General features: G+C 43.5%; 2 protein-coding genes and 1 non-coding gene across 3 annotated transcripts; 1 reads left to right on the top strand and 2 right to left on the bottom strand.

Annotated features, from left to right (window-relative positions):
• Window positions 1-216: 216 nt before the first annotated feature.
• DAD1 (defender against cell death 1) lies at window positions 217-19,468 on the bottom strand. Its single transcript, XM_007449519.1, has 3 exons — window positions 19,182-19,468; window positions 10,431-10,605; window positions 217-457 (listed from the first exon to the last, which is right to left on the bottom strand). The coding sequence occupies exons 1-2, from the start codon at window positions 19,390-19,392 to the stop codon at window positions 10,475-10,477; spliced, it is 342 nt and encodes a 113-aa protein (XP_007449581.1). The 5' UTR covers window positions 19,393-19,468; the 3' UTR covers window positions 217-457; window positions 10,431-10,474.
• Window positions 19,469-30,681: 11,213 nt separating this feature from the next.
• Window positions 30,682-47,109, top strand: ABHD4 (abhydrolase domain containing 4, N-acyl phospholipase B). The gene is made up of 7 exons (XM_007449520.1): window positions 30,682-30,743; window positions 34,490-34,578; window positions 35,776-36,148; window positions 36,301-36,455; window positions 38,204-38,315; window positions 46,132-46,318; window positions 47,020-47,109. The coding sequence occupies exons 1-7, from the start codon at window positions 30,682-30,684 to the stop codon at window positions 47,107-47,109; spliced, it is 1,068 nt and encodes a 355-aa protein (XP_007449582.1).
• Window positions 47,110-49,372: 2,263 nt separating this feature from the next.
• Window positions 49,373-49,445, bottom strand: TRNAE-CUC (transfer RNA glutamic acid (anticodon CUC)). Its single transcript has one exon. It is a non-coding gene; the product is annotated as a tRNA-Glu (tRNA).
• Window positions 49,446-71,907: the final 22,462 nt, after the last annotated feature.

Here is a 71,907-nt window from a genome sequence, read left to right on the forward strand (position 1 = left end):
ACCAGCTCCAGGGAAAAGACAAAGGACTGTGGTTTCCCAGGGTTGTCAGCCCTGCCTTTTGTCATTAACTTCAAATACACTTAATGAAAACACGGAGGTAGATTCACAGTTGCAAGTTATCAACTCCTAAAGAGCTCTGCACACAGGACTGAAGGAAAAAAAGGACTTTCATACCAATAAAGAAGAAAAACAAAAAACAGAGCCAGAGGCAGAGGAAGGAGTGGCATGGAGCTTTTTAATTTGGAAGGCAAAAAGGTTACACTTCATGGAAGGCAGAGGCTATGCTAATAAATGCTCATTACAAAGTTGTTCTGACACGGAAGCCTGGGAACTCTCTGGGCTCTCCAACCGCATCCCAAATCAGTCGGTAGTAAGCATAAATCTGAAGTAAATCCGTGTGTCCAACAAACTGCCATCTCAAGAGCTCTTCTTATCCAGGGGAAATCAAAAAGTGAACCTTTAAGAAAGAAGCAGAAAGGTAAGAAGAGATACTCAAGGTTTCTAAAAATGTTTTGTGATATGCTACAGACAGGGTCTCGAATTCTTCTATCTAAATTCTAAACCCGTAAAGACAAAGGCAGTTATGGGGTTCCCAAATTCTGGACAGTATTTAAGCCAGGTTAGAACAACCAGAATAAAGCAAATTTTTTCACTGAACATTTTATAGAGGTATCCATAAAAATTAATGCTCAAATCTGAATTCCAAGCACACGAAGGCATAACTGACTCGGAACTGTAGCTGTGGGTTCTAACGCCACCTCTGCAATTAATTAGCTGCACGACTTTCCATAAGTCACTCTGACCTCTCTGATCCACAAACCCTCTTTGTGGTGAGAGGATTGCAACTTAGCCTAAAGAGCTTTTCTGGATTTAGAAAGTTTACAAAGCACTAACTTCCAGTTTGGCGGGTGGGGGAGGGGGAGGGGAAGAAGGAAGAATTCGAAAGAAAGTAGAGAAAGATTCCCAATCTCAGATTTAACGAAGGACCAAAACAGAAGAAATAATTTTGTTTTCATTTAACAGTAAGATTATTTTTGGCAAGAAAGAGGTGGAGAGTAACCCCATGAGAAGAGGTCACACAGCTGCCAGAGTCAGATGGGACTGACTGTAAGCTGTGAGGTGGAGCCCAGCCCTGCCCTGTAAACACAGACTTCCCTTCTCACACCTCTAGGAGGGCTGCCCACCTACAGCAGCTCCAACACGGTGTGGCCAGAAGGTGACCACTTGGCCCTAGGGGCCCCAATGTCCCCAGCCACAAGCAGCCCATTTTCCTGCAGTGTGCCATAAAAATATTGTCATCTTCTATGTGTGAAGATGAGAAAGGTTGGGAAACACTATGTTTCAGAAGAGCTGGGCTACACGAGTAGGTGAAAGGGCACCACCTTATTTTGTGCACTGGTTCAGGTGACCTGGAGATTCTAGCATCAGAGTTTAGAGGAAAGATCTTAGACTTCTAGCCAGATTGCTTTTATTCCACTAACAATGAAAGAGAAATGCTACATAATTGCAGAACATTCCTGCATCAGTGGAATTATGAGAAATATGTAAAACAAAGAGCAAAAACAGGGAGCAAAAGTGGTCACAGTGCCAAATAAGAACTAACAGACCTATTAAAACTAACCTATTCACTCCATCAAATGTCTTAAGCAAACTCTCTGACAACAGACTATGAACTAATACAACACATCAGTTCTAACCACCAAGGTGAGAGAGGAATAGAGCACAGGGCCACTTCAGTGAAGAGCCTGACAACAAAGAGAATTATAAAAGAAATCCTCGTTCAGCACAAAGTCAAGTTTTAAGATCTTATGACAGTAAAACATCTTAATCTAAGACACTGGGATTGGTCCAACTAAAAGGCAAAAAATGACTCATGAGAGTAAATCTCTTTGACAATGGTTTTCAGAAAATTCCTATTTACATAGATCTGCTCCTTTCTTTTAAGGCAAAAATATATCTACCAGACAGTACTCTAAAAGCAGAGGTTCTAGGAGTCTCTGAAATATTAGCTCAACAAAACTGGACTATTCACCAGCTCAGAAGAATGATTTCAACTGTTAACCAGGGGATAAAGGTTTCAGGAAACTGACAAATAAAATTTCCTCCCCTGATATCAAGACATGCAAAGTGGAGGACACCTACTGAGAAGAGTTAGCATGACTTCTTCAGTCTATTCACACAAGCAGGAAAGACAGCACCATTCTATCAGCCTGTGCTCATCATCTTAAGAGAAAGCAAGGCACAATACAAAGAACTGTTAAAAAGAATTACTCTCTGTAGAGACACAAAAGATGATGCCAGACAGGGTCATTTCTGTTTGGAATCTGATTCCCCAGCACCATCTCTATTCAGACACCAGCACTGAGCAGATATGCTCAAATACTGATTTTCCTTCAAATCCATCTCATCCTAGATCCTGGTCACCCAATTAAAACTGAAATTAGAGAAAATGTGAATCAAAGACCATTCTGCAGAAACTCTACGTTCAGAGCTCAATGGGAATCACTACAATTTCAGAAGGCTCGGATCTGAAAATGAAAGGAGCTGTAGAGATCAGCTCATCCAATCCTCTCAGTCTTACAGATGAGGAAACCATCACCTGAGAGTTTGACAGATTTGTCCAGAGCTGTGCTGTCCAATACCACGCCACAGGTGACTATTTAAGCTGAGTTAAAATTAAATAAAATGAAAAATTCAGTGCCTCACTTAGCCACATTTCAAATGTTCAATAACTACATGTGGCTAGTAGCTACCGTATTTGGCAGTGCAGACTTAGATTTGCACAATGTAAAAAGTTCTACTGGACAGCGCCAGCCCAGGGTCACCCTCTCTGGATAAAGTCGGGTCTCCTGATCTGCATTCTCCTCCACTCCTTCCAGATCATACTAAAGATGACCAACTTTGCAGAAACATTTTAGATAGCCTGTCTTCATCCTTTCTTATCAACCTCTCCTAAGTTTTTCCCATTTAAAAAAGAGAAGCAAGCTTAATACTGTTAATGGAAACCTTCTAACAAAATGTATATATTCATCATCCAAAAGTCTTTGAACATAATAGAGAAGAAAGAATATAAAAGTGTGAAGTCAAAGTATCTGTTATCGAGTTCCCACTCAGTCACTTATTAGTTCCAGGCCCTGGACAAGTCAACTTAAATTTCACCAAGCTTTAATTACCTCATGTACAGAACGGGAACACTACTATTTGTCTACCTCCATCACAGGGTGGGCCGTGAGGATGACGTGTGTTGATGTGTGTAAAGGTGTATGTGGGGACTTCCCTGGTGGCACAGTGGTTAAGAATCCGCCTGCCAATGCAGGGGATACGGGTTCAAGCCCTGGTCCGGGAAGATCCCACATGCCGCCGAGCAACTAAGCACGTGCACCACAACTACCAAGCCTGCATTCTAGAGCCCGCAAGCCACAACTACTGAAGCCCACGCACTGCAACAAAGAGTAGCCCCCACTCGCCACAACTAGAGAAAGCGTGTGCACAGCAACGAAAACCCAACGCAATCATAAATTAATTAATTAATTTTTTTTTTTTTTTTAAGTGCATGTGGAGTGTGAGTCCTACAAGCCTGGTTATGTGATAACTGTAAAACATTTGATAAATGTTGTCTAATTTTGTAAAAGGCCTTATACAAACACCATGCATTTTGTTATAGACAATCGCACTTTTGATGGATGATGAAAACCTGGTAATATGAATAAAAAGCAACAACTGAAGGTAAAAAGAAGAAAAAAAAAGCAAAGCTCAACTGAGGATCCACACAAACAGCAATATCCTCCTCAAACACAATGGGACTATCATGAATGCTATTAATCAGAGGCTTTAACAGCTGCAAGAGACTCTAATGACCATCCAGGCCAATCCCCTCCCTATGCACACAGGGAAATTAGGGCTCAACGACAAGCTTATTTCTCCATTCAACTAGTTAACAACACAGCAAAGTCTACAACACAGGTCTTCCGACTTCTGGCCTCACGCTCGTGCCCCACTCCACCGTCCCACCATCCCTCATGTGAATTGTTCCTTCGGCATCTTTCTTCCCCAGCACTTTCCTAGTGTCTTAGCATCCACACCACTAATGATACAGCTATTTTATACAGCATTTTGTTGTAGCTGAAAATGATTTACTCATTCATACACTCATTCAACAAACATGCATTGTGGCCGTTAGCCCTGTGCTAAGCTCTGAGGTCCCCACCCTCTGGGAATTTAACAGTCCAGTGGGAGAGACAGGAAAATGAATGGTTTCATAACCCATGTGGTAAGTGCAGCGTTAGGGACATGCACAGTGGACCATGAGGGCCCCAAGAAGAGGGTCTTATGCAACCTGGGGGCAGGATGACTTGCAGTCAGAATCATCTGAGCTGCAAGGCTAGAGAAACTAAGGCAGGGAATGAAATTCATAAATACAAATCTATGGGAATTCCCTGGTGGTCCAGTGGTTAGGACTCAGTACTTTCACTGCCGGGGCCTGGGGTTCCATCCCTGGTCAGGGAACTAGGAACCCACAAAACGCAAAGCTTGGCCAAATTTTTAAAAAAACACACAAATCTACTTGATATTCTCTTTTATTCTTTTTCTCTCTCTTTTTTTTTTTTTGGTAGTTTTAAATGAACTAAATACCAAATAGAGCACAATCACCAATTCAAGAATCATCAATTATTTGGGTTTTTTGTAAATAAAATAAGCAGATTCAAGGTTTTAAGAATAAGTAAAGAATCTCACCCTCCAACCAGGAAAAACAAGGGGGTTGAGAAAAGATTATGCCAACTCAAAATACTTTCTACAAATTTAGAGTAGTTCCCTTTTTGAGAACTTATCTGGCGGTTAAACCTAATTCAATATAAGGTGAAATGTCACAGAGAAAATGAAATGGAAACTAACCCCCCCCACCCAAAAAAATTAAAGATGACTGCCAGCAGGAGGTCATGCTGAGAGCAAAAACAGGTCTACAAGAAACCGGAAAGGGAGCTCTCAAACTGACAGATCAGAAAAGGAAATAAAAGGTCAATCTCTGGGTCACTGTGCACTTGGTCTTCTCTAGGTGACAAAGGTTGCATGTCCTTTTGTGCCTGACACCGCCCACCTCTGGCCAGAATGTAAAGCAAGCCCCACCCAACACCTAGGCCCGCTTGGACCTCTGCTGCCCTCCTGCGACTGGAAAGAAACTAGGTTTTATCACAAAGGTATCTGTGGCTTCTTCCCCCAAACTCAGCTTCTCTTGGGCTTTGTAGTACCTTCTCTCAGCAATGAAATGTAAGAGCCACGGGGTGGCAGTAGTGCCTAAGAAATAACATTTAGATCACCTTCCAGAGGTAACTTTCTATATTACTACAGTACTTTACTGATGAATTCAAAAAGCCAAGGGCGACTGCTTGTTTGTAAATAGTACTGTTTGTCAGTTATGTTCTGCCCAGGCCTGCAGCACCCTCGCTCCAGCGGGGATTAAACACTACGAATTCTTCAAGACCTGTGGGAGAACAGCCTCCACCATAAAAACAAAGCAACACCAACAAGGTTTCAGCACAACCTGGTGGCAAACAATCGCCCTCAGGCTAAGCATACTTCCAAGCTCAGGTCTGTCCCCTTGTCGAAGCCCTGTTCACTTCTCCCTCTGATCCACAGCCCAGTCATCAGGAACTTTCCTTCCCAAGCTGTGACCCAATGTAGCTAAGTCCCTCTTTTCTTCATTTCCCTTCAGAACACCTGAGATAGGCTGACATTTTCTGAAAAGAATTTCACAAGGAGACATGGAAAAACAAAACAGGAAATATTTACAGATAGTATGTAAATCTTTAAATATTCAAACCTACTGAACTTCTATATAATGCATTCATTCAAAATAGATTACTGCCACCTAAGTGCCAAACACTGATCATCACTTTAGGTGTGCATGGATTCTCCCAACTCAGAAGCTCACTAGGAGCATTTTTCACTTTTGCATTTTCATTTTTTTTTTTTTTAATAAATTGATTCATTTATTTTAGTTTTGACTGCGTTGGGTCTTTGCTGCGCACAGGCTTTCTTTAATTGCGGCAAGCGGGGGCTACTCTTCGTTGCAGTGCGTGGGCTTCTCGTTGCAGTGGCTTCTCTTGTTGCAGAGCACCGGCTCTAGGCACAAGGGCTTCAGTCGTTGTGGCACGCAGGCTCAGTAGCTGTGGCTCATGGGCTCTAGAGCACAGGCTCAGTACTTGTGGCGCACGGGCTTAGTTGCTCCGCGGCATGTGGGATCTTCCCAGACCAGGGCTCGAACCCATGTCCCCTGCCTTGGCAGGCAGATTCTTAACCACTGCGCCACCAGGGAAGTCCTGCATTTTCTTTTTTTTTTTGAATTTTCTTTTATTGTTTTTATACAGCAGGTTCTTATTAGTTATCTATTTGCATTTTCATTTTTATGATAATCTAAAAAACATTATAAGTCTATTCTTTTCTCTTTTTTATTATTTTATTTATTTATTATTTTTGGCTATGTTGGGTCTTCGTTGCTACACATGAGCTTTCTCTAGTTGCGGGGAGCAGGGGCTACTCTTCATTGCAGTGCACGGGCTTCTCATTGCGGTGGCTTCTCTTGCTGCGGAGCACGGGCTCTAGGCGTGTGGGCTTCAGTAGTTGTGGTGCACGGGCTTCAGTAGTTGTGGCTCGCAGGCTCTACAGTGCATGCTCAGTAGTTGTGGTGCATGGGCTTAGCTGCTCCGCGGCATGTGGGATCTTCCCAGACCAGGGCTCAAACCAGTGTCCCCTGCATTGGCAGGCAGACTCTTAACCACTGTACCACCAGGAAAGCCCCTATGAGTCTATTCTTGACCACTGGCATAGCCACTTATACCAGTGCTGCCAACTGAACAGCTAACTTTTACCACAGGTTTCTCACACTGCCATCTCTGGACATGTTTTCAGGAGGCCGCAAAAGTCTGAAGTTTGGAAAAGGCTGTGTTAACAGATGTAGGTTTTACAATAGTCCTAGCTGAACAAAACTGTCATGAAGACGGTCAAGTCTTACAGCAGAGGGAAGGAATGGGGACTGGAGGGATTCAAAGGAACTTCAGCTCAATCTACAATGCTTAATTTGTTCAAAACCTGTTCATTCCAGGTGGTGGATACACGGCGGTGTTTGTTATATTCTTCTCTGTACTTTTCTGTATTTTTTAAATTGTCATACAAGCAAAGAAAGTTAAGTAATAAAGGAAAGGACGGTAATAAAAATAACTGTGGTAACTTTTTTTTTTTGATGTGGACCATTTTTAAAGTCTTTACTGAATTTGTTACAATATTGTTTCTGTTTTAGGTTTTGGTTCTTTGGCTGCAAGGCATGTGGGATCCTAGCTCCCTGACCAGGGATCAAACCAGCACCCCCTGCAGTGGAAGGCAAAGCCCTAACCACTGGACTGCCAGGGAAGTCCCTGTGGTAATGTTTTAAACACATTTCTTTAACTCTGCAATTGTCAAATACTTTATAATAAGCAACTTTAAGCAAAAATAGATATTTAAAAAATGTTTTGACATCAGACTGGATTATTAGACTTAAAAGATTTCCAACAAGGTTCTTTGAACCTCAGTTTCTCATCTGTAAGTGGAATTACCAAGCCTATCCTCATAAGGTTGTTTTGAAAATAAAATAAGACTTAAAGCCTGGCCCACACGAGCACTCACTATCTGTTAACTTCCTTACTTCTCCTGGAATAAATTTCTTTAACTCACTGCCATTTTCTTTTGATATGCTTTTTCATAGTAGCTGCTGGTTTTAAATGTCACCCCCAAATTCACACAAGAGCAGTAAGTTATAGATGTTTACTCTTTTTATACCCAACTCTCAACATACTTGTCAAACGTGGAGAATATTCAATCTGTTTTGTTCTACCTTCTGAGTTGATATAAATATTGAAAACTTACCCGAAAACCATTTTAAAAGTGTTTTAGCACACTGCACATAGAACTAAGTTAGAAGCACAGAAAAAGGGCAAATAAATGTATATTTGAACATTGAGGGCAAGACAGTACAGTATATGTCAAACTGTGATCATTTCACAAATGATCTCTGTGAAAAAACCCCTGGGGAGACCCCACAGAAGGATTTCACTACGAATATACTCTCTATAGAATGATTTAACACTACAATCTGGGATTGGAAGATTGTGCTATACCTTGGGCCCATAATTCCCAGCTGAACAGGTGGCCCTGATCGTTAATAGGGTCTGCAGTACGCAGTTTCTGCTGAGCTTGCTTTTTTGTCTCTGTTTTTGTCATGATTTTGAAATACTAGCCTCTCTGCTGCAGAGTCCTCCTCCAAGCACAACAGCCCTAGGAAATTATTTTTCATGATTTGGTATCTCCCTGATCCTAGAGAACAAACATCCTTGAACTGCTTGCTCTGTCCCCTTGTTAAAGCATACAACGTGACTCATCTAGAAAAAGTAACTAGAAATTTAGAGTAGGGAAATCAGAAGACTTATGACCTTTCCAGCAAGGTTACTATCAGAGCCCAAGGGTTACTCAGGATGTTTGCAGGTCAATGCTAGTGGGTGAATTTTCTAGCTGGACTCAAGAAGCTGTCATTGGTCAGGCACCCTGTCTGCGGCCTCTGCTCCCAGATGGCACGGCGGCCCAGTTCTCTGGCTGCCACAGCACTTTGTTCAGGTCTTTAGTGTGGCTCTAACTGCTGTGTTTACATGCCCTTTTCCCCTTCTAGACTGTTCACTGCTTGAAGGCAGCCACATTTTACTTTTCTTTGTGTTCCCAGGATCAAGGCATTGACTAGCACATGGGGGAACAACTCAAGTCCTGACTGGGTCTCCAAAAAGTTCAACTGTATTAAGATAGTAGAAAGAAGTGGTTCACAATCTCTTTCACTGATATAAACCACCTCTGTCAACTTACCACTGCCAAAAATGAAACCTTACCTGAACTAACAGTACTGCTTTTGAGACAATATCTATGGAAAGGATTTATGTAATATATTAAGTAACTGCTAGAAACTGAAGTAAAGTCCTTGTCACATTATTGCATTCACTTTGTCCATGGTTGCTCTAACTCTTATGTTAGATTTCTGATTAGTACAAAAATGATAGCTTTCCAAGTTGTGATAGCAAGAGGCTGGTCCTGGGATATCCTTCCCCCAAAGAGGGTCAGTTTCCTAAGGTTCTTGTTTCTCTACCCCAGTAATAGCAACATTTAATTTTGTAGGAGAAAGGCAAAGAATAGAGTGCATTCATTCATCAGTGAGCAACACGGGATACTGAAAGAGCACTAGGCCAAGAGCACCACTGGACTAAAGCACTACGCAGCTTCCACTTAGCTATGTGGCCAGGGAAAGCCACTGGATTGTTCTGGACCTCTGTTTTCTCATATATAAAATAAGTTTTAAGATAGAGTCAAGGGACTTCCCTGGCGGTCCAGTGGGTAAGACTCTGCACTTCCAAGGCAGGGGACATGGGTTCCATCCTTGGTCAGGGAACTAGGATCCCACATGCCGTGCAGCACGGCCAAAAAACAACCCCGAAAAATGTATACCCCTCCCTCTAGAATATTACAACTTCTGAGGATTGTAAAGTGCTAGCCATTATTAAAGTATTATAGTAGTTACTTGATAAATGTTCGGTAAATGGCAGTTTCGTGATGATAATACAGTTTTTCGATTAGATACTACTGACTGAAAAAAGAAAAATCCTGTCTCAGAGCTTTTAGGATTCTGCTTAGGAGGGAAGGATGGAGGGGAGAGCATACCACACATGGAGAGCACAAGCAAAGAGGGCTTTTCAACTTCTGTGAATCAGAACAACTCGGCTCCACTGCTGAGATTCTATGAGTTTACTTAAAAAAAAAAAAAAAAACCTCTATTGCTAACAAAAGAAAACTGGCAAATGACCAAATGGCATCTCATCCTATATGTTAAAGTGTTCTCCCAAGCTAATCCAATTTTCCCATTAATTTTTAACTTAGCACATATATAAGCAAGCAGCCATCGTCATTCATTCGGCATATGCTGGATGTCTATCAGGTGTAAGCACTATACTAGGTACTATGGGGACAACGACCCAGCATTTGAACTCATCTGAGATTAAAATCAGAAAAAAAATTATAGAGCAAATCTAAAAGCAAAACCTACAATTTATGTCTCTTCCAAGATCTCAGAGTTATTTTCATGGAGTTATTGGTGCAGAAATTAATGTATTAGCTACAAGCAAACTCTCATTTTCTGTTATCTTAATGATTTGCAGAACAGTGAGAAGAGAAGGCAACGACCAAGAGCAGCAGCACTGATGAATCACGATGATATTAACACATACTTTGCAGACCAATATGGAAAACTCTGCAAACATCTTATCAACAGTATGGGAACTCTGACAACCATGATCAAAACCAGCCCCTCCGATTTCTGTTTCTAAAACCAACACTATGTGACAAGCATTAAGATCATCACTTACATTCTTCCAGTCTCCTACGCCTCAATTAAGTAAATGGGAATGATTCAGCCAACGAAGTTCATGACAACAAGGTGCAGGATGGTGCTGGCAAAGAGAAAATCAGCAAAGGCTCGCTCCGGAGAGATGCCTTGGAAATCCGCTTTGTTTTGTGGGTTGATCTGTATTCTCAGACAAACTGTACAAGAAGAAAAACACAAAAGTGATTATCAAGAAGTATGAAGCAAGTATGATTAATGCACACACACATACCCTCTGACCCAACAATTCTGTTCCAGCAGAAATGACACGTAAGTCCATCAAAAGGCACGTACAGGAATGATAACCATGGTGGCGCCCAACTGGAGGCAATCTAATATCTTTCAACAGTAAAATGGAGAGAATTCCCTGGTGGCCCAGTCGTTAGGACTCGGCGCTTTCACTGACAGGGGCCCGGGTTCAATCCCTGGTTGGGGAACTGAGATCCCACAAGCCAAAAAAAAAACACAGTAAAATGGGTAAATTATGGCATATGCATACAATAGAACACCATACAGCAATGAAAAAGAACTTCACAACATGGATGAATTCGGCAAATATCATGATGAGCAACATAATCCAGACGCCAAAAAATACATGCTTTATGATTCTACTTATATAAAGCTTAAAATTGGCCAAAACCAATCTACAGTAATACAAATCAGGACAGTGGTTTTTTATCGTTCACAGGAGATGACTTGGAAGGCAGGAGGAGAGGCCTCTAGGGTACTGATAATGTTCTATATCCTAATCTGGTGGTGGCTAAAAGGGTGAATTTAAAAGTTCATCAAGTTGTACACAAATTTTATGCTGTTAATTGTTTAAGGGAACAATACAACTTCTCAGAGTTAGGCTAAAAACCAAAGGCTTACTTAGAAAAAAAAAATATTGATATAAAACCAAAAAATCTTTAGAACTCTCTTATCTGCTGAATTAAGTTTATAATTATACCTAGATCAGGATGTAGTTGAAGCAGTAACAAAGGGGCTAGGCTGAATGACCAAAAGTTATAAAATTGTGAATTATTTCCAACAGAATGTGTATATTAGACAGCAGAGATGCTTATCCATGAGGACCTCACAGCTGCTTGTCTCAAAAAAGGCAAGAGATCTAAGTTACATGACTTTGACAGAGAACTCTTCACTACCACACTCTGTATCCTTGAAGATTCCAACCTGATACCATAGCCACAGTCACCATTTGACATGAAAAGAAAGCTCTAGGAATACATTTTTCCAAAATATCTTTATACCTGTGACAAATGATTACACTACTAAACCCAAATTTGCTTCAGGCTAGCATCCATTCCATCACTAACCAAGAAAAGGCAACAGACTGAGATCTAACCCAAAGGTCAGAGAACTACCAGACTGGGCTTCCCAGGTGGCACAGTGGTTAAGAATCCACCTGCCAATGCAGGGGACATGGGTTCAAGCCCCGGTCCGGGAAGATCCCACATGCCTCAGAGCAACTAAGCTCGTGCACTGAGCCTGTGCTCTAGAGCCCGCAAGCCACAACTACTGAGCCGCATGCTACAACTACTGAAGCCCGTGCACCTAGAGCCCGTGCTCTGCAACAAGAGAAGCCACCGCAATGAGAAGCACGCGCACCACAATGAAGAGTAGCCCCTGCTCACCACAACTAGAGAAAGCCCACACACAACAACGAAAAACCAATGCTACCAAAAATAAATAAATAAAAAATAAACAAACTAAAAAAAAAAAAACTACCAGACTACTTCTCCAGAGTCCATCGCCAGGGCAACAGAGTCTTCATTATGCTTAAACATGCAAACACTGTGGAAAAACCCTGGATCTTTTCAGGCATCTGAACCCTTCAAAATACGAAGGACACTGACTGAGGCAAGGGCGACCAGTTAAAATCCCACTGTGGTGAGTATAGCTTGGTTCACCCATTTGGGAGAGCAACTGGCAACATCTATTATATTTTAAATGTCTTTCTCAAATTATCTTAGAGAACAAAGGCATTCTAACAGCATGTTCGTAAAGTTGAAAAAAAAAGTGAAAACAGTCCAAATGACATCAAGGGGATTACTTAAATAAATTACACTACAGACATGCAATAAAATCCCATGCAATTATTCAAAAGAATGAGATTAATTTGCTATACATTGACAGTAAAGATGTCTAAGATATATTAAGTGAAAAAAAGCCAAAAATATTATTCCCTTTCAGATTTCTCTTAAACTGCATACACACACACACACACACACACACACACACACACACAAATAAATAACTATTTTCTCATTTATTTTAGTTGGACTCTAGGAAAAAATCTGGAGAAAGAGATACCAAACACGATTAACAGCGGCTATTGGGGTGGAAGATGGGAGTAGAGTAGTGCTTCGAGAAATATGAGGGGACAAAAGGAAAGAGAAGCTCCCCGTGAAGGTAGACAAAGAAATGAATTGATGTGTTATCATTATCATAATCATAGTAACCCAAGTTGCTTCAATGACAACATAAGAATCAGAATCGCACGGAGATGCAAAGGACCCTGAAGGTCCTAAAGACCAACACCCCATCTAATGCACAAAATACCCAAGAGGTGGAGGATATGGGCATGCCAGGGGAGGCTGCACAAATCAGCTGGGAATAGTTCCAATGTATACTCACCATATCCAGAATCTGGTAAGTCATCCCCAGGTGCAGAATTACAAACCATCCAGAGACCGTGTTACTGACAGAGGCAGCAAATCCCTCAGATGCAGGGATATGCCACCTCTATCAGTAACACAGGCTCTGGACGGTTTGTAATTCTCAAAAAAGGCAGAGAACACCTGTTCAAAAAGCTCCTCCACAAAAGATCCTTCAGTCCTTCCTGAGCACTTCCAAAGATGGAAATGTAGTACCTCCTAAGGCAGCTCGCTCCATTTTAGCAGTTCTAATTTATCTCCTTAAATATTCACTTAGTCAGCAAAATATTTACTGAGCATCTACTATGAGCCATGCACTGTCCCAGGTGCTAGGACTATGGCACAGAACAAGACAGACAAGAGTCTGGCTCCCAGGGAACTTACACTCTAATGGAGAGAAACATAATAAATGAGAAAACAACTAAACAAGGAAATAAGAGGTAGTGATATGCGCTATGAAGCAAACCAAAGTAATAAAAGAGTGACTGGGAAGCTATTTCTTATTTGGTGGTCACAGAAGGCTTCTCTAAGAAGGTGCTATTTAAGACCAAAATCTGAAAGACAGGAGCCAACCATGCAAAGATCTAGGGGCAGAGCATTCCAGATAGCAAGAACAATCTTGGTCAGACTGACCAGAATGTAGGGATCAAGGGCAAGAGGGAGACAAGGGCCAAATCAGTAGGGCTTTGTAAGCTTCAGTAAAGAGTCTGGATGTAGTTCTAAGTACAATGGAGCAATATTTCAAAGTTTTGAGCAGATGAGTAAAATAATCTGATCTAAGATTTTTAAGGATGGTAGAACAGCAATGCGGAGAATGGTCTGCAAAGTTCAAGAAGCCGAAGAGTCATGCAGGAGCCAAAGAGCTCAGGTAATGGTAGTCAAAAGGGACAGAAGTCAAGAGATACAGGCTGTATTTTGGGGAAGACAGGGCTTGCTGATGTAATGGACGTGGGAGATAAGAGAAATCAAGGAATCAAGAAAACCTTCTAGGGAATTCCCTGGCATCCCAGTGGTTAGGACTCTGAGCTTTCACTGCCGAGGGCCCGGGTTCAATTCAATCCCTGGTCGGGGAACTAGGATCCCATGGGCGAGCAGCTAAAAAAAAAAAAAACTTCTAAATTTGTGGCTTCAACAACTTAACCAAAGTTGACACCATGTACTGACCAGTGAAGAGGCAGATGGCTAGGCCAGAAGGTTCAATCTGGGGTTGTGCGTTAGACATCAAGTGAAGATGTCAAGTAGGCAACTGGACTTACTAATTTGGAATTCAGGGAACAGGTCAAAACTGAAAATATAAATGTGGAAGTTGTAGTTATATAGACATTATTTAAATGCACCTATAGGAAAGAAATACAGAGGTCTAGAACCATGCTCTCAGACCAAAAAGCACCTAGCACAAACCGTAGGAAGGAAAAACCAATGAGGTGAGAAGGAACAAGCAGGAGAGTGTAGCGTGGCAAAAGCTTTAAGAAGAAAGTACTTCACTCACTCAGAAGGAAGCAGCCAACTATGTTAAGTGCTAAATGTTGCTGAGCATTCAGGCAAGGTGAGGTACATGGCCATTAGATCTGGCAAGATGGCAAGAGCAGTTTCACTGTAGTGGTGGGGACAGACCACCACCAAGAGTAGGTTAAGGAATGAATGGACAGTGAGAAAGCAGAGACAGCAACTAGACAACTATTCTTTCAAGGAATTCTGTGATGATGGAGCAGAAAGGCATGGAATAGTAGCTGAAGGGGTATCTAAAGTCAAATTAATTTTTTTAATTGGACGATATTAGAGCATGTATGTATGATGGGAATGATCCACTAGAGAAATTAATGATGCAGAATGGAGGGATGATTACAGATGCTGAGTCCCTGAGTGAGCAAGAGAAGGCTGGATCCTCTGCCCAAGTGAAGAAGCTGACCTCTGATAGGAAAGGGATATACCATCCACCATTACAGGAAATAAGTCAAAGAGCAGGGGGTCCATGTGTAGGTGGGTTGCTATGATTCCTTGGTAGGAAGATGAAAGGATTTCTTTTTTAGCAAAAAATAAATAAATAAAGCAAGATCATCAACTGAGAATAAAGGAAAAGAGAAAATATAGATGAAAGTGAAGAGAGAAAATATGAAGCATGTTTTGGAAAAGCAAACATATCAGGGAAGTATTACAGGACCACTGGGCAGGGTTGAGTGCCTACTTGTGTTCCTATTCTCACCAATAATTCTCCATCACAGCACTATATCCAGGTTTACTTGTCAGCATCTCCCACTAGATTATAAACTCTGTGGGAGTAGAGGTCATGTCTGCGTGTTCAACAGTTAAATCCTCAGTACCCTGGCAGGGAACCTGGCACATAATAGCTCAATATTCCTTAACTTATTACAGGCATGCTCACAATTTAACATACAGTGTTAAGCACTGAGGATGCAGAGATGAAAAGAGCACTACACCACTACAGTGTAGTGAAATAGGAATACAGGAGAAAGACTTAAATCTGCAGAGCCAGGGAAGGGTTCAAACGGAAGCAGCACTTGAGCTGAGATGGCTGAGAAGTGAAGGAATTTTCTGGGCAGTCAAACAAAGGTAAAATAGCTTAAGACATCTCAGCATGATCAGGGAATAACAAGTAACTCAATAATGCTGGAATATAAAGTACAGAGGAGGTGGAGACGAGATGAAGCTGGAGATGTGGCCGGGACCGGATTATCAAAGACCCTCTATGCCATTAAAATGTTCTTAAATTTCTCTTTGGGTACAGACAAATTTTATGTGGGGAGTAGCACAATCAGATTTGCAAGTCAAATCAAGCCTGCAAACACAGTGGAAGATGGACTGGAGGGAGAGAGATGAGAGTGTGGGAGATCAATAAGGAAGTTTACAGTAGTCCAGATAAGAGATATTGAGAGCCTGAGTGACAAAGGATGAAGAGGTAGCAATGGATATGAAAGAGGTTTAGAAACAGGACTGTCAGGCATAAGGCTGGCAAACTTCCAATCTCCTGGATAAGTTATGGGCCCAGAAATCTAATAGATAATTTCCAAAGAAATGCTGGACCCCAGTCCACACAGCCCAAGATCTCCCGTGAGATAGAAAACACTCTGAATTAGGCCTCCTTGCCTTTCAAACTGTTTTTGGATCTGTAAACTAGGGGGAACAAAACTACTTTTTTTAATCTGTAAATATTTCATATAGATTAGAAAACAGAATAGACCAAAGTTGTGAAATGACTTAAAAACTGATTTCACGATCAAAGATTTATTTTAAGGACAGTCTTATTGTTTTCCACTCATCCCTCCAAAATAGCACTTTAAATGAGCAAAAAGAGGGATTTCAGTTAGGTAAAAAAGGAAACTAGAAGGGCTGCCAACACTGACACGCTACTCTGAAAAAGGGACAGATGTCCTCCTCTAGAGAGATCTAACCACAAGATAAACAGTCAGCTGCTGAGGATGTTTGAAATCTGTCTGAAAGAAGAAAAATATTTTATCTCTGAAGTCCTTTCAAAGCCTACTATACTTTAAACTGTTGATCCAAAAAAAAAAAAAAAAAAAAAAATTTCTCAATGGCAATTTTCTACCTCTGTCTCCTTGAAACTATGGTTAAGGTTCCTGGTCATGAGGAACAGAAAAAAACAGACCATTTTCATCAGGCCCAAATAACACCAGGCTTTTTAAAAAATGTGATAGTATCCTATATCGGTTTAAAATGTACTAATCAATTTCCAAAGAACATATGCTACATAACACATGCAGAAGGAATGGAAGAGAACAGACTGCCAAAAAAGAAATTAAGGGAACCAGGCTAAAGAACTTTCCCCTCCAATTCATCCTACACATTAACACCAATTTTAAGTCGCTCCTTTACTTAAATCTAAAACTTTTTTTAAAACTTTTTTAATCCGGGGCTTCCCTGGTGGCGCAGTGGTTGAGAATCTGCCTGCCAATGCATGGGACACGGGTTTGAGCCCTGGTCTGGGAAGATCCCACATGCCGCGGAGCAACTAGGCCCACGTGCCACAACTACCGAGAGCCTGTGTGCCACAACTACTAACACCCACATACCTAGAGCCCATGCCCCGCAACAAGAGAAGCCACCCCAATGAGAAGCCCACACACCGCAACGAAGACCCAACGCAGCCAAAAATTTTTTTAAAAAACAGTATCCAGTTGAGGATCTGAGCTAACAAATGGCAGCAGTGGCTTTAGTAAGGTCAAGTCTGTCAAAAGAAACGCAAACGATACCCTTCCACAGCAACTCTGAACTGTCTTGAATCCCTTCTTTTCCTGAAGCAACTTTCGTTTCCCTGGCCCAATTATCAATTATCCAACACCTATGGACATCAGAATCCCCCAAAAGGACCTCACTATTAAAGTACCCTTTCACTAGGCATTCTCTTCAATGACAGGCCATCAACTTCTCATTGAGGAGAGTAGGGGGTCTGCCAATTCAACTTTAGCCTCAAAAAGACACAACAGCCTCAAAAAAAAAAAAAAAGACTTGGCACTGGAAAAATTATCTACTCAAAAAATCTTCTGACTTTTATCACACCAATAATCTGCAACTCCAGTCCACATCCACTCTTCCGCAAACCACTCTTCCACGTAGCCCTGAGAAGTCATTCTTAACCCTAGAAGCTTATGAAGCCAGGGTGACTTCAGCACAAAGAAGGCTTTTTTTTAATCACCTTTTAGGCCCTGCCCTATTCCTACTCTTTCCAGACCTGGAAAACAAAATCAGACTTTCTCAAGATTCCTTCTCCTGGGACTTCCCTGGCGGTCCCGTGGTTAAGATGCTGTGCTTCTAATGCAGGAGGCGTGGGTTCAATCCCTGGTCGGGGAACTAAGATCCCACATGCCACGTGGTGGCCAAAGAAATAATAAATTAATTAATTAAATTAAAAGATTCCTTCTCCTGTCTGGCTAATAAAATTCTTAGTCATGAACAGTATTTTAGGGGAGGAAGGAGGAGTCTAGAGCAAAGAGGGTAGTATATCTGATGATGGTAACATATAAACTCCTGTACACCAGGATGCTGTACAGAGAACCAGGTCTTGGTCATCTAAGCCAAAATTCAAAGATGTACAGGCTAACTCTGCAACTCCAGACCAGGCTTACTGAACTAGTTCTTAAGTCCTTAGACTTATCTTAACTTGAGAAACAGAGTAGAAGGTAGAGTATCTCTGGCATGAATCTGAACTAGCAATTTGAATGTGTAATAAGCATTCTATAGGTTTCTAACTTTAAGCTGTAATTAAGACTCCACTGTAAATGAAGTCTCCAGATGCTGTATTTTGTCTATGCCCCAATTACACTGTAAACTCGTTGAGGACAAGAAACATATACCAGGTGTATCCCCAAAGCTTTTACCATACCTTGTATGGGATTCAAAATACAATTTACAATGTGACTGTTGATGATCACACGTGAAAAAAAAAAAAACAAAAAACGAATTTTGGCATGTTTTCCAAGTCATGCAGCAGGTGATACCATGACTGGAAAAGTTCATGTGGTAGCCACCTATAAACTGTACTGGTCAACACTCCCTGGGCCAAGCCTGGACTCAGTATTCAGTGAATCCCTGTTGAGCAAGAAAGGTCAGATTTTGGCAAAAATATATGGGGACAGTCAGCTCTCATTAAATATGGCAGTCTACAAGGTATCAAATTTGCTGGGAATCAGAATAACAGAGCTAAAATAGACCTATGTGAGTGAAAACTGAGTTCAGGATAGTGAAATGACAGCTTCAGAGTTGGCTTTTCCATTTTACAAGTTTACCAACTTCAAAGTTGTGTTAAAGCTAAGGGAAAGTTGGGAGTTTTCCATGGACCAATATGAAGAGAAGTGGATCACCAGGTTGAACAGCAACATACAGGTGTTTCCAGATTTAATCCCAGCTCCTCGGCGGCTCTTTGGTATTAGGCACGACAACCTGAATGTGCCTCAATTTCCCCACTCACAAAAAGGGCAATGCAGGTTCCTCTCTCAACTTCACGAGGCAGTGGTCTCATATAGAGACAAGTACTGTGGGAATAAAAGCACGCATCAAAGTAACACATTATAACTAATATCACTTATAGAATCATTCATTACCCGCTAGGATAAAACTCCCCACACAGGAGATGAAGCCCGAGAGGAAAGAGTTGAAGGGGAAGGTCCCCACGAGGAGACAATAACCGAATTGCAGCGCCCCGGTCAGCAGTATATACAGGAGGTACGCGTCCAACAACTTCAGACGCTGAGGAGTGGAGCTCAAGTACTCTTCTAAGAACCGCGAGATGACCGACAACACCGACGCCGACATGACTACACGCTCGATATTCCGGCCGGCGTACCCCAAACTCCTAGCGGACCCGACGACCACACCGGATGTAGTGTCGGCGCATGCGCACCTCTAGTAGCCCAGTTCCGCCCACCCCAATTTGCTACTTTGCGCAGGCGTATAGGCCAGCCAAGGCACGAAACAAGTAATGCGCAGACGCAGAATATATCTACAGAATGAGAACTACAGCCAGGGAAAGCTAATGCGCCTGCGCAACGGATCTCTCCGTGAGCTGGAGACGTGTATCTTTTTGTGCTATTTCCGCCGTCATGTTGGTGACGCCCACAGTTGCTCCAGAAACAAGATAGTGTGGGAGGGAGAGGGGAAGAGGTTTTTCAGCGGACAGCGGTTCTCTTTGGTCCACCAGCGTCCTCAAAGATGAACTATTTGGATCTGCTTTAAGGCAATGTCTGGCTTTCCCCGTTTCAGTACCCGCTCGGTCCTAATTCTGTTGAGGGCGCTAACTGCAGATGCCTGTCCCAGATCATTAGAGCAAGTCAACTTGCCCCGCAGTGAGAACCACGGCGGCCGGTCACTGAGCAGGCATCAGTTTAGACTTGGTTATTGGAGGAGGGAAGTACGGAGCGGGGTTGGGGAGCTCGACCTCTACCCGGGCCTGAACTCGATTTGCGATCTGGTCCTTGGGGACGCTTACGAGTAAGCGCGGTGGAACCTAAGCCCGCAGGGGTTCATTCATTCAGCAGACAATTATTGGGTGCCTCCTCGGGCCCACGTTTTGCCAAATTGTAGTTCGTTATGCTAGAGTGTAGGTATCCTCAGGGGGATCTGATATAGTCGTAAAAGAGCTGGTGATGGGCAGGGGCGGGGAGAAACTCCGTTAAAGTGCATAGAGTATATGATCAAGTTTAGCAGCCTCCTACTCCCAAGCTGTCATCTTGAACCCGTCGTACTATCCCAGGATGTCAGCGCTAAAAGACCTGCAAGAGCATTGCCTGGTGCCTGGTTCAAGCCCTACCCTCTCCAATTTATTTTGCAGAGGAAACTAAAGGTTTGAGGTTTTGTATTTTAACAAGTGGGATTAACTATTTATACTTAGCATTTTAACTTTTTTGAAAAATAAGATCCACCTTAGTTTCTGGCTTTTGCTGCCCTTTTAATTTAACATGAATCTGACCTTCCAGACCTAGTTCATCTCACTCTCAGCTGCAGGTGGTACATAAACCAGGTACTTTTTCAGCTTATTAATAATTTTGAACTATCCTAGGTACTGAAGCAAAATTCCTAAAATAGCAAGTAAACGACAACCTTCCTTCATTTTCACTTCTTATTTGTGTTTAAGCTGGAACCAAATCAGCATCAACAAATGTACTGATTATCAGTCATGAGCAAAACCTTGCTTAGTTCTAGAAAGAAGAGAAATAATCCATGTCCTCAGAAAGATTTACAATCTCTTTAAAAAGATATATTCATATTCACACCCACTGAGATTTGCACTGTTATGAGAACTTAAGTTCAGTCTAAGCTCTTTTATGTTGCTGAAGGGAAAAAAAAATGTGGATAACCAGAGCAGTTCCTATTTCAATATAATAAGGCAAGAAGCATCAGTTTCTCTGACAAGTTGAACCTTTCTCCCTGTCTCATCAGTAAGTAGGAGGGTAGCTTCCTCACCAGTATTCAACTTCAAACTTTTAAGGCTAGGCTGATGCTTTTTAATCATTTAGGAGTGGATTCCTCAGGGAAATCAGCCAGGCTGCTTCCAGTAGTCTCTTCCTTATGTTTTGTTTGCCTTTCATCCATGTCAACTATTATCATAACATCTCCACAGGAACTCCCAAAGGGGGAAAGCAGAAGAGATGAAAAATTCACTTACTAAATGCATCCCTTTCTGAGATCTGCAAAGTCAAACACGAATATAATGACCTAAAGCTTTCTGGACTACTTAAAACAGCAAGAAGAGGTCTTCTGTGTTCAGTTTATGATTTTATATCATTGAAACATTTTTTTGACTGATCTCTCAATGGGAAATTGCTAACATAATGTTGGTTTCAATATTTTAAATCAGCACTTTAACATATGTAAAAAGTCATGTCCTGAGTAGTGGACATGCTCAAGAGTCAGATAATCCTGGGTTTCTGCTGTTTGCTAGTTATCTAATCCAGGACAAGTTAGTAGTTAGTCTGACAGCCTCATTTTCCTTTTCTTTAAAATGGAAATAAGAATACCTGGCTTGTTGGGACTTAAGTAGAAATGCGCAACGTGAGAGCTGTGAGTTTCAGTTTTACTTGGGGACTTACTGAGAACTATAGCTCAGTAGACAGTGTCCACGTAGCTCTGAGGAACTGCTCTGAAGAGGTCGGGGGGAGGTGATTTGGGATAAGTGCATGTATGTGATTTTGGAATAAGTGCAATCAAGCACACATCTTGGTAGAGGGCTACTGCTAGTCAGGACGCACAAATATCTTAGTTAATGATTTTAGTGCTTTTCTAAGTATGGGAAAATGCAAGAAATTGTGTTGCAGGAAAATGGGGCACGAGAAGATGGTCACATCCCAGGTCTTGGGAGAGTCCCTGGGATGGGCCACCAAGTGAGGGTCCTTGGCTTCCTGCAGGAAAGAATTCAAGAGCTAGCTGAAATAGAGTGAAAGCAGATTTATTCAGGGAGTTACACACTCCACAGACAGAATGTGGGTCATCTCAGGAGAGAGGCCCCAGAGTATGAGGTCATTAGTTTTTATGGGCTGGGTAATTTCATAATCTAACAAGTGGGAGGATTATTCCAACTATTTGGGGGAAGGGGCGGAAATTTCCAGGAGCTGGGCCACTGCCTACTTTTCGGCCTTTTTTGGCCAGCCTCAGAACTGTCATGGTGCTGTTGGGTGTGTCATTTACAACATACATGTATTACAGTGAGCTTATAATGAGGCTCAAGGTCTACTGGAATTCGAATCTCCTCCCATCTTGGGCCTAGTTGACTCTAACCAGTATTTGTCCTGTCCTCTACGGCTGTGTTGTTTATTTTGGGGGGGCCAGGCCACATGGGATCTTAGTTCCCTGACCAGGGATTGAACCCAGACCCCTTCAGTGAAAGCGTCAAGTCTAAACCACTGGACCACCAGGAAATTCCCCTGTGTGTCATTCTTTTAAAGGTTGTGTCCTGCCCCCATCCCTCCTGTCTCAATTGGGTTCATAAAATTTTCTCCTGAAAATATCTATCTGAAGGCCTGTTCTGCCAGTTTTCCCAAAGTACAGAGTGCCTCATTCCTGACCTCTGCCCTGAACTCCTTTAAGGGTATATTGAAGGTCAGCAACCACAGTGGCTGATGACTCAATCCTTTTAGAGCTGGATGGCGAGAGTGACCTTCTTTAGTTGGCAGGTTGTGGGGATTAAATGAGATAATGTTAACATTAAGCATTTAACATAGCACTTGACACAGAGTAAATGTTCAGGATATATTTGCTCTTATCAACTATCAATAACCCTGGTAATTAACTATGTCTGCTTCCCTATTTTTCTGAATAATTAGAAGTTGGCAAAGCACAGAGCCCCAATATTTTGGGCATACAAAATATTGGGTACTGGAGGAACTTCAACCCAGATGGCTCTCAGAGGGCAAATCAAATTTATAAGTTGAAGCTGCAGTCAGAGTAGACCTTAGATGTTTTGTTACTAAAACACTGAGAAGAAAAACTGTTTCCCTCTAATCAGGTTCATTGGCCCTATAATTTAGACTGACAAAAAACAGATTAACAAGAGAAAAACAAATAATTTTCCTAACATATGCATCGCACATACACGGGGGAGCACTCAGTTACAAGTAACTCAAAAGGGTGGTTAGAACCTGGGCTTATATAATGTTAACAAGCAAGATTCAACTCAGTAAAATTTAAAGATTTTATTGGCGTTATTCAACAGTTCATGAGTTGGGCAGCATCCAACCAGCACATAGAAAGGCACTCTGAGGAGCTATCTAAAACAAGAGACTTTTATAGGTAGAAGGGAGAGGGAACAATTAGATTATACTAGACAAAAAAGCAGATTGGTTACAGCAAGGTTACTTTCCTTTAGCGGATGGCAGGGGTCTATTAGGCAGATTACCTAACTAGTACTGATCAGGCAATCCCTGATTGACTGGTTTAAGATTCTATTTCTGGGAGAGCTGAAATTGTAATTAAGTTAGCATAAGTGACTCCATTTTGAGCCTGTTGTCTTGTTTTTAACAATAGCATCTTAACAAAAAGAGCAATAAATTTTTAGAGAAGTAACAACACAGAGAAAAAGAACTTTGAGTTTCTAGGGCAGCAAATTGTGAGAAAGTAAATATATGAAGCATTAATGAAAAATAAGGGTTAATTAGTGACGTTTGTTATGTAGATTCCTCTGGTGCCCTCTCTGGGCTGGTAAGGATCTAGAGTTCTGTCCTTCCTGGTAGAGAGAGGAGGGGAGACATCTTTCTGTCCTGCTTTTAGGCAAATAGGAGGAGGGCAGAGAGCTGTCCTTGTATCTGCTTCTTCCCAGTTGCCTTCAGCTCAAAATAATCCTTATGCTAAGGTGGCATATTTTGGGGTGGCATATTCTGCTACCCTTCAACACTCAACATCATAAAACAATGGAAAAGTAGAAGGGCAAGAAAGGTCCCCTCCCCTTATAAACAAAGGCCATGATTTTACAATGTATCTCTCTACAGTAAGAAATGACATTCTGTATCAAAAGAAAGACAACTCCTCCAAAGAAGAGGACTCTTCTAAAGAAAATCTGTGCCCGAGTCTGTTGTCCAATTCTTTTCCCTTGTATTTTCACTTCCTCCTTCAGATCCCTCCTTTTGCTTCTCTCTGCTATTGCACGTAACAGCTCCATCTTTTAAATTTTGGCCCTAGTGTGGCCCCAACCCCCTTTCCTTGTATGACAGTGTGCTATAACCAGAAATATACATTTGTTCTTCATCTCCCGTTCCTGGCACAGAACTCCTTAAACCCTCATTATTTCCTAAGTGCTAAGAGCAACAGGAACATCTTCTGTTATAATACTTGTTTTTGTCCCCAGTTTCAGAAATAGCTCCAGAGCAATAAAGGTAGAAGGAATGTCTTTTGTTATTCGTAACAAACCCCTTTCAACCACACCCGAGTTTACATTAATGAAGTGACTTTTGGGAAGTCCCTAAGGATGGGGGCTAGATGCCAGGGGAATGATTGCCACATGATTACAAGGCTGGAACTTTCAGTTCCTCCTCAAGGGTAAGGAAGGGGAGAGGGGCTGGAGATTGAATTCAATCACGAATGGCCAATTATATAATCAATCATGCCTATGTAATGAAGCCTCCATTAAAAAAACACTAACCAAAAGGGTTCCAAGAACTTATAAGTTGCTGACCACATCCAGATGCTGGGAGGGTCACACATCCCGAGAGGGAATGGAAGCTCTTTGCCTCTTCCCCAGTATCTCAACCTATGCATCTCTTCTTTAGGGCTGTTTCTTTTCTTCCCTTTTCTTTTCTTTTCTGTATTTATTTTTGGCTGCACTGGGTCTTCGCTGCTGCGCACAGGCTTTCTCTAGTTGCGGCGAGAAGGGCTACTCTTCGTTGCGGTGCGCGGGCTTCTCATTGCAGTGGCAGCACAGGGATCGAACCTGCACCCCTGTATTGGAAGGCGGATTCTTACCCACTGGACCACCAGGGAAGTCTGGTTACTGCTTTTTAAACTTCAGTTATTATCCCCAGAGGAGTGTACCAGTCCTGGAGGTACTGCAATACCAGATCAATGTGTGAAGTGGATGGAGCAAGCTCCTACTCCAATTTCCTGCTCCAAAAAATCTGTTTAATATGTTGTCCTCAGAAAGAGAACGTATCAGATATTAAACTGATAAGAACAGATACTACACTTGATCTTAGCCAAAAGGCCGAGAAGCGATGGAACTTTAATTTTTATTAATTCAAATCTAAGTAGCCACATGTGGCTAGTAGCTGTCATATTGGAGAGAGCAACTTGAGACCTATTGTACTCAGTTCCTTTGTTTACTCTAAGGGTCACACCATATTCATAGTTCATTCAAAAGGCGATGACACCCATTTGAAACCAAAGAATGATCTATCCCTGCCAGGCCTGAACTGTCAGGTCATCAGTTCCACCTACTTCTGGAATATTTAATATGATTTACAGGCACAGGAAGGAGGTGTGGTGCTCCAAGGACAGTGGTGCTCCAAGGACAATGGTGCTTCAAGGACAAAGGACAACCCTGCCTGAAAAAGTTTCGAGGTGACACCCCCTACCGGACTCTTAATCAATCGCCCTCCCCACCATGTTGCAATAGTTAAAAAATTTCTGAGCCCACCTGTTCCAAATAAGGAAAGGCATCTTCCCTGTCTCACTCCCACCCTATAGAAGGAAGGTATATGTGCCTCAACCATCAGTAAACAAAATTCCCACCTCAGACCATTCCTTTGTTTCTGGCTATAAAAACTGATCAATAGCATGTGTTCAGGCTCGACTCTCCCAGACTACCAGGAAGTCGGCCTGCTGTTCTGGCAGCGACCCTTCCCTCTAATAAATTCTATCTTCTTTACATTCTACCTGTGTCTGGAAATTCTCTTCCAGCCCGCGTTCAGACCACGACAAGAGGGTTTGTTAAAATTAGTTTCCATCCATAAAGACCATATTAATACTTTAATCACACATAAAATCATATGTAAAATTGTTACTGAGTCCAAGCTCGCTCTGCTTGCTGCACGACAGGCCAATAAATCGGAGAGAGGTGTTGAGGCAAGGGATACGATACGACTTTATTCAGAAAGCCGGCAGACTGAGAAAATGGCAGACTGGTGTGTCTGTCTGAAAAACCATCTTATGGGGTTTGGATGCCAGTTCCTTTTATAGAACAGAGAGGGGGAGGAGATGAGGGAGTAAAGTAAAAAGGCCATAAGATTTGCAATGTCCCCTGGAATGGCCAGCCTTGGGGAGGGGTTGTGTTAATTTCTTCTTTCTTGCAGCCATCCACAGGTGGACAGGGTCAGGATGTTTCCCTGAACAAAGGCACTTTGGTTCAGGCAGAAAGGCAGGGTTCCCTGAGGCAGGCCATTGTGTATAGACAGTATCCTTTTAGTGAACAAAAGCAACAGTAATCAAAGGTTAAAGAAAAAGAAACATGTAGTCAGATTTAGCTCTTCCCGGTTACAAAATCACATATGTTGGAGGTACAAGATACACTTGCACCTAGTGTATCTTACCTTGAAGCTAAGGAGAAATAAGAACCTTACACTTCTCCTCAGAGGCCTGCCTAGAGCAGGCCTGAGAGTCTTCTCCACTCTATAATTCTAACAGATCCAGCCTAATCCTGAGATATCCCAGCTCTGGGGATGAAACTAAGCAGAACCCTGCAGGACTCTCCCTGGTACAAAAGCCCCTCTGTGTCCCCTGTTTCTTATTTGTAGAAAAAGGCTTTGGTCTCCTAGGCCTTCCCTGAGTGCCAAAGAGCAGACTTGAGCAGTTACTAATTAGGGAGATGAAGGAACACAGAAACAGAGGCAAAGCAGTCAAGAAACAATTGTTCAATGATAAGCCAGCCTAAGTTCCTCCTCAAAGGATATGCATAATGATCTGACATATATCTTTGAGTTGTTCTGTAGAAACTAACATCCCCACCCAGGTGGAGTATGGTGGCTCTATACTGAGCACGAGCACATAGACCCCAGACTAGTTAGAACCAGAAGGTTGATGATTAAAATTCCTGAAACACCACTCTGTTACCTCACCACCAACCAATCAGAAGTCATGCCCCTTGCAACCCTAACTTCAAATGTTGCATTTAAGAATATATATATATATGTATGTATAACTGAATCACTTTGCTGTACAGCAGAAATTAACACAGCACTGTAAATCAACTATACGTCAATAAAAAAGCTTTGATTAAAAATTTTTTAATAAATAAATAATTTTTTTAAAAAAAGAAAAAATAATAACCCTTTCCTGAAAGCCATTGGGGATTTCGGGTCTTTTGAGCACAAGCCACTTGTACTCCTGGCCGGGCCCTGCAATAACTACCATACTTTCCTTCACTACAACCCAGTGTCAGTAAATTAGCTTTGCTGTGTGGTGAGCAGACACAAGTTCAGCTCAATAACAGGGACGCCTTAAGGGATCTATTAACTTTGGTTATAAAAGGCATTTTCCGTATGTTCAAGTTTCCTACTTCTCTCCAACCTCTACTGTAGAGCTGGGTTGGCACACAGAAACAAAATACAAATGCTTCTGTGCACTGCCACAAGAGATGAGGTCTAGAGAGATCTAATACCAGTTCCAGCCAGGTCATCCTTGCCCCAAAAAGAGCTACATCTTACAGGTTTTCAGAAAAGTGGGAGATTTTGTTGCCCTGTCTCGGAGTGATGTAGCCTGGAATTTCCTATATGGTATAGCTTCCAAAAGCCCTTGACACTGATGATCAGAGAAAAATGCACGAACTAAAAGTTGAGAGTTAAGTTTTATTTGGGGACCTTATTGAGGACTGTAGCCTGGTAGACAGCCTCTCAGATAGCTCTAAGGAACTGCTCCGAAGAGGAGCCAGGATATACAGTTTTTGCTTTAAAAAAAACAAAAACAAAAACATAGTCGAACATGGAAATATTACTGCTTATCACAAAAAACAGACATCTCAACTTAATTTTAGTGCTTTACTGTGTATGGGGAAGATGCAAACATCTGGGGCTCACTGAAATTATTCCTTAGTTATGCATCTTAACTATCTAGGGCCAGTATCCAGAGCACAGAATGTTTCCTGTTTCTCTCCGTCCTGACTTCCCCTCAGGGCGCACCATGGGGTGGGTGGGAGTGTGCAGGGGGATACCGCACCGGCTGGTGGCTTGATGGCGGGCAACATTCTTTGTTTACTAGAATGACAGGCAACATTCCCGTTCCATAACAGTACATTGTTTTTTAAGTACTTGTTTATACATATACCTCCTCACTAGACTTTTCAGCCATTTCTTTCTCTAGTAAGGACTGACTGTGTACTCTGTGCCACACTCTGTCCTAGGGGCTGGCAACAAAGCTGAGAACAAGACAAGGTCCTTCAGGAAACTTGGGCTCTAGTGGAGGGAAAATGATAATAAATGAGTCCACAAATATGCACAATAATTTAATAAAATAGAGTAATATGATAGAGTGACTAGGCATCTCTTTTAGACCCTGTTGTCACAGCAAAGGCCTCAGAAGAGGGGAGGTTTTGAGCTGAGCTCCCAAAACAAAGTTGCCAACTCTGCAAAGGGACAAATAGCCTAGGGTGGCAAAAGATAGAAAGCCTATGTTTACCACTAGAGCAGCCTGTTTCTTTACTTTTTTTTTTTTTTTTTTTTTTTTTTTTTTTTTTTGACCACGTTGCGCGGCCTGTGGGATCTTAGTTTCCCGACCAGGGATTGAATCCGGGCCCTCTGTAGTGAAAGCTCAGAGTCCTAACACTGGACTGCCAGGGAATTCCCTGTGTTTCTTTACTTTTGATAATGGTGTTCTTAGTGCCTAACATAATGCTTGGCTTTGAATAGGTATGTATATAATAATAATAATGGTAACTTTTTGGCATAAACAAATGTACTAAATGTTTATTTGAATGATCCTGGTTAATTCTTACAAGACACAAGACAGAAGAAGAAAATTAAAGAGATGCTAAATAACTTACCCACAAGCATGCAGTACAGAAGTGGTAAAACCAAAACTGACCTGCACCCAGAATTCACTGAACTTCAGCATCTGAAGTGCTTCCTAAAATTGCAGCTTTTAGCATCAAACCAAACCAAAGCTTTTAGAATCTCAGCGGGTAGGGATTTGGAAACCTGAAATTTTAACAAGCCAGCCAGATGATTGTAATGCACCCTGAAGTTTAGGACCACTCTGCTTTGTTGTAAGAATGAATGAGAGACGGGTCCTCTGCTATTTGCACTACTTTGCCCCACATCTTAAAAATTCCTAGACCCCTAAAGTCTATAAATGTCTTTTCTCTTAAACTTCAATCCCTTGTAATGCTAATCAGATCAGTTTAACACTGTGTTACAAGAAAGAAGAAATCTCAGGATCTCCTGAGTGCTGCAGGAAGGCTAAAAAAACAAACAAACCACCTTGACAAACACCTACCACCAGCATTCTCCCACCCACCATCCACTATCTCTAGTCTGGTTTTAACCTAATCAAGAGGATGACCACCCCAGGGACATCAGGCCCTGTTTACCAGTTCAGGTAAGTTCTGGAGTCAGCCTTAAGATCTGACTCCTCTGCTGAGCAAGCCAATCAGGACCTCTCTCTCTCCAGCCCCCATCCCAGCTACCTAAAGCGGACCCACCTATGTAGGCTAGTCCTTCAACTGCTCCCCCTGGGGAAGGGGAGGCAGGGATCCCAAACTGACGGAGACCTGGGGTTGAGTCACCTTGTCCCTGGGAACCAGGCTGGGGCCAAAGACAACCCCAGATCAGAGGAATGCTCATCTTGGCATGTGTGGCTTAGGTTTAGGGTGGCCAGATAAAGTACAGGATGTCCATTTATGTCCTAAATATTGCATGGGACATGCTTACTCCAAAAAAAGTATTTGCTGTTTATCTGCAGTTCAACTTTAACTAGGCGTCCTGGGTTTGTTTGTTTGTTTGTTTTCCGGTACGCGGGCCTCTCACTGTTGTGGCCTCTCCCGTTGCGGAGCACAGGCTCCGGAAGCGCAGGCTCAGCGGCCATGGCTCACGGGCCCAGCCGCTCCGCGGCATGTGGGATCTTCCCGGACCGGGGCACGAACCCGTGTCCCCTACATCGGCAGGCGGACTCTCAACCACTGCGCCACCAGGGAAGCCCACGTTCTGGGTTTTATTTACGAAATTTGGTAGTCTACTTGGGCAACAGTCTCTCAGACCCTTTGTAGGAGTGTTCAACGGTTGGTAGTGTCTCCACAAACATCTTGAGCATCTGATTAGAAGGAACACTAAGGGGTGGACTTGAGGGCGTGGGGTGGCTATAATAGGGAAGCCCCGTGGGTGTGTGGGAGCGTGCAGGGGTAGTTAAGTCACTTTTTAATTATCAGAGTAGAGGTTTGATGGAGCTCCTGTGCGGGACTCGGTAGTTTCAGTACTACTTATCTCCCTCACTGTCCCCAAATGTATGACCAGAACTACTGTCCTATTCTGTGACGCTCTCGGAGACATCTCATGTGTCCCAGCTGTCCCAGCCGGCTGGGTTCAGAGCCCCAGCCCGCGTCCTGGGGCCCCTCCTCCCCGTTCGCGGCGCTGGCCACGCCCCACTTTGCTATCCTACCCTTTTCTGGGTCAGCTGGTGCTGGCGTCAGGCGGAGGGATGGGCTGGCTCAGCTCGACCCGGCAGGGCTTGTTTACTATGGCTGATGATCTGGAGCAGCAGTGAGTTAATCCTGTCTCTTTCTCTATCTCTATCTCTGGGCCATGAACCTGGGACTGTCTGTGGCTGAGGAACAGTTTTAGACACCTTCCAGACTTTCCTTTTTCAGGTCGGCTTCAGGGGAGGGTTGGGGGGTTGCGTCTGGTTGCTTTCCTTTTGCCCAGAAGATGCGGCAGCAGAGCCAGGGGAGCAATGGAAGAGAACGATTTCTACAGCCCAGCGGTTCTGACTTTCCACTTTAGTGTTCGCCTTCATTCCTTGCTCCCCTCTAGTCTATGTACCCTGGGATTAGATTTAGTGGTGATGTCTCAGATTCCCCCAAAGCAAGCGTGTGGACGCGGGTGCGGGGGTAACAGCCAGGTCTGCTCGTCTGGATTTGCTCCAGGTCGTGAGGCAGGGGTGTGGGAAGAGCCTCGCTTAGCCCAGCCCAGCACGGGTAAGGCGTGGCAAGCGGAGAGCGGGCTCCACTGCGCTGGGATTGGTCTGGGTTAATAGGCTTGCAAGTTTCTTTCGCTCTCGCCAACCGAGACGCTTAGTCGCTGGCAATCCTTGTTGATAGTTTTTAATCATCATAACAATATCCTTAATGCTGCGGTTTCAGAATTAGAGCTTTTGGAATTTGTTAACACCGTCTCAAGGACATCAAGTTTGGATGCCACCTGTAGGTGGTGTGACAAGCAGTTCACAGTCTAATAGGAGCAAGGAAAAGTTGCTTGGAGAATGACTCAGCTTCCAGCCAAGCGGGGTGCCGGGGGGGGGGGGGGGGGGGTCGCCCCCCCCCCTGCCGATGCGGGCGGGGGGGGGGGGGGGGTCGGGGGGGCGTGTTCACCAAAACTGGGCCTTTCCTGGATCCCGTGTTCCCCCTTGTTTCCCCCTTTTCAGAGCTGTTTGCAAAACTAATTAACATTATGACAATAATACCTTCCTGGACTTGAAGGAACTGCCCAGGAGAGTGGTGTTTTTCCAAAATGATGCTTCCAAGAGGAGATTTACAATAGCTACGATGACTTAGAGAAATCGAATATTAGAGCTGGTAGAGATTCAGGTAGATCAGTTCCTTTTTACAAATGAAGAATCCAGTGCCCAAAGAAGTTAGGAGATCTCAAGATCACAGAGGTCTAGAACAGTCTTCTCACCCAGCACAAAATCCCTTCTGCCTCACCCACCTTCAGGATAAAGGCACCCTAAAGGGAAGAGACAACCCCAGCCGGCTAAGTTCATGGCTAAGTGGCTGCTCTGCTTCTTGCCTGAATTCCCCAGCTCAGTCCTCATCTCCCCAGTGGTATGGAGCAGATAGTGTGCCAGGGACTATTTCCAGTGCTTTACCAGTAGCATTTTTGGTGGAGAGGAAAAGCTCTCCCTGAAGAGTATCTCTGCAGAGCAGCCCTTGATGCCGTTCCTTGGAACAACATTTCTCCTGAGTGCTGCTTTGGGCAGATATAAGGCAATGTGGGGTCCAGATGACATGCCCTGACTTGTCACAGTCTCTGTGGGGTGGAGAGAAGGTTTGTCTCTTAAGACTGGCAACATTCTGTGGTCTTGGTGCCCGTGCTTCTAGCCTATAAGGAATTCCAGTGGAATATTCAAAGGGTTCTGAGTCTTTTTAGGACTGCATTGATTGAGAGTGACAGCTCTCATCTGGCTAAAGCCATTGATGGACCAGTTTCAGCCGCAACCTCAGTATTTCTTTCAAACCTCAGTCACTAAGATTTGCTACTTGCAAAACACTGGGAATACAGATAGCTTATGATTTAGCTGGGGAAAAGAACATTTATTGGGAGTTTATCTTGTGCTAGTGTGATGTCTCTGTGCATTCATTCATTTGATCTTTATGACAACCCTATGAGGTAGATACTATTATTACCTCCCTTTAAAGATGAGGAAACTGACAGGGAAGGCTAAATAATGTGTCCAAAGACACATTGCTGGTGAGTGGCAATGCCAGGATTAGAACTTCAGCCTCTGGCCTTAGGTCACACCTCCTTTCAGAAAACAGACAAATGTGAAACTGTGCTTGTATAATGTGAGCATTCGTGTGTGGCCTTGAAAAAATAAGGCGAAACCTGGATTTGAGATCCAGGTTCTAGTTCTGCTTCTTTTTCTAACTAGCTGTATAACCTCTTTGGGCATCACTTTGCTCATCTGTAAAATAAAGAGGCTGGACTAGATTTCTAAGGAACTATTCTAATCTAAAATTCTGCGCTTCAAACGATGTAGCAAGATGCCCAATGTGTGCCAAGGGGGGGGTTGGTAATAGTTCCCCTCGCTCCCCCGCAGAATGCCCCTGCTTGACTGTTCTGATGTTTACAGGCCCTTTCTGTAACTGGTGGTGTGGATCCTGAAATCCACTTCATCCAGACAGAGTTCAAGAAAAGAGAAATATCATATGGGATGGAAAAGGAATAATAAAAGCTCATTCACTGAGCATCTGTTTTGTCCCAGGCACCTTATGAGGTCCCTTCCATATCTAGATGCTCAAAGACAGGTTATTTAACAGGCCAACACCATTCTGCTTGTAAATGATATTACTGTGACTTAGATCCAGGGTGTTTTTTTTTTTCTAAAGCATTTTTTGGGGCTTTTGTTTGTTTGTTTTTGGCTGCATTGGGTCTTCGTTGCTGCATGTGGGCTTTCTCTAGTTGTGGCGAGCAGGGCCTACTCTTCATTGTGGTGTGCAGGCTTCTCATTGCAGTGGCTTCTCTTGTTGCAGAGCACGGGCTCTAGGTGCTCAGGCTTCAGTAGTTGTGGCACGTGGGCTCAGTAGATGTGGCTCGCGGGCTCTAGAGTGCAGGCCCAGTAGTTGTGGTGCACGGGCTTAGTTGCTCCCCGGCATGTGGGATCTTCCTGGACCAGGGCTCGATCCCGTGTCCCCTGCATTGGCAGGCGGATTCTAGACTACTGTACCACCAGGGAAGTCCCTAGATCCAGGGTTTTTAAAAATTATTCCACAACTGCTACTTTCAACCTCTACCCTGCAATGACTTAAAGTTCCCTGGGTATAAAGTAGAAAGCAAGATAGGTTATCTTATCTGTTTTACTGCATGCCACTGGAGGTGATGACGTGTGAGCTTTCTACTCATTTTATAAACTGGAAACAAGGCCAAGGGCAACCTTTGTCCTGTCAGGGAATCACAGCAGGACTTGAACCCAGGTCTCCCTCATCCTACTCCCTGCCTGTCCCATCATGTCATTCAAGGCTGGACTGATTGATTGCCTGAGAGCCCAACTGGGCACTGACACAGTGCTCTGTACTTCCAGGGGCTTGGAAGAGGGCACACACGAACCTTGGTGCCCTGCCAGGAGGGCAGGTGGCATGGGAATTTGCCCTACTCTAAAGGAACATACAGTCCTAGGGATGGCAAAGGAGAACTGAAACATTAGTTAAAAGTTGGCTTTTTTCCCCTTGTAACCTCCTTGAACATTATAATAACCAGTAACAAAGTGGAGTTGTAAAGCTCAAATGAGATAAAAAAATGTGAAAGGGCTTTGTAAACTGTGAAGTGTCCTGCACATGGTATTCTGAGTATCTGTTGAAACAAAGGGCATGTTGTTGTTAATAACCATTTACCAGAGAAGAGTAACAGTCTATCAGGCAGCTAGGGAATTGCTGACTGCCATAGGGGCAGGTTTCCTGAGCCTGGAAACACCCTGCACCCTGATAACTCTTTTGCAACTAACTGCCAGCAAGGCTGAGAGCATCAGTGTTTCCAGCTTTGCCAGTGAGTGTCTCTGTGTCTCCCTGTCCCAGGCCTCAAGGCTGGCTGAGCAGCTGGCTGCCCACTTGGCGCCCCACTTCCATGTCTCAGCTGAAGAATGTGGAAGCCAGGATCCTCCAGTGTAAGTAGAAGGGACACTCGTCCCACCTCCCTCGGGAGGCCCAGGATAGAGGATCTTCCCGGAGCCTGGCACACTGAGCCCACTGATTCCTGATTGACAGTGCTTGGGGTGGGAGGAAGGGATGTCTGTGACTGGAGGGAAAAGATTTGCCCAGAGGACACACATTCCATGATAGTGGTTCCTTGACATCTCCCTCCCTGTCCGTCATGCTGGTTTCTGTCACATCCCACAACTTCACCTCAAACCCTGTACCAGCTATTAACATACAACATGTACAAATGTACACATTCTCTCCTTTACTTCTTCCTTCTATTCTTTTCTTTTGCCATCTCTCCCTTTCTCATCAAACACACAAGCACTTCTTAGATTTACCATCTTCCTACCCAAGGACCAGCAGTCTTGTATTCTCTAATATTACTATTCCTTGTGTTCTGCCCAATTAGCGCCCCCCCACCCCACCCTGCCATCCAGTTACCAGAGTGGTTGGGGATTCCCACAGACCAGCTCTAGTGGGCAGTGTTCTGTGGGGGTTAAGGCATCCCAGGAACATCAGCAGCCACCGACTCAAACAAGATCCTTGGGCCACATCTCCCCATATTCCTCATATGATCTTCCCCGCCCTATAGCCACTGCCCCAGCCATGGCTACCCTCTCTCTTATGGGCTGGGATAAGTACAACCACAGAACAGCCACAGTTTTCAAGCCTTTCAAGCTGTCTGGGATCCAGGTGACCTCCCCCCCACCCCAGCAGCTCTGTCATGTGATGGCCTTCACACCAGCAGAGCAAGCATTGCCCACCTTGGTCTGTCCCTAAGAGGGACCTGGCTCAACCCTCCCAGATACCCTCAGTGAGGACACTACTGTCCATGGGTCAAGCCCCAAGCACATACAGGTACAAGAGTGATAGATGCTGAAGCTCTGTGGGGTCAGTGGGGTCACTGCCACCGTGGACCCAAAGGGACCCAAACAGCCTCAAGGAATAAGATGGCCCCTCTTAATACCTACAGACTAGACGGTCTACAAATTGTACTTGGAGTTGAACTCTTAGGATGTATGGTCAGAGAGTTGTGAAAGGAAAGGCAAGGGAGGTCAGGAAGGGTTTGGGGATGAGAGAGAACTGAGGAGTGGGAGTCCAAGCAAAAGGATGATGCTGTCAGCACACAGTCTTATCGCTCTGCCCTGGACCCCTCTCCCCAGGCCTCCAGAACAAGTTCCTGGCCCGATATGTGTCCCTCCCAAACCAGAACAAGATCTGGACGGTGACAGTGAGCCCTGAGCTCAGGGACCGCACGCCCCTGGTGATGGTGCATGGCTTTGGGGGCGGCGTGGGCCTCTGGATCCTCAACATGGATTCACTGAGCGCCCGCCGCACTCTGCACACCTTCGATCTGCTCGGCTTTGGGCGAAGCTCTAGGCCAACGTTCCCGAGGGACCCAGAGGGGGCCGAGGAAGAGTTTGTGACCTCGATAGAGACGTGGCGGGAGACCATGGGGATCCCCAGTATGATCCTCCTGGGGCACAGTCTGGGAGGATTCCTGGCCACTTCCTACTCAATCAAGTACCCTGACAGGTAAGGGGGAGCCACCCATCTCCATCACGACAACTCCTCGACCTGCTGGGAAACTTCCGGTATTTGTTTCCAATAGTTCTCTTCCTGGGTGATTTAAGGGCTGTGATACCTTTAAGCAAAGACAACTTGACTCCTCCTTTTTCCTCCTTTAGAGTTAAACACCTCATCCTGGTGGACCCATGGGGCTTTCCCCTCCGACCAACTGACCCCAGTCAGATCCGTGCACCCCCGACCTGGGTCAAGGCTGTGGCCTCTGTCCTAGGGCGTTCCAATCCACTGGCTGTTCTTCGAGTAGCTGGGCCCTGGGGTGAGTAGCCTGTAGATGGAAAACTATCTCCTCAAACCACAGCTGTCCCATTCTAGAAGCCCCACTGCCCCTGGACTCTCACCATCCCCTCTTGTTCATGAAAAGTGGGAATAGGCCTAACATTGTTATTTAAAGCTATTAATCTGGACCAGATGTCTTTGTCTGCAGTTTCAGAAGGTTCTTTTTTTCCCTTCATCTGCATGGAAAAAGCTTTTCCATGCAAGAGACAGATGGAGCAGAACTGCTACTCTGTGCCCCAGAGAGAATGGGGCCGTGAGGTGACTCTTCCTCTGCTGAGTTTCTGTGCTACATGTTTATGGCAGCTTGTTGGTGTTTCAGCGTGGTCACCACTGCTGGATCCCATCCCTGCAGCTCACTTAGCACCTGTTGCCAGGAGAGGTCAGGACCAGAGCCTCCAGCCTAGCCCACAGTGGCAGGCAAGCTCCTGCCCCAGTCAGACACCACATCTTCACCACTTAGTAGCTGTCAGCAAATCCTGTGAGTGAAGGGAGGGAAGGAGGGGGGAGCCAGCCAGAGTGAGTGGGATCAATATGCCCCAGCCTTCTGACCTCACACTGCTAGTACCCTCCCTATGTGGGGAGGCTTTTAGTCTGATAAAGCGAAAAGCAGATTCCCTTTATGGAAAAGATTGGTGGCCATCTATTTTGCACTGATGGCTTATATATACACAGTAATGTTCAATAGTCAATTATGATGAACTAATTGCTAATGGCTGAATAAGAGTTGTCTCTCTAGGCCTTTCAAGAGAAACAGAATGGCTCTGGATAAAAGAGAAAAATGAGCACTTGAGCAGAAGGTAGGAGTTTGGGGAGAAAGGAAGGAAAGCAAGAGACACAGGTGCCAAAGGACACTAAATGCACAGAGGGCTGACCTTAGGGCACCCAGCACTGTGCACTCCAGCAGACCTTCTATAATCCTTTCACAGGGAGAAGCCCTGATCTAACCACTCTCCCCATTTCTGGACTTGCCTCTGGCCAGGTCCATGCATGGGCATCAGAGCTGTTATGGTTGGGGAGGTTGGCTGGTAGCCATGCAGGAGGACCAGGGCCCAGGGGATCCCGGCTTTGCTTCCCTCTCACCCCTTGCTTCTCACACAGAGACAGCAGACCAGAAGAGAGAGGCCAGAAGCTGATCATTCATTAGGCCCAATTTTTACAGTGTGTTTCAAGTGCCCTACTGCTTGTATATGTACTATTTAAAGAAAGGTGAAGGGAACAGATTGCTCTAAAACTGTGCCCCAGGTCTGAGATGCCAGCATTAGGTTTACCTCTTCACTCGTATTCTATCACAGGCCTGAACATGAGAGGGCTCTTGGGAGGTGGTCTGGTTTCATCCACTACCTTCAGAAGATTAAACGGCCATAAAGGGTCTCGGGGAGAAAGAGAACATAGCTCAGACTGTAAAAGCAAAGCATCTCAACCATGGACTCCTGTGGGGCTTGTGATCCTTGGAGAGAAAGATCTTGGGACTTCATTGAGCTGCAGATAATCCGGTTCCTCAGTGACATTAGACTGTCTAAATTCTTTGGCAACTAACTGACTCTCATTTGTAGTCACCTGGAGCTTCCCAAAAGACTTGCATGCTCTGTCTGCCACTATAACATTAAGTGTACAAAGCAAACAAACCCTTAGGAGAAATAATGTTTGGTTAAAGTTGTTAACACATACAAAAGCAGGAGTCTTTCTTCCCTATTCAAATCGGCCTCTCCACGTTCTGTCCCCTCCCAGGGCCCAGCCTGGTACAGCGATTCCGACCAGACTTCAAGCGCAAGTTTGCAGACTTCTTTGACGATGATACTATATCGGAGTATATCTACCACTGCAATGCCCAGAATCCCAGGTGAGGGCAGCTTCAGCTCAGGTCGATTGATGGGTTGGCAGCTAAAACTCAAGCTGCTGGAAAACTCCAGAACGGTCCCAGGATCATTCTATGCTACATTTCTTCTTCCACAGAGCTCTCATTCAGTTAGGGGAACATAGGCATTAGCAGGCTTGATGGTTTCCAGAGACTTTCCCAGGGATAGGCACAAAGGGATGGAGAAGATAACAGATTAATTAAACATGCCGCCCATCTCTAGAGAAGGATCCTTACTCTTCCCTGGAGATAGGCAGTTAGCCTGACAGGCAAAAAGACTGGAAAACATTTGCAAAGATCTTTTTTTTTTTTAACTGAAAAAGTGATATGAACATGGTATTTTTTTTTTATTTTATTTATTTTTTTATATATCAGGTCCTTATTAGTCATCCATTTTATACACATCAGTGTATACATGTCAATCCCAATTGCCCAATTCATCACACACCCCCCGCCCCCCCACGGCTTTCCCCCCTTGGTGTCCATAGGTTTCTCCTCTACATCTGTGTCTCTACTTCTGCCCTGCAAACCAGTTCATCTGTACTGTTTTTCTAGGTTCCACATATACGTGTTAATACACGATATTTGTTTTTCTCTTTCTGACTTACTTTACTCTGTAGGACAGTCTCTGGATCCAACCACATCTCAACAAATGATCCAATTTCGTTCCTTTTTATGGCTGAGTAATATTCCATTGTATATATGTACCACAACTTCTTTATCCATTCGTCTGTTGATGGGCATTTAGATTGCTTCCATGACCTGGCTATTGTAAATAGTGCTGCAGTGAACAGTGGGATACATGTGTCTTTTTGAATTGTGGTTTTCTCTGGGTATATGCCCAGTAGTGGGATTGCTGGATCATACGGTAATTCTATTTTTAGTTTTTTAAGGAACCTCCATACTGTTCTCCATAGTGGCTGTATCAGTTTACATTCCAAGTGCAAGAGGGTTCCCTTTTCTCCACACCCTCTCCAGCATTTGTTGTTTGTAGATTTTCTGATGAAGCCCATTCTAACTGGTGTGAGGTGATACCTCATTGTAGTTTTGATTTGCATTTCTCTAATCATTAGTGATGTTGAGCAGCTTGTCATGTGATTCTTGGCCATCTGTATGTCTTCTTTGGAGAAATGTCTATCTAGGTCTTCCTCCCATTTTTGGATTGGGTTGTTTGTTGTTTTAATATTGAGTGCATGAGCTGTTTATATATTTTGGAGATTAATCCTTTGTCCACTGATTCATTTGCAAATATTTTCTCCCATCCTGAGGGTTGTCTTTTTGTCTTGTTTATGGTTTCCTTTACTGTGCAAAAGCTTTTAAGTTTCATTAGGTCCCATTTGTTTATTTTTGTTTTCATTTCCATTACTCTAGGAGGTGGATCAAAAAAGATCTTGCTGTGATTTATGTCAAGGAGTGTTCTTCCTATGTTTTCCTCTAGGGTTTTATAGTGTCCAGTCTTACATTTAGGTCTCTAATCCATTTTGAGTTTATTTTTGTGTATGGTGTTAGGGAGTGTTCTAATTTCATTCTTTTACATGTAGCTGTCCAGTTTTCCCAGCACCACTCGTTGAAGAGACTGTCTTTTCTCCATTGTATATCCTTGCCTCCTTTGTCATAGATTAGTTGACCATAGGTACGTGGGTTTACCTCTGGGCTTTCTATCTTGTTCCATTGATCTATGTTTCTGTTTTTGTGCCAGTACCATATTGTCCTGATTACTGTAGCTTTGTAGTATAGTCTGAAGTCAGGGAATCTGATTCCTCCAGCTCCGTTTTCTTCCCTCAAGATTGCTTTGGCTATTCAGAGTCTTTTGTGTCTCCATACAAATTTTAAGATTTTTTTGTTCTAGTTCATAAAAAATGCCATTGGTAATTTGATAGGGATTGCATTGAATCTGTAGATTGCTTTGGGTAGTATAGTCATTTTCACAATATTGATTCTTCTAATCCAAGAACATGGTATATCTCTCCATCTGTTGGTATCATCTTTAATTTCTTTCATCAGTGTCTTATAGTTTTCTGCATACAGGTCTTTTGTCTCCCTAGGTTTATTCCTAGGTATTTTATTCTTTTTGTTGCAGTGGTAAATGGGAGTGTTGCCTTAATTTCTCTTTCAGATTTTTCATCATTAGTGTATAGGAATGCAAAAGATTTCTGTGCATTAATTTTGTATCCTGCAACTTTACCAAATTCAATGATTAGCTCTAGTAGTTTTCTGGTGGCATCTTTAGGATTCTCTATGTATAGTATTATGTCATCTGCAAACAGTGACAGTTTTACTTCTTTTCCAGTTTGTATTCTTTTTATTTCTTTTTCTTCTCTGATTGCCATGGCTAGGACTTCCAAAACTATGTTGAATAATAGCGGTGAGAGAGGACATCCTTGTCTTGTTCCTGATCTTAGAGGAAATGCTTTCTGGTTTTCACCATTGATAATGATGTTTGCTGTGGGTTTGTCATATATGGCCTTTATTATGTTGAGGTAGGTTCCCTCTATGCCCACTTTCTGTAGAGTTTTTATCATAAATGGGTGTTGAATTTTGTCAAAAGCTTTTTCTGCATCTATTAAGATGATCATATGGCTTTTATTCTTCAGTTTGTTAATATGATGTATCATATTGATTGATTTGCATATATTGAAGAATCCTTGCATTCCTGGGATAAATCCCACTTGATCATGGTGTATGATCCTTTTAATGTGTTGTTGGATTCTGTTTGCTAGTATTTTGTTGAGGATTTTTGCATCTATATTCATCAGTGATATTGGTCTGTAATTTTCTTTTTTTGTAGTACCTTTGTCTGGTTTTGGTATCAGGGTGATGGTGGCCTCATGGAATGAGTTTGGGAGTGTTCCTTCCTCCGCAATTTTTTGGAAGAGTTTGAGAAGGATGGGTGTTAGCTCTTCTCTAAATTTTTGATAGAATTCACCTGTGAAGCCATCTGGTCCTGGACTTTTGTTTGTTGGAAGATTTTTAATCACAGTGTCAACTTCATTACTTGTGATTGGTCTGTTCATATTTTCTATTTCTTCCTGGTTCAGTCTTGGAAGGTTATACCTTTTTAAGAATTTGTTCATTTCTTCCAGGTTGTCCATTTTATTGGCATAGAGTTGCTGGTAGTAGTCTCTTAGGATGGCCTGTATTTCTGCCGTGTCTGTTGTAACTTCTTCTTTTTCATTTCTAATTTTATTGATTTGAGTCCTCTCCCTCTTTTTCATTTTTTGTTTTGTTTTGTTTTTGTTTTTGTTTTTGTGTTTGCGGTATGCGGGCCTCTCACTGTTGTGGCCTCTCCCGTTGCCGAGCATAGGCTCCGGACGCGGAGGCCCAGCAGCCATGGCTCACAGGCCCAGCTGCTCCATGGCATGTGGGATCCTCCCGGACCAGGGCACGAACCCGTGTCCCCTGCATCGGCAGGCGGACTCTCAACCACTGCGCCACCAGGGAAGCCCTCCCTCTTTTTCTTGATGAGTCTTGCTAATGGTTTATCAATTTTGTTTATCTTCTCAAAGAACCAGCTTTTAGTTTTATTGATCTTTGCTGTTGTTTTCTTTGTTTCTATTTATTTCTGCTCTGATCTTTATGATTTCTTTCCTTCTGCTAACTTTGGGTTTTGTTTGTTTTTCTTCCTCTAGTTCCTTTAGGTGTAAGGTTAGATTGTTTATTTGAGGTTTTTCTTGTTTCTTGAGGTAGGCTTGTATAGCTATAAACTTCCCTCTTAGAACTGTTTTTGCTGCATCCCAAAGGTTTTGGATTGTCATGTTTTCATTGTCATTTGTCTCTAGGTATTTTTTGACTTCCTCTCTGATTTCTTCAGTGATCTCTTGATTATTTAGTAAAATAGTGTTTAGCCTCCATGTGTTTGTGTTTTTTACATTTTTTCCCCTGTAATTCATTTCTAATCTCATAGCGTTTTTGTCAGAAAAGATGCTTGATATGATTTCAATTTTCTTAAATTTACTGAGGCTTGATTTGTGACCCAAGATGTGATCTATCCTGGAGAATGTTCCATGCGCACGAGAAGAAAGTGTAATCTGCTGGTTTTGGATGGAATGTCCTATAAATATCAATTAAATCTATCTGGTCTGTTGTGTCGTTGAAAGCTTGTTTTTCCTTATTTATTTTCATTTTGGATGATCTGTTCATTGGTGTAAGTGAGGTGTTAAAGTCCCCCACTATTACTGTGTTACTGTCAATTTCCTCTTTTACAGCTGTTAGCAGTTGCCTTATGTATTGAGGTGCTCCTATGTTGGGTGTATATATAATTGTTATATCTTCTTCTTGGATTGATCCCTTTATCATTATGTAGTGTCCTTCCTTGTCTCTTGTAGCATTCTTTATTTTAAAGTCTATTTTATCTGATATGAGTATTGCTACTCCAGCTTTCTTTTTTTTTCCATTTGCATGGAATATCTTTTTCCATCCCCTCACTTTCAGTCTGTATGTGTCCCTAGGTCTGAAGTGGGTCTCTTGTAGACAGCATATATATGGGTCTTGTTTTTGTATCCATTCAGCAAGCCTGTGTCTTTTGGTTGGAGCATTTAATCCATTCACGTTTAAGGTAATTATCGATATGTATGTTCCTATGACCATTTTCTTAATTGTTTTGGGTTTGTTTTTGTAGGTCCTTTTCTTCTCTTGTGTTTCCCACTTAGAGAAGTTCCTTTAGCATTTGTTGTAGAGCTGGTTTGGTGGTGCTGAATTCTCTTAGCTTTTGCTTGTCTGTAAAGCTTTTGATTTCTCCATTGAATCTGAATGAGATCCTTGCTGGGTAGAGTAATCTTGGTTGTAGGTTCTTCCCTTTCATCACTTTAAGTATATCATGCCATTCCCTTCTGGCTTGGAGTTTCTGCTGAGAAATCAGCTGTTAACCTTATGGGAGTTCCCTTGTATGTTATTTGTCATTTTTCCCTTGCTGCTTTCAATTTTTCTTTGTCTTTAATTTTTGCCAATTTGATTACTATGTGTCTTGGTGTGTTTCTCCTTGGGTGTATCCTGTATGGGGCTCTGCACTTCCTGGACCTGGGTGGCTATTTCCTTTCCCATGTTAGGGAAGTTTTCAACTATAAACTCTGCAGATATTTTCTCTCGTCCTTCCTCTCTCTCTTCTCCTTCTGGGACCCCTATAATGCGAATATTGTTGCATTTAATGTTGTCCCAGAGGTCTCTTAGGCTGTCTTCATTTCTTTTCATTCTCTTTTCTTTATTCTGTTCCGCAGCAGTGAATTCCACCATTCTGTCTTCCAGGTCACTTATCCGTTCTTCTGCCTCAGTTATTCTGCTATTGATTCCTTCTAGTATAGTTTTCATTTCAGTTATTGTATTGTTCATCTCTGTTTGTTTGCTCTTTAATTCTTCTAGGTCTTTGTTAAACATTTCTTGCATCTTCTCGATCTTTGCCTCCATTCTTTTTCCGAGGTCCTGGATCATCTTCACTATCATTATTCTTAATTCTTTTTCTGGAAGGTTGCCTATCTCCACTTCATTTACTTGTTTTTCTGGGGTTGTATCTTGTTCCTTCATCTGGTACATAGCCCTCTGCCTTTTCATCTTGTCTATCTTTCTGTGAATGTGGTTTCTGTTCCACAGGCTGCAGGATTGTAGTTCTTCTTCCTTCTCTGAACATGGTATTTTTATAAAGAAAAAAAAATAAGAAAGTCTTCTCCTGTCCCAGACCTGTAATTCCTGAATCTTCTTGTTAGTTTAGGTTTGAGATATCATGTGACATTGCTTCAGGGAACCTCCTTACATATCTTCCTTTGCACACATGTGACTATCTCTAAACTACATTCCTACAAATAGAACTGCTGATGGAAAGATTATGCATTTAAAAATTTAATTATGTGCACCTTGAAATACTTACTGTCAGGATAGGAATGCCTTCCCTATCTTTGGGGGGTTTGGGGATGTCCGCAGAATCTCTAGAAGTTTATATCTATGACAACTCAGACATAGGCCCCAGAAGCCTGCTGATCTACAGTCTTGACAACTGCCATCCAGGGCAGAGTCAGGGAGGTAGTCTTCCCCTCAGGCAGTGCCATGTGAGTGGCTGATACCATGAAGCACCAGCTCTGTGGGGGCCTCACCCCACACTACTGGGAGGCATCTCAGGGGAGCCAAGGTCATTGGGAGCAGCAGCACTGCCCTGCCTCATTTCAGGACTGTTCAGCCCAAAGCTGTGAAGCAGCTGGGGTTTTGCATTCCAGCAGTGCTGTCTGAGCATTAGCGTCAAACCCAGACAGCTTTTAGGCAGCGTGGGAACTGTTCATCCAACATTCCTCAGGAGCCCAGCTGATTGAAGGGCCCTGCTTAAACAGCAGTATAGAAACTCAGCTCAACAGTCAAATCAGGAAGCCCACTGCTTCCTGCTCTTGACTCCTCTCAGCCCCCAGTGGGCTCAGTGCCAGTCTCATACTCTCTGAGACCCTGCAGGCCCACCCCTAGCCCTTTCCTCAGAGCATTCCCCAGTCCCAGACCTAGTTCCGTATAATGAATGGCCTCCCAATCTAAGCCACAGAGTACATAATCACACACCTGATTCAGGTCCTAGAAGAAGCAGAGATGACATCGGTGATAACCAGCCCCTTCCCCCAAACCCCATCACTCAATTTTATAAGCCCCTGAGTCTTTCTGAATTGTAACCCTCATGAGCTCTTACCATTCCCTTGGAAAACATATGATTTGGCCAAAGAATAATATTTGGGGGATGGGGTACCTACTTTGCTTCACCTAAATTTAGGGGCTTTGTACATATTTTCATTTTCTTCACAATGACCTAATAAAGTGGGTATAATTCCTCCCAGCTTGTAAATGAGAAAATTAAGGTGTATTCTTATTTACATGACTTGCTTAGAAACTACAGCCAGGATTTGAACTCATGTCTCTCTGACTCCAGAGTCCATGATTTTTCCACTATGCTGCACTGTCTTAAGGAGGAACCCTGTTTCTGGTGGCCTGTGCAGAACCCAGGCTCTCTTTCATCTCAGGGGTGCAAAGGAGACTGGGGATATAATTCCCAAACAGGCTGAGCCTGCTGGGCGGCAGTGTCCCCAGCCTCTCCTGCTTCCCAGGAGAGCAACCTGGACAGCTGGCTTCTGCCCCAGCCTTGCAGACCCCTCATGACACAGCCTCCGTTAGCTGTCCCTAAGGAAATGGCCAGGGAGCAAAGGAGATTAGATTGGCCGTCATTGCTTCTCAAGTCGCACAAACTGCTGCTCCCCCCAGGTCCTCACAAGACTGACGTTTCATTCCATTCTCCTCAGCAAGCCCTTTGTGCTTCTGTAGTACTTGCTCATCAGAGCCCACCCCAAGTGAACCCCCTGACCCTCTCCTTCAGCTCCAGGAAGCCAAGTCCCTAGTCTGTGTTCTCCTAGAAGTCCGCCACCCTTTAATTCTTGGGAAATTTGAAGTTAAGTTGATCGTATAATTCATTATTTATGCCTAAAGTATGAAGAAAATGTGAGCTCCAGGAGGGCAGGCACTGCGTCTGTCTTGTTCATACGTCCCCACCCTCAGCTCCGGGACGCCACATAAATATTTGTTGAATAAATAGTAACCTATTAGGCTCTTGGATAATTCTCAGTGCCATGGGGTTTTCACAAGTGTGTCCCTCCTAACTCATCTGTGATAGGAGCCTCTGGAGATTCAGTCCTGTCTCCTAATCTTCCTAATATTTAATGAGCCCAGTGCTGGGCTCTGAGAGGACCACAAAGAATGACAAAGATACTGCCCCAGCCTCTGAGATCAACAAACTGACATCTTAGGCTATGGCGTTTATTCATTGCCTCACCCTGTTTTGCTTCTTCAGCGGGGAGACGGCATTCAAAACCATGATGGAGTCCTTTGGCTGGGCCCGGCGACCCATGTTAGAGCGAATTCACTTGATTCAAAAAGAAATGCCCATCACCATGATCTATGGGGCCAACACCTGGATAGACACCAGCACGGGAAAAAAGGTGAAGCTGCAGCGGCCGGATTCCTACGTCCGAGACGTGGTACGTTGGCCACTGGAGGAGCAGGATTGAGGTGGAAACACTGCAACATCCCAGCACATGTTGACTGACCCAGAGTAGCTGAGTCAGGGTAGCGAAGGGTGATGGGAGAGTCGGGGGGAAAGAAGAGTGGACAGGTTGAGCCACGGCCGTGGATTTGAAAGAGTTGGCTCTCTGTAAAATCATAATTAGGGGCTTCTCACTTCTGTGTAGCTCAGTTCAGCTGAAAGCCAGATTCTTGTCCAATAGTCAGGCACAGGCACCACGCTGTCCCTCCACCCCCTGTAATTCCCACCCCAAACCAGAGCTGGGAACTGTAGAGGCTGCCATGAAGCCTTCCCACCACACTCCTCCGGCCACCCCCCCGCCCTCATTTGCTAATGAGTATGCTTAATTAGGCTAGTGCCTGATGGGCCCTGCTTTAGTGGACACGTGGATGACATGAGCAGGTCGCTGGAGGGGCTGGCATGGAAGGATAGATAAAATCAGGCACCATAGGAGAAGTAAGGATGGGATATTGGGATTCACTGACTCCCGCAGGGAAGTGCCGAGATCTGGGGAGAAAGGTGGACTGTTGTCTTAGATAAAATAAGTGCTCATGGGCGACGGGCAAGCAGGCTTAAGGGAAAAAGAAATGGTGCAATAGCTTTCCAGTGCCTTGAATAAAGGGCTGTCCCGCCCCTGGTGGGGTCCTCCATCCACAGGAGATCGAGGGCGCCTCACACCACGTGTACGCGGACCAGCCACACGTCTTCAACGCAGTGGTGGAGGAGATCTGCGACTCGGTTGATTGAGCTGCTCTCCCTAGAGGGCGAGGAGAAGCCAGAGAGCCACTCTCACCCCCGTCTCCTTACTTACCCCTCTGTCCTTCCCTGACCAACTAACATGTGCCAGCCAGGCAGAGTCTCGGGCTGCCCCCAGGGCAGGGCCACAGAAGGAGAGCACTCCTCTCTACGCTAAGGGCCAGAGGCAAAAGCCACAAGTGGCCTTGAGCTCCCCACCCCAGGGAAGAGCATAAAGGCTTGCAGAGTGCCACCCCACTCTCTCCATGCCGAGTGTTACCCAGGTGTGGTTATGAAGGGTCACACCAAGCTGCGTCCCCCCTGTGCCAAAGGGAGGGCGGCCACCTCCCCTGGGCGAAGGAGAGGCTCTCAGTGGCCTTTCCTGGCTCTGGAGTGTGTGTGGGGTAGGTTCCGTGCAGGAACATCTTCCTCCCCCATCACCCCCGGCCCCCCGGCCCCCCGGCCCATGCCAGTTCTGTCCGGAGTCTGGTTGGGACTGGTTCCCACTTAAGTACCAAGAGCAGGTCCTGCAGCTCCCGTGACCTGAGAGGTCATATCCAAAGCCCTCATTAACAGAGGAGGCCCAGGGCAGGGCAGGGCATGGCTGGTCCATGGTGAGACAGCTCTGCTCCAGGAGAGCTAGGGCTGGCACCCGGGTCTGCTGAGAGCCAGTGCTCACGGCAGACTCTGTTTGCTAAGGTTTGAGGCAAGCACCGTTGCCATGGGGCTGGTCCTGGCTGAGGATAAGCCTAACCCAGCCCTGTGTTCCAGCCTCATTGTACGGGGGTGCTGTTTGCCTGCCCTGTGTCTCAGCCCCAGCTGCCTAAGCTGGGAACACTCAAGTGCTTCCTTCCTGCCCCCTCTTCCTCCCGCTGGGAGGCCTATGGGCCTCCCTCTGTGCCTTGGGCCCTGAAGCCCCACCCATAGTGTTGAGAAAGGTGGCCCCTGGTGGAGAGAAGGGAAAGGCCCTTCAACCCTGAGCTGTGTCTGGATCCCCATCCTCTCTAGTATCTGCAGGGTTTTTCTACCTGCCCCCGGAGCTGAGGCTCACGTGAGCCTCTGCCCAGGGGCCAGTGGGGAGCCTCCAGCCGGCAGTTGCCTGTCCTCATCAGCCACAGGATGGTTCTCACTGCCTGGCCCTCCATCCCTGCCACCTGTCCTTCTGGTGTCCAGCTCCTCAGCCCCCGACCCCCCGTCACTCTCTCCCAGCGGCTGGTTCCAGGTGCTGCTCCGAGGTTCTGGGCAGTAGGCTGGGCCTGGCCCCAGAACCAGGGCAGTTCTCACCTACTCCTTCACTTTTGTAAAGCCAACCCTTTCACCAGAATAGTATTAACTCCTGGTGCTTTGTACTACTGGTCCAGCTGCCTTGGGCTCCTTTTCTATATTAATAAATAAATGAGTCAAAACTGCCTTTGGTAATGATGTTTAATATTGCTCCAACAAGAGTGGTGCTGAATTCACAACAGCTCCTGTGCTGCCTGAGTCAGAGGAGGGGGCCCCGAGAGGTACCCACGCACAGGCCACTCGACTCCCTCTCCCGTTTAGTGCAGCATCTGCCCCTTAAGAGGATGGATAAGGGCTGGATGGGCCAAGCCCCAACTCACAGGAGGAGAATTAGGCTGAACTGGGTGTTCCCTACTGCTCATTAAATAGCCCTATCATCTGAAGTTCACCTTGGCCTTCACCTGGACTGCTCCCTAGGGCCTATTCTAACTCCTGCTCACCCTCACCCTCAGCTGAAATATTCCTTCTGCAGGGAAGCTTTCCCCTAAACCCCTAGACTAGACTCGCACCCCCTCTTCTGTGTCTCCATGGCACACTCGAATGCCCCTTGGTAAAACTCATAAACTTGTAGTCACTTGTTTCGTGTCTGTCTTTCTTCCCTAGATCACAAGCTGCTTAAGGACAAGGGGCACGTCTGGCACCTAGTTCATGTTCAGTAGATGTTTATTTTGATTGAGCCAAGGGAAGTGAGGCATGCCAAGTGTTCAGACATGTTCAAATCATTACCAGCAGTGCCTGCTGTGCTGGGTGACTCCAGCTAGGCCCAGAATTTAACAGCTCAAAATGGCACTTAATCCTACATTTGTCATCATGAATGAATGAGTGAACAAATGAATGGAACTCCTGGGTATAATTGCAAAGCTCTGGTCTATCTGAGGACCCTGCATATTCTCTGACTGAAGATTGCTTGATGGCCAACACCTGCCATATGGAGGCAAGGGCAGGTTTTTGTTTTTGTTTTGGCCTTGCCACTCAGTTTATGGGATCTTAGTGCCCCAACCAGGTATCGAACCTGGGGTCCCGGCAGTGAGAGTGCCAAGTCCTAACCACTGGACCACCAGGGAAGTCCTGAGGACAGGTATTTAGAGTCAAGCACTAGGGCTGTGACAGTGAAGAAATGTGGTCCCTGCCTCCATGGGAAATTACATTCTACATGAAGACTCGTGTTTAATCAGATTATTACATCAATTAGTAAAAAATTGCAACTGAAAAGTGCAGCCCTTGAGAGGTTGGGAAGGCGTCCCTGGGGAAGTGATGACAGCTGAGCCTGAAGGAAGAGCAGGTGAAAGGAGTGGGGGGGCAGGTCTGTGGAGAGACCTATTAGCAGGAACAATGGCTGTGAAATGAGGTAGGGTGCGGATCCAGTCCTGCAGGTCCTCTGGCTGTGAGAAGAATGTCGTGTTCATCCTAAAAGCAATGGAAAGAAAGACCTGGAGCGGGACTTCCCGGGCGGTCCAGTGGTTAAGACTTCATGCTTCCACTGCAGGGGCACAGGTTTGATCCCAGGTCAGGGAACTAAGATCCCACATGCTGTGTGGTGCAGCCAAAGGAAAAAGGAAAAAATAAAGGAAAAAGAAAAAAATAATAACTGGAGTGGGGGTCAGGGTAGGGTGGGGAGTGTGACAGAATCTGACTTGAGACTGGAAATGACCACTCTGGCTGCTGTGTTGAGTACCCATTGGAGGGATATGAGTCCCTGCAGGGGAAACTTTGAGGCCACTGAGTGGTCCAGGCCAGTGATGCTGGTAGCTTGGACTTGGCCAGTGATTAGTGGACATGCAGAGAAGATGCAAGAAATGTTTAGGAGGTAAAATCAAAAAGACTTGATGCCAACGCTGAGTGCTGCTACCATCCCCTTGCAGGAAGGGCCAAGTAAGGCAGTAGTCAGCAAACCCACTCACATCACAAAACAATCTAGGGTATTTTTTTAAATATAAATTCCTCAGCTGTATACTCCAGAGTTTGATTCAGTATACCTGGGTGGAGTTTGACCATGACATCTGCATTTAAACACATTCCCTAGAAGATTCTGAGGCCCCCTGTCTGCAGGTACTGGTCTAAGGGACCCTGTGTCTCTGACCCTTGACCCAGAAGATCCATGTGGAAAAGTAGGGCCTATGGCCCTGAAAGTTCATCTCCTGTTCGCTCCTCTCTTTGGGAGGCTGCATAACATGCTGATCTGATTTTCCCAAAACCAACGCAATGCAAACACATTCCTCAGGAGTAGGTACAAGAAGAGTCTAAGGGTACAAATGAACATATTTACAAAACAGAAATAGAGTTACAGATGTAGAGAACAAACTTATGGTTACCGGGGGGAAAGGAAGAGGGATAAATTGAGAGATTGGGACTGACATATACGCACTACTATATACAAAATAGATAACTAATAAGGACCTACTGTATAGCACAGGGAACTCTACTCAGTACTCTGTAATGACCTACATGGGAAAAGAATCTAAAGAAGAGTGGATACATGTATATGTATAACTGAGTCACTTTGCTGTACACCTAAAACTAACACAACATTGTAAATCAACTATACTCCAATAAAATTTTTTTTAAAAAGTCTGAAGGTCACCCAGAGTGCCCTATTTACACTACCATGCCCAAACACATGGATGCATGCAAGCATGTGCACACGCATACACACGCGCACACACACACACACACTCCATCTGACTGGGGCATTCCTAATGTTCCCAGGGCTGGGACTAAGAAGTCGCTATGAACATACTACCCAATCAGCACCTTTCCTGGTGGGTTCTAAGGATTTATGGTAACAGTTCATGCTATAAACTCGGGCTCCTCAAAGGCCTAGCAGTTTACAAGGAGGGATTCCACAGATAGACATAAAGGGCTGTGACTAACTCCAGACCCAGAAGGTCTTGCACTGTTCAGTGGCTAGCAGGAAATGTGCTAAATATAACTTCCTCTTCAGGAGATAGACACTGAAATATGTGTGCTAAAAATGCAGTCTGGCTTCATTGCCAAAAGGGTGGTGAAATCTTGATGAATACCTCTGTCCACTCTGGCATGTCACACTGAAATCTCACAGCTGCAGGTATAGTTTGTGAGCAGACAGAAAAGAATCCTACTGGCTGATAACAGTGTCCAATGAATGGTGCAAAACATCACTTTTCTCATCATGTGACCTGTCAGTTCACACCAAGTCCTTCTTAGATGGGGTCTGGAGGGTCCTTTTTCTCTGATCTTCACCCCCTCCCCCAGGGTCCTGGTCTATCTGGAGGAAGCAAGTGAGATGCTTGAGATTTTGAGGGTCCGTCCCAACCCCATCCAGGTGAAATAGCTCAAGATGAACCATTTCTTCATTTGCTCATGTTGACTGTTTTTCATAGCATAAGCTCAGCATTGTTATACTAGAAAAGCCTTTGCCTTTATCCTACTAAACATCACTCTTCACTAGGGTTGAGAAGGAAAGACAAGCTCAGCTTGGCACTTGCGAGAATAATGAATTCCTAGACAGAATACTAAGGATTCATTGATGCCAACAGATGCACAGAGGCTTCCCCCAACCCAGGAAGACAAGACCACATTCTCCTGGTTGGTGACTCTTAATGGGGTAGGAGGAGCCCTCTGCAGACCTGACCTTGCTAATGATGCTCCTTCCTCCAGTGTGTTCTGAGGCCTGATGCAGAGTTTGTTATAGGCAACCTTTAGTTGATACATGTGAGAACAAATTATACAACCAGAAGAAACCTGGGACAAAGAGGACTCTGAAGGACGTGTGGTTGCAGACAATATTTTCATCTCCTCAGTGCAAAGTGTCTGACTTTGGAAAAGAAAGAGCACAAGGCTGACACCTGACAACTGATGTAGTGTCAAGGACAGAGTTTGGAGGAGGGCTTGTGACTTAAGACAAAAGATTTATGGACCTCTAATAAATTATAAGGTAACTAAAAAAATGGACATTATGTACTTCCCAAAATTTTCAAGGAAAGAGAAAAGTGTCCAAATAAAGCTGCTTAAACATGTATTACATCAGTGGTTTCCTACACGGGTCTGCAGACTGGAGCTTGTCCATGACAAAGGGTTTCTGGTCTATGATGAAATAATTTTTTTCAATATTTTTAAATTCTGAAATTATGTCCTTTCTAACCCAAGATTTTTTTTTTTTTTTTTGGTTGCATTGGGTCTTTGTTGCTGTGCACGGGCTTTCTCTAGTTGTGGAGAGCGGGGGCTACTCTTCATTGCAGCGCGCGGGCTTCTCATTGCAGTGGGTTCTCTTGTTGCGGAGCACAGACTCTAGGCGCGTGGGCTTCAGTAGTTGTGGCTCGTGGGCTCTAGAGCGCAGGCTCAGTAGTTGTGGCGTGCGGGCTTAGTTGCTCCGTGGCATGTGGGATCTTCCCAGACCAGGGCTCAAACCTATGTCCCCTGCATTGGCAAGCAGATTCTTAACCACTGCGCCACCAGGGAAGCCCTAACCCTACCAAGATTAAGCTATGTTCTTTAATGAAAAGATACTGACATTCTAAGATTGGGGTGGGAGGGAATGTCATTTCTTGCTTGCCAAACACATCAATTTCAAGGGATTTTCCCCTATCATTAATTAATTTTAATAAACTCCTAAAGTCTGGGATGTGCTGCATTAGAGAAGACCAGAATGGGAAAGGAACTTGAATTTTAACACAAGAAGACAAATAGATGATGTAGAACTCATGACTGGAGGATGACCATGGAAAGAAAGTAGTGTATATGTTGAAAAGGAAATCACAAAACTGAAACTGGAAGCGTTTGGATGAGGATGAAAAAAGAAACAAACAGGAAAATAATACCTGGTAGGAGTTACAGAATATATGTTAAGATAAAAGGAGGACATAGATGATGCTTTTTAAATTTAGGTTGCAGGGAATGCCCTGGAGGTCCAGTGTTAGGACTCTGCACTTCCACTGCAGGGGACACGGGTTGGATCCTTGGTGGGGAAACTAAGATCCCTGCATGCTGCACGGCGCAGCCGAATAAATAAATTCAGGTCGCAAAACTGTTCCAAGGCAAGATATGGTGGTACCAGAGGAACCAGCATCAGGGCACCCCCTCCAACTCTCCCTCTGCTGGAAGCAGAACACCTAGTAAATTCTTGCCCTACTGACAATTTCACTTACTATAAAGTTTTTTTTAATTGAATTATAATTGACATACAATATTATATTAGTTTCAGGTGTACAACATAGTGATTGATATTTTTATACATTATCTAATGATCACCATGATAAGCCCAGTAACCATCTGTCATCATACACAGTTATTACATTATTGACTATATTCCCTATGCTGTACACTACATCCCCATGGCTTGTTTCTTTTATAACTAGGAGTTTGTACCTCATAATCCCACCCACCCATTTCACCCGTTCCCCTACCCCTGTCCCCTCTGGCAACCACCCGTTGTTCTCTGTGTCTATGAGTGTGTTTCTATTTTGTTTTGTCACTTTCTGGAATGTTCAAGAAAGATGGTCAGACATAACTTTTATAGATTTCAGGAAGTCAGATTTCAAATGTTCCAAGGAAAGTTACCTGAGGGGTTCAAAGGGGACAGTGAGTTCTCCAGTGTGAAGTTCCAACGGTTTTTTTCCCAAAGGATCCTGCTAAGGAAGAAAAGAACCTTCACCAATCAGAAAACAGCTGCACTGGTTGTCTTCTGATGGGATCAAACTATGGGCAGGGGACTAGTGACAAGTCTCTTACATTAAAAAATGAACCAGGGACTTCATGGTGGTCCAGTGGTTAGAACTCTGCACTTCTGCTGCAGGGTGTGTGGGTGCAATTCCTGGTTGGGGAACTAATAAGATCCCGCATGCCACAAGGCGAGGCCAAAAAAAAAAAAAAAAAACCAAACAAGTAAAGCAAGGACAGTTCATGTGAAAACATTAAACCAATATGAAGGTTTCAGTGGACTGGAAGCTCAGTTTGAAGCAGTAAAGGATGAAGCTGCCAAAAAAACTCATACAATGTTAGGGCTCATTCCTTGCATTCCTAGGTAGATGCAATGGTTCCACTGTACCCTGATCTGAGCAGAAGTTCAACTCTGAGGACATTTTTCCTTTTTGTGTGTGAACAAAACATTTTTATTGTAGAAAAATAAGGAGAAAACGGACTTAAAAAAAAATCATCTGGGGAGTTCCCTGGTGGCCTACTGGTTAGGATTCTGGGCTTTCACTGCCATGGCCCGAGTTCAATCCCTGGCTGGGGGGAACTGAGACCCCGCAAGCCATGCGGCTTGGCCAAAAAAAAAAAAAAAAAAAAAAAAATCATCCATAACTACATTACCCAGAAGTAACCACATTAAATATTTTTGAATATATATGTATGTATATATGTATTATTTCTATATCAATAAATGTAGAGTATAAAAAATACAGTCGTCCCTCAGTATCTGCAAGGGATTGGTTCCAGGTCCCCTCACGGATACCAAAATCTGAGGATGTTCAAGTTCCTTGTAGGAAATGGTATAGTATTTGCATGTAACTTACACATCTTCCCATACACTTTAAATCATCTCTAGATTACTTGTAATACCTAATATAATGTAAATCCTATGTAAATAGTTGTTTATGCCCAGCAAATTCAAGTTTTGCATTTTGAAACTTTCTGGATTTTTTTTTTCAAATATTTCAACCTGCAGTTGGTTGAATCCACGGATGCAGAACCCTCAGAGGGCTGACTGTATATCATTATTTTTAATTGTATTCCTGTGTGTAGATTTGTCATAATTAGTGGATCCAATTTTCTATTGTTGGGGATTTTAGAATGCTTTCTGAATGTTTTTATTTTATAAACAATGTGTCAAGCACCTTGTACATCCATTTTTGCCCATTTGACCAATGATTTCCTTCCTAGATGTAAAATTGCAGGATTGAAGAGTGCAAAATATTAAGGCTTTTGATAAGCAATGAAAATAATTTATACCAACCAATCAGAAAAGGGAAAACAAACCAGCAGAAAAATAAATGTTTTATCTTTGTGTACAAGGGAAAAAATATGAATAAGCAATTCACAGAAGATATACAGATAACCAATGAAAATATGAAAAGATGATAAACCTCACTGCTAAAACAATAATGAGATACAATTTTTTACATGCAGAAGGACAAAAAAAATTTTAAGACTGGCAATATCTCATAATGCCAATGGTAAGGAAGATGGACATTTTCGTACAATGTTTGTGGGTGAGGAAATTGTTACCACAAATTTTGTAGACAATTTGGTAGACTCTACCAAAATAATCTACTGAAATTTAAAATGACAAACGCTATAAGCCATGAGTACTAAGAGTAGGAATTTACGCCAATAACTTTTAGCACCATTGACAAAATACTAGAAATCTCAGTACCCATTGTTTGTAAAAGTGACACCTAAAAATAAATTATATAGCTTTATAGGTATTGGCAAGGAACGATATTTTAAAATATCAAATTGCATACAATTCATATAACACCATCCCATTTTTGTACAATAAAAGTTAAGTGTGTATGAATAAATATGCATATGTCTATAAGCATAAATTATTTAATTAACAACGTTTGCTGCTGGAGAGTAGAATTGGCTGGTAAAACTCTCATGGTTTATTTTATACACTTCTGTACTGGCTGAAATTTTACAATGACTGTGTATTTTCATAGTTAAAGATTAAGGATCAGAAATAAAAAAATCTCTCCTGCCAAAGGTAATCCTCACTTTGATTTATGTTCATCTGTCAGTTGTGTGGGTGAGCTCCATCAGACAGGAGTCAGGTGTGCTCACTTTGATTTGTACCTGGTCCAGCACAGACATTTACCTGTAGCTGAAAAAGCTTGTAGAAGCAAAAAGCATTGCAGGAATGGGCTCCCAGAGGGCTGTATAAGGGCAAATACAAGTAAAGTAAGAGGCTGTGAAATAAAATTCATATTTTATGGCAAGACAAAAAATTTAAACATAAAAAATTCTTCTCTGCCCTTTGGCTTCCTCTCTTCCCCCACTGTGCACTGTGTGTCTGCATTATGCATCACCAGACCTTCCCCATTGGCAGGAATACCTGCTTAGCCATAAAGAGCAACATTCTCCCAGCATCAACACGACAACTCCTACAAAGATAGCGTGACTTCTTGATCTTGTAAGGGGTCACATTACCCACCACGATGACATTTAGATCTGGATCATGTAAACTGTCAATAATACATTATTTGATATGCAGTCTTCTGTCTCAAAAAAATTATATAACTGTGCCTTGACTTCTAATGGGGAGAACAGTTCTCACAGCTTTTCTGAGATGCTCTTCCCAAGTTATAATCCTCAAATTTGGCTCCAATAAAATTTTCCATTTCTTTCTTAGATCAACTGATTAATTTTTCGTCAACAAGGCTTAAAAGGGAAGAGCTGTCTCTCCTCTCCCTTTTCTTAGACATCTACTTTAGAAAACTTGTGAGTTCTACGTTTGTTCTTTGAAATGTATATAAATATTAAAGTATGTATAGGTATATAAATGTATATAAATATTAAAGGTATCAATATATACATCTTTAGCCTTAAAAATTTAAATCACACTCTGGCCAGCTTTGTGACCCAGCAAGTCTTTCTTAAGGAAATGGGAACCATGTCTTTGAAGTGGAATTGAAACTGTGCACCTCAGATTGGGACTGGAACCCACTCGGCCGGGACTCAAACCCGGCCAAAAGCCACAGTCTTCCAACTGAGATCACACACCTGGTTTCAGGACTTAATGAAGCTCAGGTTCTTGACGTCTCATCGCAGAAAGAATTCAGTGAGAGACAAAGTGATAGGTAAGAAGTGGATTTATTTAGACAGAAACACACTCCACAGACAGAGTGTGGGCCATCTCAGAAGGTGAGAAAGGCACCAGGTATGGGGTTGTCAGTTTTTATAGGAGTGGGTAATTTCATAGGTTTATGAGTGGGAGGAATATTCCAGCTATTTTAGGAAGGGGCAGGGATTTCGAGGAATTGGGCCACCGCCCAATTTTCTTTTTTAAGGAATTTTGCTTTTTTTTTTAAATTTTATTTATTTATTTATGGCTGTGTTGGGTCTTCGTTTCTGTGCGAAGGCTTTCTCTAGTTGTGGCGAGCAGGGTCCACTCTTCATCGCGGTGTGCGGGCCTCTCACTATTGCGCCCTCTCCTGTTGCGGAGCACAGGCTCCAGACGCACAGGCTCAGTAATTGTGGCTCACGGGGCTAGTTGTGCTGTGGCATGTGGGATCTTCCCAGACCAGGGTTCGAACCCGTGTCCCCTGCATTGGCAGGCAGATTCTCAACCACTGTGCCACCAGGGAAGCCCACCGCCTATTTTTTGATCCTTATGGTCAGTCTTGGAACTGTCATGATGCCTGTGGGTGTGTCATTTAGCTTGCTGATGTGAGCTTGCTGATACTGAGGCTCAACGTCTAGTGGGAAAAGTTGACTTGTCCGCCATCTTGGATCCATTTGGTTCTACTCAGTTTATGTCATGTCCTCGGGCTATGTCATTCTTACAAAGGTTGTGCCCTGCCTCCTTCCCTCCAGTTTCAATTCAATTTGGCACTGGTGCACAGAGAAGCTGAGTTTTCGGCATCATTCCTGTGTCTTCTAAGGGGACCTAGTTAATGTATAATGCAGATGCACAATGCACACTAAAGAGGAGGGAGGAGTGGGTCAAATGGCAGAGAAAATGGTGATGGTTAAAGTTTTCTTGTCCTGCCTTAAAAATAATTTTGTTTTGTCACACTAATGTAGGTTCTTAGGAGAAAGAGGGTAAGGGACCCCAAATTAACAATACCGAGTTTTCTGCCCTCACTGGCATTTGCTGTCTCTTGGGGAAGACAGGCAGACAAGTGTACCAACCACACAAAGGATGAGGAGGCCTAGAAGGAAGTGACTTCTGTGGGCTGAGAATGGAAGTACTTGGCTAAAGGTTCCCAGTGGGAACTTGAAAATTTGTAGGAATTTGTTTCTGCTTTTTTTTGTTGTTGTTGCTGCATTGGGTCTTTGTTGCTGCACGTGGCCCTTCTCTAGTTGCATCAAGCGGGGGCTACTCTTTGTTGCGGTGCACAGGCTTCTCACTGCGGTGGCTTCTATTGTTGCGGAGCACAAGCTCTAGGGGCGTGTGCTTCAGTAGCTGCAGCACGTGGGCTCAGTAGTTGTGGCTCGCGGGATCTAGAGCACAGGCTCAGTAGCTGTGGCGCATGGGCTTAGTTGCTCTGCAGCATTTGGGACCTTTCCGGACCAGGGATCAAACTCATGTCCCCTGCATCGGCAGGCGGATTCTTAACCACTGTGCCACCAAGGAAGTCCTAACTTTTTAAATTTAAATATAACACATACACAGACAAGCACACAAATCACAAGCTCAATTAATTATCATAAAGTGAACACACCGGTGTAACCACCACCTAGGTCATGAGATAGCGCCCCAGAAGTCCCTCTCTAACTCCTTTCCTCCATCCCAAAGGTAACCTTTATCCTGATTTCTAACATCATGGGTTAGTTTTGCCTGTTTTTGAAATTCATATAAATGGATCCATATAGTATCTGTTGTTTTGTGTCTGGCATCTTTTGCTCAATCTTACACTTGGGAGGTTCAACTGTGCTGCGTGTGATTCATTTTCATTGCCATTTAATAGTTCATCCTTTCACATATGTACACATACCCCTTTAGTCAACTAGCTTGAATGGATCTGTTTTTTTAATTCAAAGTATCAATGACTAAGGAAATAATATCATTTTTCTAATCAGGAAGTTTTTTTTAAGATCTGAAGCAGAACTCTTACTCTATAGAAATTTATTTAACATGAATAACATGTATAAATTTACGGATAAAGGCACAAACTTACAATAAAGATCAATGATCTCAGAACAGTACCTATATGAGGACAATCCTTCCAGAAAGTTTAAGGCTGCCACCTAATCCTGCTTTAACTTCAGCCACTCCCATGCCTGCCTTCCTCTTACCTGAACATGTTAATAGCTCTGGCGACTGGCTAATTATAATAAGTGACAAGGACAAATATTTTCCAGACCCAGCAAACAATTTTATGATGTGCTAGCAATCCCCATGAGGATGCTGCTCATTAAGTTTTTTTAAAAAAGCATTAGCTTCACTATATAATTGCTGTTTTGTATTAGCCACTACCTCCCTCCAATTGTAAATGATCATAGAATTTTGGAGATGAAAGAATCCCGGTGCTACAACCTTCTCATTCCACAGATAGAGATATTAAATCCAATACAGGTCAAATGAGTTACCCAAGGTAATAAAACTGTTGAAGGAATAAAACCCAGCTCTCCTAAAAGGGAACCCTCATACACCATTGGTGGGAATGTAAGTTGGTGCATGGAAACAGTATGGAGGTTCCTCAGAAAACTAAAAATAGAGTTGCCATATGATCCAGCAATCCCACTCCTGGGTAGATATCCAGACAAAACTGTAATTCTAAAAGGTACATGTGGGACTTCCCTGGTGGTCCAGTGGCTAAGACTCCACGCTCCCAATGCAGGGGGCCTGGGTTCAATCCCTGGTCAGGGAACTAGAGCCCACATGCTGCAACTAACAGTTCAAATGTTGCAACTAAATATCCTGCATGCCACAACTAAAGATCCCACAAAACACAATGAAGATCCGCATGCCACAACTAAGACCCAGCACAGCCAAATAAATAAATAAATAAATAAATACATGCACCCCTATGTTCATAGCAGCACTATTCACAATAGCCAAGACATGGAATCAACCTAAATGTCAATCGACAGATAAATGGATAAAAAAGATATACAATGGAATACTATTCAGCCATAAAAAAGAACAAAATAATGCCATTTGTAGCAACATGATTGGACCTAATATTATGATACTAAGTGAAGTAAGTCAGAAAGAGAAAGACAAATACCATATGATATCATTTATATATAGAATCTAAAATATGACACAAATGAACTTATCTATGAAACAGAAACAGACTCACAGACATAGAGAACAGATCTGTGGTTGCCAAGGGGGAGGTGGGGTGGGGGTCGGATGGATTGGGAGTTTGGGGTTAACAGGTGCAAAGTAGTATATATAAAATGGAGGGACTTCCCTGGTGGTCCAGTGGTTAAGAACCTGCCTTCCAATACAGGGGACGTGGGTTCGATCCCCGGTTGGGGAACTAAGATCCCACATGCTGCGGGGCAACTAAGCCTGCACGCCCCAACTACAGAGCCCACATGCTCTGGAGCCCGAGTGCCACAACTAGAGAGAAGCCCGCATGCCACAATGAAAAGCCCTCACGCCACAACGAAAGATCCCACATGCCCAACTAAGACCCGACACAGCCAAAAAAAAATAAATAAATAGATAAATAAATCGATACATACATTTTAAAAAATGGATAAACAACAAGGTCTTACTGTATAGCACAGGAAACTATATTCAACATCCTGTGATAAACCATAATGGAAAGGAATATAAAAAATAATGTATATAACTGAATCACTTTGCTGTACAGCAGAAATTAACACAACATTGTAAATCAAATATACTTCAATTAAAAAAAAAACCAAACAGCTCTCCTGACTAGAGCAGTTTGTTGGAGAAGAAAATCAATGAAGGCTGGAGTTACAGGCAAAGGAGTCATGTGAGATTAAGACTGAGCATGCATAAATAACTTACAGTCTTTAGACAGAGGGCAATGAGCACTGGAATGTAAGTAGAAGGAGCCAGGCACTGGGTCAAGTTACCACTTATCAATTATATGACTCCCTGAAGGCAGAAACTAGATTTTATTCATCTTGGCATTCTCTAAGCCCAGTACCACATAAGGGACGTGAGAGAGGCTCAGTGAGTGAGTGAGCAAGCAAGCAAGTAGATATGAAACCATACATGCTGGAGAAGTTTATGTAGAGAAGGAAAAAAGGGTGGAGCTTCGGGGAAAGCCCTTGGTTAAATCACCATGGGGAACAAGAGGAATAGTCAGAAAGCAAACCAACAGAAACAGAACCGTGCAGGGTTAAGAAGCAGGGGAGGAGAAATCCAAGATGGCAGGAGCATCAACAGTGCCAAATATATGGAGAGGTTATGAAGAACAAGAATGAAGAAAAAGTCATTAGTCATTTACAGAAATAAGGCAAAATGTCTGTTACTAAGCTAGACCAGCAGCATGTTTTGGCTGGGCACGAGTTGGGGTTCCAGTGCATCTGGGAAGAGCAGATAACATCCATCCTCCACCTGGCACCATTGACATGCTTCCTAAGGTCACACCCCAGAATATCCACTTATGTTAATTAGTGCCTTGAATGCTGCAGCAGAGGTAAGAAGTGCCCCCTCATATCTATTTGCATATACCAATTTGCATATAAAGTGAGGACTCTCCCAGGGGTTCAAAGGGACTGAAACTCTAATCTTCTTGTAGATTTAAGGACATAAAAATAGATCTGACGGTGGCCCCAGCCTGAGGATAAGTTTCAGGAAAGGACTATGGAATCCCTAACAGGGTGCTTACCACAGGGAAGAAAGTGTGTGAACTGGTGGGCTATGCTCAGCACCAAATCTTTGGTGCACTGTGTGTCTTCCATTCTGGCAGTTCTTTGGAAGAATCTGAGTTTTGGGGTTTCTGAATTGATAGACCTTTTTCGTTAAAGCTTCTGATATTTTGGGGCTCAGTTCTCTTTACTATGGAGCCCCATCCCTTTCTGAACTTAACTGGCCTAGGAGTAGGTTCTATGAGCAACTTGACTGTGTTCAGCATGGCTCATAGCAGACCAGTGATGTAGGAGTTTCTGAAAGTAGTAGTGGTTACAGTGGTTCCTCTTGTTCCCTCGCTGGCAGTAGCAGAGGACTTTGAAGTGACCCAGACCAGCTGTTATGGTGATTCAGTCCCCAGCATTTAGCAAGCACCCTCCTGAAACACAGTAGACCCTGAGATGCTCAGTAAATGCAGCTGAATGATGACTTCAAAGAAGCCTTTAGAATAAATTGATATCAAAGCCATTGCAAAAACCAGGTAGCAGTATGAGAATCCTCAAAATGTCACTTATCTCTTCCCCAGACCATCATTGACCGTACATGTCTCAGGTCACCACACTAGGTCAGGACCAGAGGGTCAGAAGAGTGAAGAGTTTACACTTCAGCAGCCCTGGCTTTAAATGTCAAGAAGAATAGTGACAGGGATGTCACCATCAAAGCCCCTCATGGCACTGATGCCACTGGTGTTTGCACACCCTGGCCTGGCTTCTGCCAGGCAAGCGCAGGTTTGCTTTTGCCTTTTAGCTCTCAACATTTATTGACACTTCCTTCATCTTGGACACTTCAGGTAGGCACTGGACACACATCAGCGAACAAGCCCAGTCCTTGCCCTCCAGGGGTTTACGGTCTTGAGCAGAAGGTCCACAGATGAACTCCAGGGTATTCTGGGAAAACCCTTGAAATATACGTGAAATGGTGTGTCTCCGTAGATTAGGGTGAGGATGGGAAGAGTCAAATTCTCATATGACTTTGTGACTCAAAAAACATTAAGAACCACTGACTGGAACCATCCATTTCCCTCATTTCTAGGTTCTTGGTAAGTAATCAACCACTTAGAGCACCTCCCGGTGTCTCTCACCTTTTACTGTGTCCATGACTTGCCTTCCTCGCCAGCTCATGGCAGACCCCTAGCGGTGGAGGAGGGGAGCACACCTCATGATTGCCATTATCTCAGTTCCCAGGGGCTCTGTCCCAGGAAGGATGAGTTTACCCAGGGAGTGGCCGCCCCTGCTCTTTTGGATGACTTTGGGCTCATCCAGTGAGCAGGCCCCTGCCTACTCCCTGACAGGCAGAATGACTAGGGAGGAATTTTTAACTCTTTCTGAAGTATTGCTTGCTTCCCGAGACTTCTCCATGCTAGACATCCACTGACTGAGATGGAAGAACACACTTTTCTTTTACAAAGGGTCAGTGAGATCTCAGGGAGTGGTTCTGACTGGGAGGAATAGGGCAGAGGGAGGGAATAGACTGGGCAGAGCATTTCTGGTTAGCAGTCCTTATCTCTCATGCAAATTAACCAAATGTCATTCTGAAATGCTCATCACTCCTAAGTACATTTTTGTTAGTGTGACTCTCTTGAAACACAACACACCCACCTCCAGATACTCTCGGAGCTTCAGAAGGGAGGGACAGACTCCCCTGGTCTTCCCTTAGACGGCACCACCAAACTCCTCCTAGATGCTTTACCATTCTGCCGATTTCTGTAACATAGAAAACACATTTAAAGAAAAAAATATGTGTGATGAAGTGTTCTAATGAGATTGAACCCCCCAATTTTTGAAAATGTAATGTCTAAAAGTTATTTTAAACTTATCAGCAATTTTCAGATTCAATCTGGGGAACAGACTATGTTTTTTTGGGAAAACATTCCAATGGCTTTATGGCAGCAAAGCCAAAATAGTGTCTTCAATGGTTAAGACAGAGAGAGGTACACTGCTCTCTTTCATGACATTGAAATGGTTTGCATTATGGAATGAGAAACATCTCTGCAGAAAAAGATGTGTCCTGAGAAGTGAGCCTGGGGCTAAAACGGGGTTTTCCCTTCTTGCTGGGTCTCAAAGATCAGGGTCCTGCACCCAGGGATGAAAGGAGCAGAGAGAGATATAGGGAAGGGTACTACATGGCAGAAGGTAGGTTTTGTGGCCATGTGGCAGCAGAATGAGGGATGAGGAAAGTGTAAAAGAAAAACAAAACCAAAAACCCTGTCTAGGTATATATGGCTGGTGGACTCCAAGAATAATAATTTCCTGTATCTCGTTCTATGGGGTTTTCCTCCCTCTTTCCTATACTAGAAGTCCTTCCTATTATCCCAAAGCTTCGGTAGGTGCTGGTCTGTGATGTGCTTGGACAGATAATACAGGGGTCTTCGTCTGTACTTGGGGTGAGGAGGTATGGGGAAAGCAGTAGCAGTTGGAGAAGCTGGTCACAATATGGCCAGAGGTCCAGCAGAACTCCAGAACCAGCAGGGCTAGGCAGAAAATGTAAGCATCCTCTGGGAATTACATGGGTGGGGAACCAGTCCACAGTTGAACTTTCAGTGGTGGATCAGGATCCGAGCTTGGACTTTTGTGATTTTAAACACTGAAGGGAAGGATGACCTTTGGAGACTAGAGAAGCCAAAGACTTCAGAGTTAGTTAGTTGGTTGGTTAGTTAGTTAGTACTTGAGTTGCCCCCAAATCATTTATGGCCAAATGTCATGAAAGCATGAACAGTAAGACTTAAAGGCGTTTAGAGGAAGGAAAGGTTGCTCTTCCCCATGATGGCTGAGAAGGCTTCACAAAAGAAGAATCTGAACCTGATCTAGAAGAGGAGGTAGCAGTTGGAAAGGGGGAGCAGCAGAAGAGCACTCTTGTTAGGAGAAATGGCAGGAGAAAAAGCAGGAAGACCAAGGGTAACTGTGCTTTAAACAAGGAATGGTCCTGTCTGGCTGGAAGCAAGCCTATATTCTTGAGTATTCATCCTCCATACTTCAAGTTACTTTAGGTCCCATTCCTGAGGTCCAAGGATGAGAACATATTACGCTCGTCTCAGTGGAGTAATCAAAGGTGCTGAAGACATCTCGAGTCAACTGGTATCGTTCTCAGAGAGAGACCAATCATCCCAAGAGTATGAGAATTGTTCTAAATGATTCACCCTTGGTTTTCTCATGCCTCACATCCCCTTCTCAAAAGGTACTCCTGCATCTTACACCCAAAACCCCTGAAAAATGCTGCAAGAAATGCACATCTCCTCTTCTGCCCAGACCCCACAGCTACTCTCCTCTGTGCAAAGACTCCTCTGGGAAAGAGGTGTTTTGCCTTCTTGTTTTCATTAAAAAATGCTTATTCAGCACCTCTTCTGTGCCAAGCCTGTTCTAAGTATAGAGTACACAGCAATGAACACACCAGTCTCTGCCCTCATAGAGTTTTCCTTCTAGTAGGGAAGACAGACAAATATAAATATGTAAATAAAATGTCAGGTAGTGTTACGAATAAAAGTAAATAAGCATAGTAAGGGGACAGGGAAGGATAAGAAGGGGCTCTGTTTTACACATGATGGACAGGAAAAGCCCATCTAAAGAGGTGACATTGAGCAGAGAGAGGCTGTAGGTGTGGAGGCCCATGCCTTGAGATGGGCCCAGGTTTTGAGAAGGCCACTCTGGGTGGGCAAGCTCAGTGGACACAGTGGATGAAGAGGTGGAGGGGCAGAGAGAGACTCCCAGGAAAGGGACACAGGAGGAATTATCCTGTAGCTCATGGACGTGGACCACTCCCACCCATCACAGCCACACAATGCCCATGGTCATAACCCCACTGATCCAGCCCTTGGAAGGGACTTGCCTGCCATTCTTCCCTCACTCCCTCAACCAGACTCACTAAACTTTCCCAAAGTTACTATGCTCTGCAACTGGGGGATAAAAGGGCAAACTTCCAGCTCCAAAGTTACAGCAATCAACAGCCAAGGGATTTGAGGTGGCTGGGGCCTTATTATCACAATGCTGTAATGAGCCTCAGGAGAAGCTCCACAACTTCACTCCAGAGAGGGGAAAGTTTCCCTCAGTGAATCAATACTTGGGGCTCCAAGTTTCAAAATTCCACAGAAACCGGGAAACCATCCACATACATCTATGTACTAGATGTACATGGAGTCATAAAGTCTCCCAAAAATGACTTACACCAAGGCCTTGGTAGGGATGTTACTCCTGAATGTAGATGAAGGTTAATACAGCAGGACCCCTGGGGCTGCCCGTGGTGGAGCTAAATGAATCTCATCACTCACAGTTACACCTATAGCTCAAAAGGAAAGGACAGGAGGACAGATCCCAAGGCCATCGCCACAGGGTGGTTCACTTGCTCCCTCACCCACAGAACCCAATAGCAAGGGTCAGAGTCCTCTCATCTGAGAATGTAATGGTTTTGATGAAGCTAGAAAGGCAAGAAGCTCCTAAGAGCCTGGAAACCCCCTCCAGCTGGGTAACCAGGAAAATCCAAGAGTATATGCTTCTCAGCCCTGAGGTAACTTGGGGTCTGTTTAAGGTAGCTGAGTGGTTGGGAAATGAAGAGCATGGGGTTTGTCAAAGATGATGCAACACAACCAGGGTAAATAACAATAGTGAACATTTACTGAACATTTATTATGTGTGTTCCAAACATGTTATCCTGACTCCTCCAAGCAGACCCTATGAGCTAGGTGCTGTAATCCTGAAACCCACTCCACCGAGGAGGGGACTGAGGCACAGAGACCAACAAGGCACTTGCTTCCAAAGTTACATAGCTAGTTAATGGAAGAGTCAGGATTTAAAACAAGGTCAGAATCCAGAACCCGTCCCCCTAGATGTTACCATGCGTGGCACTCTGGAAACGATCCTGTAGCCCGAATAGTCTCAGTATGGCTCTGGATATAGTGGGCACCAACTATCTTCTGGGTGAATGACATTTTGCTTTTCCTTTTGGCTGTGCCTCACAGCACCAACCAAGGGACCGACCAAGGGTCGAAACCGTGACCCCTGCAGTGGAAGCACAGAGTCTTAACCACTGGACCGCCAGGGAAGTCCTGTGAATGACTTTTTACTGTCAGGGAAATTTGCTTGACCAATGCCATAAGGATTGTTTCTCTTGGAAAATCCCATACTTTTGTTAAGTGCCTGGTTGGTATGAACTCTTCATTCCCAGAAGAGTAAAGAGCTGGGCTCTGTGAACTCCAGGGCCCCTCCCTGGCTTGTACTCAGAGTTCTGATGGAACTGCTCTGGGTGAGATACAAGGCAGAGGCTAGTCCACAGAGGGAATCTGTGGAGCTCAGCAGGTCTACTGTGGGCAGAACCTGATCTACACCCTTGCTGTTTTCAGGACACTGGACACTGTCCTGGCTAACCCTATACAGTTACGTGAGTTGCAGCTGCCCCTGGGTCTGTTTGAGAAACAATTCAACTGTCTTCTCTCTCCAACCAAAGGGATAGCCACCTCACCTCCACCATGTGACACAGAGAGCATCTATGGAGCTCTTAAAGACAAGCAAGGGGAAGCAGCTGCATGGTCTCCTACAGAAGGCCATTCCCTCTACTACCCAATCTAAGTATTTCCTGTCACACACCAGAGCATTTCCACTCTCCATGAGGAAAAACAACAGAGGGTAACAACTGTCTGCTTATAATTCAAACAGCCACTGTGTCCCTTCCAATGGCCAACTCCCTCTCTTCTTTGATCATTTCTGAAGCATTCTTAGATGTCTCTTATAATTATATAAATAGATCTGATTTTTTCCAGCTTTTTATTATGAAAATGTTCAAATACACAGGAAAGCATAAAAAAAATAGTACAATGAGCACCCCAAACCCACCATCTGATGCAAATTTTTAACTCTTAGTGAGCATCTATGCTTCTATGGATAGATGACATTTCTAAAGACAGGAAAAAGTTTCAAATATTCACAAGAAACCTAATTAATGACTATACTCAAGGTGAAATATTAAAATAATTCATTCATAAAATAATAACATTGAAATCAGAAATATATAAGTTTGATATTCACTAATTTGATCTTGGTTAAAAATTATAACAGAAGGGCTTCTCAGGTGGCGCAGTGGTTGAGAGTCCGCCTGCCAATGCAGGGGACACGGGTTCATGCCCCGGTCCGGGAAGATCCCACAGGCCGCAGAGCAGCTGGGCCCGTGAGCCATGGCCGCTGAGCCTGCGCGTCCGGAGCCTGTGCTCCGCAACAGGAGAGGCCACAACAGTGAGAGGCCTGCATACAGCAAAAAAAAAAAAAAAAAATTATAACAGAAGACAAAAGCTATAAGCCTTAGTTAACAATGTAACAAACTGCCTTGAAGGAAAGGGAGAACACTGACAAAGAGGCTTTAAGAAAAAAGAATAAAAACCATATGATCATCTCAATAGATGCAGAAAAAGCTTTTGACAAAATTCAACACCCATTTATGATAAAAACTCTCCAGAAAGTAGGCATAGAGGGAACCTAGCTCAACATAATAAGCCATATATGACAAACCCACAGCCAACATCATTCTCAATGGTGAAACACTGAAGGCATTTCCTCTAAGATCAGGAACAGGACAAGGATATCCACTCTTGCCACTATTATCCCACATAGTATTGGAAGTCCTAGCCAAAGCAATCAGAGAAGAAAAAGAAATAAAAGGAATACAAATTGGAAAAGAAGAAGTAAAACAGTCACTGTTTGCCAGTGACATGATTCTATACATAGAAAATCCTAAAGATGTCACCAGAAAACTGCTAGAACTAATCAATGAATTTGGTAAGGTTGCAGGATACAAAACTAATGCACAGAAATCTCTTGCATTCCTATACACTAACAATGAAAGATCAGAAAATTAAGGAAACAATTCCATTTACCAACACAACAAAAAGAATAAAATACCTAGGAATAAACCTACCTAAGAAGGCAAAAGACCTGTACTCAGGTCTGATGAAAGAAATCAGAGGTAACATGAACAGATGGAGAAATAAACCATGCTCCTGGATTGGAAGAATCAATATTGTGAAAATGACTATACTACCAAAGCAATCTACAGGTTCAATGTAATCCCTATCAAATTACCAATGGCATTTTTCACAGAACTAGAACAAGAAATTTTACAATTTGTATGGAAACACAAAAGACCCCGAATAGCCAAAGCAATCTTAAGAAAGAAAAACAGCTGGAGAAATCAGGCTCCCTGACTTCAGACTATACTACAAAGCTACAGTAATCAAGACAGTATGGTACTGGCACAAAAAAAGAAATATAGATCAATGGAACAGGATAGAAAGCCCAGAGATAAACCCACGCACATATGGTCACCTTATCTTTGACAAAGGAGGCAAGAATATACAATGGAGAAAAGACAGCCTCTTCAATAAGTGGTGCTGGGTAAACTGGACAGCTACATGTAAAAGAATGAAATTAGAACACACCCTAATACCATACACAAAAATAAACTCAAAATGGATTAAAGACCTAAATGTAAGGCTAGACACTATAAAACTCTTAGAGGAAAACATAGGCAGAACACTCTATGACATAAGTCACAGAAAGGTCCTTTTTGACCCACGTCCTAGAGTAAGGGAAATAAAAATAAACAAATGGGACCTAATGAAACTTAAAAGCTTTTGCACAGCAAAGGAAACCATAAACAAGACGAAAAGACAACCCTCAGAATGGGAGAAAATATTTGCAAATGAAGAAATTGCCAAAGGATTAATCTCCAAAATATACCAAGCAGCTCATGCAGCTCAATATCAAAAATACAAACAACCCAATCCAAAAATGGGCAGAAGACCTAGATAGACATTTCTCCAAAGAAGACATACAGATGGCCAACAAATACATGAAAAGATGCTCAACATCACTAATCATTAGAGAAATGCAAATCAAAACCACAATGAGGCATCACCTCACACCAGTCAGAATGGCCATCATCAAAAAATCTACAAACAGGGGCTTCCCTGGTGGCGCAGTGGTTGAGAGTCTGCCTGCCGATGCAGGGGACACGAGTTCATGCCCCGGTCTGGGAATCCCACATGCCGCAGAGCGGCTGGGCCCGTGAGCCATGGCTGCTGAGCCTGTGCGCCCGGAGCCTGTGCTCCGCAACGGGAGAGGCCACAACAGTGAGAGGCCCACGTACCACAAAAAAAAAAAAAAAAAAAAAAAAAAATCTACAAACAATAAATGCTGGAGAGGATGTGGAGAAATGGGAACCCTCCTGCACTGCTGGTGGGAATGTAAACTGATACAGCCACTGTGGAGAACAGTGTGGAGGTTCCTTAAAAAACTAAAAATAGAACTACCAGACCTAGCAATCCCACTACTGGGCATATACCTTGAGAAAACCATAATTCAAAAAGATACGTGTACCACAATATTCACTGCAGCACCATTTACAATAGCCAGGTTATGGAGGCAACCTAAATGTCCATCAACAGATGAATGGATAGAGAAGATGTGGCACATATATACAATGGAATATTACTCAGCCATAAAAAGGAATGAAACTGAGTTATTTGTAGTGAGGTGTATAGACCTAGAATCTGTCATACAGAGTGAAGTAAGTCAGAAAGAGAAAAACAAAAACGTATGTAACTCATATATATGGAATTTTAAAAAGCAGTACTGATGAACCTAGTGTCAGGGCAGGAATAAAGACGCAGATGTAGAGAAAGGACTTGAGGGCACAGAGTGGGAGGGGAAGCTGAAGTGAGAGAGTAGCATTAATGTATATACACCACCAAATGTAAAATGGATGGCTAGTGGGAAGCTGCTGCATAGCACAGTGAGATCAGCTCGGTGCTTTGTGATGACGTAGAGGGATGGTATAGGGAGGGTGGGAGGGAGGTTCAAGAGGGGATATGGGGATATATGTATACATATAGCTGATTCACTTTGTTATACATCAGAAACTAATACAATATTGTAAAGCATTTATACTCCAATAAAGATGTGGGAAAAAAAAGAAAACAGAGTCATAAACCAACCATTGAGTCTTGTTAGATAGATAAGAAGACAGCAAAAATATTTACGTATCACTTACTCGAAAATTTAGTGAAATCTACATTTCTTTTTCCTGGATCTTGTGCTTACAGAATTGAGCATTTGTCTGAATCAGTCAACTAAAAAGACCAAGGAGCATTCCCACATTATTGAAAGAGTTTTTAAAAAATACTTCCATGGGGACTTCCCTGGTGGCACAGTGGTTAAGAATCCACCTGCCAATGCAGGGGACATGGGTTCAAGCCCTGGTCCGGGAAGATCCCACATGCCGCGAAGCAACTAAGCCCACGTGTCACAACTACCGAGCCTACGTTCTAAAGCCCGAGAGCCACAACTACTGAGCCCACATGCCACAACTACTGAAGCCCTCGTGCCTAGAGCCCGTGATCTGCAACAAGAGAAGCCACCGCAATGAGAAGCCCGAGCACCACAACAAAAAGTAGCCCCCACTCGCTGCAACTAGAGAAAGCCCACGCGTAGCAACAAATACCCAACACAGCCAAAAATTAATTAATTAATTTAAAAAAAAAACTTCCATGGATAGTTGTATTGTAACACTGAAATGAAAAATATTTGTTACAGGATACCATATGTTTAAAATGTTTATTTTCAGAAGACTGTGTTAATGTAAAGTTGTAAACTATTTTCATGAGAGGCTGATTTATTTACCACTATTTACCACTATTATTATTTACCACTATTATTATTTACCACTAATTCCTTGCATATGGAATTATATAGCTAAATAAATGCTCAGGAGAAAACTCATAGCCTAAAATGCTTATAAACAAGAAAGAATAAAAATTAATGACTTGAGTATGCAAAACAATAAATTAGGAAGAAAAATTAAGAGGAAGGAATTAATATAGAGAAAAGCACAAAGTAATAAATTTTTATAACTAAAAACAGCAAATACAAGAACTGATTTTTGAAAATCAACTAAACAGATTAACTATTAGTGAGCCTAACATTTTTTAAAAGGAGAAAGCACAAACACACCAAATAGGAAAGGAAGAAATAACCAGATACAGCAGAAATATACATATATGTATATAT

Source organism: Lipotes vexillifer, unplaced genomic scaffold, assembly GCF_000442215.2.
Source record: "Lipotes vexillifer unplaced genomic scaffold, Lipotes_vexillifer_v1.1 scaffold1093, whole genome shotgun sequence".
NCBI lineage: Eukaryota > Metazoa > Chordata > Mammalia > Artiodactyla > Lipotidae > Lipotes > Lipotes vexillifer.

Excerpts from the sequence above, each read along its gene's own strand:
- DAD1 (XM_007449519.1), bottom strand. The coding sequence starts at position 19,392 with ATGTCGGCGTCGGTGTTGTCGGTCATCTCGCGGTTCTTAGAAGAGTAC. Across the intron at positions 10,606-19,181 it reads GGGGAGTTTTATCCTAGCGG|TTTGTCTGAGAATACAGATC; the intron begins GTAATGAATGAT and ends CTTCTTGTACAG.
- ABHD4 (XM_007449520.1), top strand. The coding sequence starts at position 30,682 with ATGGGCTGGCTCAGCTCGACCCGGCAGGGCTTGTTTACTATGGCTGAT. Across the intron at positions 30,744-34,489 it reads GCTGATGATCTGGAGCAGCA|GCCTCAAGGCTGGCTGAGCA; the intron begins GTGAGTTAATCC and ends TCCCTGTCCCAG. Across the intron at positions 36,456-38,203 it reads TCGAGTAGCTGGGCCCTGGG|GGCCCAGCCTGGTACAGCGA; the intron begins GTGAGTAGCCTG and ends GTCCCCTCCCAG.